The sequence below is a fragment of the Stegodyphus dumicola genome, chromosome 3, assembly GCF_044657685.1.
Source record: "Stegodyphus dumicola isolate Sdum_Otavi_A_Nest chromosome 3, ASM4465768v1".
NCBI lineage: Eukaryota > Metazoa > Arthropoda > Arachnida > Araneae > Eresidae > Stegodyphus > Stegodyphus dumicola.
In genome coordinates this window covers 21,048,109-21,120,197 of record NC_140770.1, presented here as the reverse complement: position 1 = coordinate 21,120,197, position 72,089 = coordinate 21,048,109, and the positions used below count along the sequence as shown (strand labels likewise).

General features: G+C 33.8%; 1 protein-coding gene and 3 non-coding genes across 4 annotated transcripts; 1 reads left to right on the top strand and 3 right to left on the bottom strand.

Annotated features, from left to right (window-relative positions):
* Positions 1 to 13,653: 13,653 nt before the first annotated feature.
* LOC146997926 (uncharacterized) lies at positions 13,654 to 59,675 on the top strand. Its single transcript, XM_085812326.1, has 2 exons — positions 13,654 to 13,706; positions 58,729 to 59,675. Exon 2 carries the CDS (start codon positions 58,740 to 58,742, stop codon positions 59,559 to 59,561), a length of 822 nt encoding a protein of 273 aa, XP_085668452.1. The 5' UTR covers positions 13,654 to 13,706; positions 58,729 to 58,739; the 3' UTR covers positions 59,562 to 59,675.
* Positions 45,607 to 45,678, bottom strand: TRNAD-GUC (transfer RNA aspartic acid (anticodon GUC)). Its single transcript has one exon. It is a non-coding gene; the product is annotated as a tRNA-Asp (tRNA).
* TRNAF-GAA (transfer RNA phenylalanine (anticodon GAA)) lies at positions 45,689 to 45,761 on the bottom strand. Its single transcript has one exon. It is a non-coding gene; the product is annotated as a tRNA-Phe (tRNA).
* On the bottom strand, positions 47,764 to 47,836 carry TRNAT-CGU (transfer RNA threonine (anticodon CGU)). Its single transcript has one exon. It is a non-coding gene; the product is annotated as a tRNA-Thr (tRNA).
* Positions 59,676 to 72,089: the final 12,414 nt, after the last annotated feature.

The following is a 72,089-nucleotide window of genomic DNA, read 5'->3' as shown; positions in this document are numbered from 1 at the left end:
ATCTGATGTTTATGTCAACTAAAAGATATACCCATTTATATATAAAAAATGTCATTATATATAGGAAACTCTTGTTTGCATTATATATAGGAAAATCTTGATTTCACCGTGCCACAAAACATAGGCAAATAAATTTGCTTGTTAAATTTGTAATTTCGTAATTAATTCTATTTAATCAATTCTGTTCTTATTCTTTTAAAATTAAATTTGCTGATTAATATCATTTAATGTTTATGTTACCGGGAAGTTTAAAATCCGGCATTCTACAGAATGCCTAGCCATTTTATATAATGCCTAAAACTAGCCGGCAGTATATGAAACGATTCCTATTTCAGACATTTCCTAGGCCATTCTATAGAATGCCTAGGCATTTTATATAATGCCTATAACTAGCCGGCAATATACGAAACGATTCATATTTCACAGATTTCCTAGGCCATTCTATAGAATGCTTAGGCATTTTATATAATACCTAAAACTAGCCGGCAATATATGAAACGATTCATATTTCACACATTTCCTAGGCCATTCTATAGAATGCCTAGGCATTTTATATAATGCCTAAAACTCGTCGGGAATATATGAAACGATTCAGATTTCACACATTTCCTAGGTCATTCTATAGAATGCCTAGGCAATTTATATAATGCCTAAAACTAACCGGCAATATATGAAACGATTCATATTTCACACATTTCCTAGGCCCTTCTACAGGATGCCTAGGCATTTTATATAATGTCTAAAACTAGCCGGCAATATATGAAATGATTCATATTTCACACATTTCCTAGGCCATTCTACATAATGCCTAGACATTTTATATAAAGCCTAAAACTAGCCGGCAATATATGAAAGGATTCATATTTCACACATTTCCTAGGCCATACTACAGAATGCCTAGGCATTTTATATAATGCCTAAAACTAGCCGGCAATATATGAAACGATTCATATTTCACACATTTCCTAGGCCATCCTACAGAATGCTTAGGCATTTTATATACCGTATATACCCGCGCATAAGTCGAGATATTTTGGACCAAAAAAAGACTTCAAAGTGGGGGGGGGTCGACATATACGCGGGGCCATAGAAAATTAAAAGAATCGGAAGTTCAAAAATTTCTTTATATAATGCAGTTGTTTTCTTCCCGCACTCAAATTGGACGACTAATCAAATAAGTCACTTACTTGAAGTAATTTCATGACTTAAATTATGTGACGAACTAATCACAGAGTTTCATGTTTTAACTAGAGTAAGTTTCGATTAAACCGAAGAATTTTCGCCCCCGAACAACCGATCAATATCGAGCAATAAAAAAGTTTTGCCAACACGTCAAGAAAAGAGAAATGCAGATAGTTTTTACGTACGTATAAGTCTTTATAATAGTTCATTCATGAAATACTTCTGTTAACAGGCGTACACGTCAAAATTAAAAAAAATAGCCCACGCAATAACTGAACAGTTTTGAATATTTCTTTTAACTTTTAAAAAGGAAAAATGCAGATAGATTTTACGTACGCGAATCTTTTCCGGAACAAATTCTAGAAGGTTACTATATACGATCATTTTTCCCCAATTATCCTGCGTTTTAGATTCCGTAATTCCGGGAGGATTGAGATCGTCATTCAACCCCTGGATGTCTGCCTCAATAAGCCATTCAAAGTAAATCTTAGAAAATATTGGGCAGAGTGGATTAGTTCCGGTCGACCAACATTTACAAAGGGAGGCAACATTAAAAAGCCCGATATTACATTAATTGCTCAGTGGGTTAAAGATGCTTGGAACGAAATACCCTCTGAACGAAATGATTATAAAATCATTTAAAAAATGTTGTATCAGCAACGAACTAGACGGCACGGAAGATGATGCTGTTTTTGAAAGTGAAAATGACGACGAAGGCTCTAGTAGTGATTGTAACAATACACAGTTCGAGACTGAAAATATGTATGATGACGAGCCAATGACGACAGAAGAGTTCTATGAAATGTTTGGCGAATCTGACCATGAATCGGACGTTGAAGGATTTTGATTTTGTTTATTTACCAAGGTATTTTTTATCGTATATTTACTTCTTTTTCTCAGATGATTTTGAATAAATGTAGTACTTAAAAAAAAATGTTTCGAAGTTTCTCGATCGATTTCGGAAGTGGGGGGTCGACTTATACGCGGGTTTCTTATTTTCTACGAATTTTTTATGTCGAAGTGGGGGGTCGACTTATACGCGGTATCGACTTATACGCGGGTATATACGGTAATGCCTAAAACTAGCCGGCAATATACGAAACGATTCATATTTCACACATTTCCTAGGCCATTCTATAGAATGCCTAAAACTCGCCGGCAATATATGAAACGATTCAGATTTCACACATTTCCTAGGTCGTTCTACAGAATGCCTAGGCAATATATAATGCCTAAAACTAACCGCCAATATATGAAACGATTAACATTTCACACATTTCATAGGCCATGCTACAGAATGCCTAGGCATTTTATATAATGCCCAAAACTAGCAGCAGTATATGAAATGATTCATATTTCACATATTTCGTAGGTCATTCTACATAATGCCTAGGCATTTTATATAATGCCTAAAACTAGCCGGCAATATGTGAAACGATTCATATTTCACACATTTCCTAGGCCATTCTATAGAATGCCTAAAACTCGCCAGCAATATATGAAACTATTCACATTTCACACATTTCATAGGCCATGCTACAGAATGCATAGGCATTTTATATAATGCCTAAAACTAGCGGCAGTATATGAAATGATTCATATTTCACATATTTCGTAGGCCATTCTACAGAATGCCTAGGCAATTTATATAATGCCTAAAACTAACCGGCAATATATGAAACGATTCACATTTCACACATTTCATAGGCCATGCACAAGAAAGCCTAGGCATTTTATATAATGCCTAAAACTAGCGGCAGTATATGAAATGATTCATATTTCACACATTTCATAGGCCATGCTACAGAATGCCTAGGCATTTTATATAATGCCTAAAACTAGCGGCAGTATATGAAATGATTCATATTTCACATATTTCGTAGGCCATTCTACAGAATGCCTAGGCAATTTATATAATGCCTAAAACTAACTGGCAATATATGAAACGATTCACATTTCACACATTTCATAGGCCATGCTACAGAATGCCTAGGCATTTTATATAATGCCTAAAACTAGCGGCAGTATATGAAATGATTCATATTTCACATATTTCGTAGGCCATTCTACATAATGCCTAGGCATTTTATATAATGCCTAAAACTAGCCGGCAATATGTGAAACGATTCATATTTCACACATTTCCTAGGCCATTCTATAGAATGCCTAAAACTCGCCGGCAATATATGAAACGATTACCATTTCACACATTTCATAGGCCGTGCTACAGAATGCCTAGGCATTTTATATAATGCCTAAAACTAGCGGCAGTATATGAAATGATTCATATTTCACATATTTCGTAGGCCATTCTACAGAATGCCTAGGCAATTTATATAATGCCTAAAACTAACCGGCAATATATGAAACGATTCACATTTCACACATTTCATAGGCCATGCTACAGAATGCCTAGGCATTTTATATAATGCCTAAAACTAGCGGCAGTATATGAAATGATTCATATTTCACACATTTCATAGGCCATGCTACAGAATGCCTAGGCATTTTATATAATGCCTAAAACTAGCGGCAGTATATGAAATGATTCATATTTCACATATTTCGTAGGTCATTCTACAGAATGTCTAGGCAATTTATATAATGCCTAAAACTAACTGGCAATATATGAAACGATTCACATTTCACACATTTCATAGGCCATGCTACAGAATGCCTAGGCATTTTATATAATGCCTAAAACTAGCGGCAGTATATGAAATGATTCATATTTCACATATTTCGTAGGCCATTCTACATAATGCCTAGGCATTTTATATAATGCCTAAAACTAGCCGGCAATATGTGAAACGATTCATATTTCACACATTTCCTAGGCCATTCTATAGAATGCCTAAAACTCGCCGGCAATATATGAAACGATTCAGATTTCACACATTTCCTAGGTTGTTCTACAGAATGCCTAGGCATTTTATATAATGCCTAAAACTAGCGGCAGTATATGAAATGATTCATATTTCACACATTTCATAGGCCATGCTACAGAATGCCTAGGCATTTTATATAATGCCTAAAACTAGCGGCAGTATATGAAATGATTCATATTTCACATATTTCGTAGGCCATTCTACAGAATGCCTAGGCAATTTATATAATGCCTAAAACTAACTGGCAATATATGAAACGATTCACATTTCACACATTTCATAGGCCATGCTACAGAATGCCTAGGCATTTTATATAATGCCTAAAACTAGCGGCAGTATATGAAATGATTCATATTTCACATATTTCGTAGGCCATTCTACATAATGCCTAGGCATTTTATATAATGCCTAAAACTAGCCGGCAATATGTGAAACGATTCATATTTCACACATTTCCTAGGCCATTCTATAGAATGCCTAAAACTCGCCGGCAATATATGAAACGATTACCATTTCACACATTTCATAGGCCATGCTACAGAATGCCTAGGCATTTTATATAATGCCTAAAACTAGCGGCAGTATATGAAATGATTCATATTTCACATATTTCGTAGGCCATTCTACAGAATGCCTAGGCAATTTATATAATACCTAAAACTAACCGGCAATATATGAAACGATTCACATTTCACACATTTCATAGGCCATGCTACAGAATGCCTAGGCATTTTATATAATGCCTAAAACTAGCGGCAGTATATGAAATGATTCATATTTCACATATTTCGTAGGCCATTCTACAGAATGTCTAGGCAATTTATATAATGCCTAAAACTAACTGGCAATATATGAAACGATTCACATTTCACACATTTCATAGGCCATGCTACAGAATGCCTAGGCATTTTATATAATGCCTAAAACTAGCGGCAGTATATGAAATGATTCATATTTCACATATTTCGTAGGCCATTCTACATAATGCCTAGGCATTTTATATAATGCCTAAAACTAGCCGGCAATATGTGAAACGATTCATATTTCACACATTTCCTAGGCCATTCTATAGAATGCCTAAAACTCGCCGGCAATATATGAAACGATTCAGATTTCACACATTTCCTAGGTTGTTCTACAGAATGCCTAGGCAATTTATATAATGCCTAAAACTAACCGGCAATATATGAAACGATTCACATTTCACACATTTCATAGGCCATTCTACAGAATGCCTAGGCATTTTATATAATGCCTAAAACTAGCCGGCAATGTATGAAACGATTCATATTTCACACATTTCCTAGGCCATTCTACAGAATGTGCATTTTATATAATGCCTAAAACTAGCCGGCAATATATGATTCACATTTCGCATATTTCGTAGGCGTTAGAACTCATCACAAAAAAATTAAAGTATCGTCGTTTCTCCATTACAATTTTTCGAGAATTGTAAATAGATATTCTCGAAATGATGCTGATACCAGGGGGGTTACCTGTTTATCCTGCCCAGTGCCTTTCCAGTTTGGGTCCTTTCAATGCGTTTTTCCTGGTTTATTGAAGCCTTCCTGATAAAGAATGTTCCTGAGTACTACTTTAGCGCGTGATTGTTAGTGAATATACCTGACACTTGAAAGTTCTGGATCGACGTGAGTTATTACTATCCGGATCATGTGGTTCCTGACGCCTAGACGTTCCACACAGAAATATGTTTCTGAAGAACGAACTTTTCCCTTATCTGGTGGTTAGTTTTATAAGAAAGTCTTCACCCCGTTTCAGATTCAGCGCGAGAGTGTTACTTAAACTGTAATCAAGGTGTTGGCTCAAGAAAATAGACTTCCTCCGTGAGAAAAATTATATACTTCCTTCAAGATTATATGTTCCGGAAAATCTATGAGTGATTTTTAAAATTGTCTACCTCTCTGTCTTTTCAAATTACCTAGAAGAAAAACATTAATTTTATATGTGTCAACTACTGAGTGATTAGAATATTTTGAATTTAGTTATTTAAAGTCTAATTTAGTTAAAGTCTAATTTATTAAAAGTAATTTAGTTAATTTAAAGTCTGTAAATGAAGCAGACTTTAAATTAACCTTTTGAGGCCAGGGCTTTGGTAGCAGTAAAAACTACCAAAGGACGGGGAATCTTGAACCGAATGCTTTGCCCCCTTTAAGAAATCACCTATTTGCAACAAAGATTCTTCTGTGTAGTTTAATGGATTCTCAGAGGGGTGCATCTATGTCGCAAAAGGAAGATCTTTGAAAGAGATAAGTGGTTGAAACCTTAGGGACGTCAAATTTGACATTTCATCCCACTTTTCAGCCTGGAAAATGGGGGAAAAAGACATGGCCACTAAAGTGGACAACCCCGTCTTTTTAAAGAGAGGACTCTAGGGCCACTATAATGGCCATCCCGTCTTCAAAAGGTTAACTGGTCATTATTCAAAATATTCTGAATTTAAAGATTTGTGTTACCAGCTTAATTAATGAGCTTTTGAATGTCAAAAATAGCAAACTTACAAATTAGTATGAGTGTGTTAATTTTGTGAATGAATGAGTGTTATTTTTCATCTTGAAGTTTATTAATTATTGTAAGGTGTAATTTGGTGTGATATTCTGTGTTATTTAGCACTATTATGGTAGGGAACTGATCAGATAACCCAGTTAGCATATGTTAGACTGATTCAAGAAAATTGAATAAATGTGTGTGTTTAAAATTTAATTGCTTTTGTTTATTTATCTAGAGTGCATATTTTTTGAATGGTCTGTCTTGCCACTGCATTTGTTTGAGCTGGGTGGCTTTTTGGAGTTTTATTGAACTTGGTGTTACTGTTAGTGATTTTTTTACTTTTTACACGGGTTCTTTATGGTGCTACCACTATACGATTGTTCTTATGATGATTATATATTTTTGAGTGTTTGTCCGGCACCTAGCGAGTTTAAGGTGTAAAGTTAAAACCCCAAATTTTTCAGCTATTCAACAATAGTTCTCAGCTTTCATGGTTTGTTCTGCACAATTAAGCGTCACAGATCCGTCCATGAGAACGTCCCCCAAGGCATAATACCACCACCACCAGCCTGTGTATGACTTGCTGTTGGGGCATCTGTTTGCCTGGAGGACGGCGTACCCTGACACGATTATCGACATGATGAATGAAAAATCGTGAATCCTCCGTCCATACAAGTATCTTTCACTTATCTATAGTCTAGTCTCGATGCTTCCGGGCCCACTACAGGCACAGCTGGCAATGACGTTTGGTCAACAGCGGCACACGAGTAGAACATCTGCTGCGCATTCCCATATCCAACAGTGTCCGCTGAACTGTGTTTTTCGAAACACTTGAACTTGGACCTGCACTGTATTGGGCTGTCAGCTGAGCCACTATTTGGCACCGATTTTGCAGTACCAAGCAGGGGTCTCCAACGTCCTTTTTCTTTGATGACGCATGAACGTCCAACACCTTCGCGTCTGTTGCTGATTTTCCTGTCATTTATCCAGTTTGCATAAATACTATTAATAGCAGATCGTGAACAACCTACGAGTTGTGCAGCTTTGGAGATACTTTACCGAGGTCTTCGAGTCACTGCAAACTGTTCTCTTTCAAATTCGCTTAGATCAACAGCCTTTCCCATCACTCGCAAAAATCAGTGCAAGAATGATTCCTTACCTTCTTTATCAGCAGATAAACACCATTTACACTAAATCACATGGCCTCATATCATACAGGCGAGTTCATTGAAAAATGTGGGGATGGTCATAACGTTTGGGCTCGTCAGTGTACATGTTCAGTTTGGTATATACCCAAGTACTTGGAACAGATTAATGAAGTATACCAAGATACCAATTGTATTTGTGACTATAGTGAAATAATCCTTAAACTTTTATGAAAATTCAGTTTATATTTTTTAAATTTCAATTTGAAAAATTCTTACTTATGCCTCTTTAAAAATCAAATTTATAATAGCAGTTATTACTTACTACTTTTTTAAAATTCAGTAAATCCAAAATTATCCTTCCAGATAAAGTTTGCTCTGAATCTCTAATGTAATTTATAGATTTCTTTTGACTTAAAACTGAGTTATTGTCTGTTCTTTTAAATTCCCTTTGAAATGCCTGCTTTAAATTTCTCTTTGACCGTTTAATTCTAACATATAATTATAAGCAGTCTCACGATTTTAATAAGTCTTTGTATGACGAATAATATCGCGGTAGCTAAGAGAATTATTTTTTTTTATATTTTAGTGCATGTAAATTAAACTGCATAATTTATACTCCTTAAATTACGATGAAAACGTTTGCTTCCATACAATTTCTGTGCTAAACTCGACTTTGATGATCAACGATCTTAGCAAATTTAAAAATAAAAATTTCTTTAACTGCCTTTATCATGTAAAAAATTTTTATGACTGAATTACTTGAAGTTATAAAAAGCTGTTTTTAACCCCCCCCCCAATAGTTTACAAAAACTCTTTGATATTCTGCCAGAAAACACGTAAGCCTTGTCAGAATCCAAAGTGTCTAAGTGTACTTCCTAAACGTATGCTCGACTTCCGCTTAGTAACTGTACAAGGTAGTGATATTAGAGGCTCTTGTCGAATATTTGAAAATTCTTCAGTAGAATATTTCAAGAACATTTGGAAAGCATTTAGAAAAAGAGATGTAAATAAAACTTTCTTCCTTCCCATGGGTTTCAGTTACCTTGCCTTGACAAGATCATTGTTGTCATATCTTTATGTTGTGCAGGAAATTCCAAATTCCATTTTATATAATCTGTCATATTTTATGTTATCGTTTGTTTGACAGTTGAAGAGACAGCATATATTATGTGTAAAGCTCAACATTTGATATCTGTATTCAGCCTTTTTATGGACTTCATCGACAGAGTCAGCAATGTAAGAATGTTGAACACTCGTAATTCAGTCTGGATTCATATTCCAACATAGGGGCTGGCTAAAGTGGGTTTTCATGGTTTGCCTTGTGTATAAAGTGAATACAGTAAGACCCCGCTTAACGCGGGGGATACGTTCCATCAAAGTAGAGCGTAATGCGATACAGCGCTAAACGAGGCTATCTTTACATGTAAATATTGGGGTTAGGGGAAGATGGCTAGGAAATTGGTTAGGTGTTAAATTTAAAAAGTATGTTTTTTTAATAAAAATAAAACCAAACATTTATTTCTTAAAGCCCAAATTAAAACCACATTATTATTTCTTGCAGAAATAAAAACAAAATATAAATAACAAAACGAATATTCTTAAAAAAAAACAAATAAAATTCTAAGTCAGTCATATTTAGTTAGCCTTCCGCGTTTTCAGTGTTCTGCCTTTTTGTGACAAAAGCATCTAATGTTGTTTGCCCTTTTTCTTTTGCGTTGTTCTCTTAAAAGTTCTTCATAAACGGATAGAGCATCTCTAACACCACGCCTTACTTTTGAGCTCCTGTCAAAATTCGGATCATTTTCAATGAATTGATCCATTATTTCAGTTATGATAGACAAACTCCTTTTTACAAACGCCATCGAAAGTTCTTTTTGCTCTTCTTCTGAATCACTGCTGTCAACATTTTTGTTTTCTTCTTGTTCAGTTAATTCCTTGAGCTCATCATTAAAAAGACTAGCCGCTGCTTTTTGAATTATTTCTTCGACATCTTCCACATTTACCCCTTCAAAATATGTCTGTACAATACTGCACCAAACAAGAAATACAAGTACACTCTTTAGGATATGTATTTGAAACCTATCGCTGCATAATATTTCGTGGAATCCCCGTATGCTGCGAGCGATTTCGTGGAATCCCCGTATGCTGCGAGCGATTTCGTGGAATCCCCGGGTTGAAATAAAAGAGCGCTAAACCGAAACAGCGCTAAACGAAACAGCGTTAAGCGGGGTCTTACTGTACTTGAAGATTATTTGCATGAGCAGGAATATTTACGCCCTCGTACGTTAACTATTCCAGCTCTAGTTACGATAGCAATTCTCGATGAAACCGAAATTTAAATTTCCTGTCCAAAGGTGCTTTGTCCCTGAAGGACTATTGTTTTCGTTTTGCGATTTTGCGTTGGTTCACTATAAATGTCTGTTTCTCTTTTCAAACCATTGCCACCCAATGTTAGAGACCTGCATTATATTTGAAGAAATTAAATAATGAATAATTTGCATAAATATGTGCATGTTTCTGGCATTGTGACACAACAACGGTACCTAGAGCAATCGAAACTTGTATGACGTTATCCTGCGAATATGGGCATGTGGCAGCCCAAATTTGGAATTTGTTTTATTATCGATTTCATGTTTTGTAAACCTTTAACGAATTTTTTATTAACAAACTCAATGATTTCAAAGTGAGCCATGGCCTTTATTGATTGAGCTAGCGTTGGCTCTTAAGAAATGTACCGCCAGTGGTTTCCTTCATTGCACTCTAAGCAATTAAGCAAGTAGAAGGGGGAAACCCCGTGGAGCAGTAAGCAAAGGGGCGTCTTCGACGCCTGCCCTGGGTAATTCAGTTTAAATTAGCAGACATCTTTGCACAAATCATTTTAATTACAATTTATAATATCTAGAACAGCGGTCATTTCGTATGACCGCCAGGCTTTCTAGTTATTTAATAACTCCTGTACTATGTTAAATGTGTTCATAATTAAAATTTCCTTTGTGGAATTGTTTAACTAATAATTAGAGTAATAAACTAATAACTAATAATTAGAGTAATAAATTTGGTATGGAAATAATAAAAAAATTTTATGATTGAATCAAATATCATCTACATTAGTAACAAACATGTTACGTTATAAAGTAATTTTAGTTTTTAATTTTTAGGATCACATTTGAGCTTCAAGCAGTATTTTAGAATATTTTCGGCACGCGTTGTAAATACTTTGATTAGATATCATCATGGAAACAAATTACAATAGAAATGTTTTCTGTGGCGACTAATTTTGTTTCTATATTTTTACGATGTTTTTAAACTTGTCTTTCGAGAGACACATATTTTATTATTCAGGTTGCAGAATAATTGAAAAATTATCAGTGGTGAGAAAAAACTCTTTAAACAGCATATGAATAAGAGTAATATTTCTAAACATTTATAAGTGTATTTTATGAGGAATAATTGCTAATCATTCTATTGTATTTTAACAAGTAATTTCCTATAAAATCACACAATAATAATGAAATTGTCGCATAGTACCACGCTGAAAATAATATTTAACTTTAAATTAATTAAATATGAATTTGAAATGAAAGCATAAGATATACATCGTACGAATAATAGCATACAACGTACTAACACACAAAACTTTAAAGACGAAACGTTAAAGACGATAAGGGAATTATCACTATTTCTTGTAAGATACCACAGAAAGTGAGAAAGGGTGCCAAAAAAGGCCTTTTATTTGACTCAATTAAAAATTAACAAACGGCAGAAATCGTGCTTAGAAAAGCCAACAATTATGGCTTAAATCAAAGATAACACATTAACTAAAACTAAGAAAAATAAGTTAGCAGATGATATAATGATGCACAAGCAGGCTGTGAACACCTAAACTCGGCGTAACTCGGCCTAAAGGCGAGAATATCGCAACGCCGCGGAATATTAGCAAGGGAATGAAATTAGCAACGTGGCCTTCAGCAAGCAGAACACGCTCTGATTCTACCCTCTAAAACCTTCCCATAAATACTATGTTCTTTATATTTCCTTTGAATATGACACGAGCACGAAATTTGCATTCTGTAATGAAAATAAAGAGGAGGAGAATAGGAAAGATCATTAAAACCACTTCCCAGTTTTGCCCGAACGCCGTTCGGGTACTTGGAAATGGCACTTTTTTGATTTTCCCGTTGCCCGAATTTTTTGTTTGTTTAGTGTGTAATGTTTCTAACAGATGGCGCTAGTAGTCCAGTAAAGTTAGAATTGCAAAACAACTGGTTTCAAGGTTAGGTTTTACTGAATTCTTTTACGCAAATAAAGGCGCGAAATTTCTTTTCACTAGCTCCGGTGTTCCGGCTACTGCGAATACTATTTGTTTTAAATTTGGAGCTAAAATAAAAGAAGAAATGAATGATAATGAGAAGCTTATAACTGAAGATATAACTCTGATATTGACTCAGATAGTGAATCTGAAATTTCACTAAATGATTCTGGAAGTAATGACAGTTTGTTGTCTGACTTCTCTAGTGATGAAGAAACGGAAAGTATAGATAATCTAAGCAAATTCGGAACTTTTCTGAACTTGATATTAATAATCCTTCTTTCTTGATATTAGTAATTCTTCTTTGGAATCGAACAGATATGTAATAACATAAAACATTTTAAATTCTGACATCTATTTTTGTAAAGTGTTTTTTCCAGTTCGCTTATTTGTTCGAAAAAAGCCAACTTTAAGGAAATATGTGCTTTTTACGATGAAAATAAAAATTAGCATAAATCAATAAATTCAATACTTGTAATAGTTCTGACTGCTGATTTGGGTTTATATAATGACTTTCTTCATAAAAATGTTTATCAAAAATATGCTTATTTTTGTCATAATATGACGGAAAAAAGAAACTGTTAAAAAGTTAACATAAAATAACTGGTTAAGGAATTCAAGTGATACCTTAAACACGTAATAATCAGTCCAAAGTAAATTGTAAGTCCAAAGTAAAGTCCGTGTTGCCATTTCTTGCTTATAAAAATTCAGCAATGTTATATAAAGTTATAATTCTTGGCTTAAGTAGTGATTTAGAACATTCAATTACTTTAGAGCAGAATTCAAATTTAGCATTTTGTAGAGATGTTTCTGCAGCTGTATTAACGATTAGTAAATTTATTTTAGAAAAAGTTTGTTTTAAAAATATTTTTTCAAGAATTAAGTTTGTTCGGAATATTTTTCCCTAACATATGTGGTAAACGTTTCTTTAACTTAATTAAAAAGTGTAACAAACAGTTTTGCATGAATTTAGGATGTCTCGTATATTATTTTAAAACAAGCTGGATTCAAGAGCCCAAGAGAAGAATTTGTAATTTTCACTGTTTAGTGCAAAACCTTTTCGACAATAACTTCGCAGACGGTCGAAAGAAAATTCCAGACGCAAACTTAACGAAAATAATCACACTCTGATTGGGCTTATGGCGTATGGTTTACTTTGAGACAGTTGAAAACGGGACATATATTTTCATTCGAAAACTCTCTGTGTTTTCTCCAAAATTATCAAGAAATATTTCAAATAAGAATTATTTTAGAATTAGCAAAGTATTTGGAACTTTGAAAACATTGGTGTAAACATAAAAAACACTTTAAACATAAAACAAAAAGCAGCAGCGAGATTATATACATTAATTTGTTATTGCTGTCAGTTTAAATTCAAACACTGTTGTAATTTTAACATTCAAAGAATGGCCTGTTTCATTTCTGTGATAAATTATCCAGCAATAAAAACTCCCAGTATTTTATCTTTAAATGATTTATATTTCGTGTTAAAATGCTCTTATCTTTGATCATAAAATTTCCCTTGGCGCCTATTATTTGCAAAGAGATATCTATTATCGTCAAAGTTTCTACTCTTAAGTTTTCAGAAAGATTTTCTTTCTTTTCCCCTGCAGACTTTTATACGCGTACAAAGAAAAATTTATCCGTCGGATAAAGACGGGAACTTGATAGGTATTTTTCATTTCAATTTTACTAATTTATTCTGATGTCGAGAAGTTACTTTTTATCAGAGCTTTACTCGATCTAGAATAGTAATGGAGCTATTTATTTGGGTGGCCCCGTTTGGTATAGTTGTAGAGACATTAAGTATATTTTGAAAGGAGGAGAGATGAAAAAGGAGCAACGCCCTCTCAGGGAATCGAACCAGGGACCTTTGGAATACGCGACCAGCGTGCTGACCACTACACTATGAAGGCATGCTAAGAAAGCGGGAGAAATACCTTATATAGTATCTAATGGATTATTAGCCATCAGCCATTATGCTGATGGCTTGAACTTTGGACAGGTTGGTTGGGTAATCGATACACGCTATGGGCAAAGATGTTTTCGTAAAGGAATCTCCAGGGAAACTAGCAGATGTCACAGCCATTCTAATTCTGCCGCCCAGTGAGACCGCACCAGTTGCACTGGTTCTATAGTTAACTTTGGGCTTATGTTACTTTAGGTTTCAAAGGGAATGACAAGTGACGGTGGACGTGGGTACTGTCCCTTCAAAGCGAATACAAATAATTTGGAAACCAAAAGTAAGGAAATATCAAGAAATGCTCAAGGAGAACACTTAGATAGTATCTATAATGTAGGGTAAGCGGCCACCAGCGGCCGAGCGGTAAAGTCACTAAACACCGATAATTCGGTCCGAGTTTCGAATCCCGCGAACGGGCTTGCTGAAGGGGCGTTTTCGTGGTTTTCCCTATGTATAACGTATATACATGCCAGTTTTCCTTAGAAAGTACTCCAGGAACGCAGTCCTTAGGCAGATAGCCCTCGAGTGCCTTGCTATAATTACATAAGCCAAATAAACCAATCTACAATATAGGGAAGAATATAGACTTTTAAACAGAACAGTGTATCGCTACGCTGTGCTTTAGTTGCGAAGTGATTTCTATTCCACCATGCTTATACGATGACGTGGACCGTCATGCAATCATCATGCAGATTTGAATCTTACGAAAAACGTTTGAAAATAGTGTAGCTCCGTGGCAAAACTGCATCTGCAGTTTTAGTTTTAAGTAAGAATTTTGAACTCTGCATCTTTATAAAATCCCATTTGTCTCTTGCATAATAGTGTACTTAGAGCAATTAATCTAAATGAATTCTTATGTTGGGTTACAGCCGAAAACATCGCGGCAAAATCATCGCGGGCGAAAACGTCGCAGAGAAAACAACGCAAGGCGAAAACGTCGTGATACAAAACATCGTGGGAGAAAACATCGCAAAGAGAAAACATCGCAGTTCTAAAACATCGTGATACAAAATATCGTCGTCCAAAATAAAGCGGTTCAAAAATTTCGCAGTTTAAAAACATCGTCGTCGAAAATATCGTGGTAAAAAATAAAGTATCTACAAATCATCGCATGACGATAACATCGCAGACATGCTTTTTTCAGGCTTTAATAATTGTAAATGGATATTTCCATAATGATTTGTGAGCGTAAGATGGAAAGAAGGATATTCTTTACTTTCATATTTTTTATTAACTAATAAATTTTTGCTGAAAAAGTAAGAAGGAAATTTAAGCATAGGAAATTAAAGAAACTTATAGCACTTAATATAATTTTAAACTGACATAGTTAACTAACAAAGGTCATTAATAAATCATTTTTTTACAAAGTTTGTACTGGTAATTTTTCATTAAAAGAATAATCTGAAAATGTTTAGAAAAAGGAAGCTACGTAGCTTCATGAACTTATTTATAAAAAATTGCTAATTATGAGATTATTTTCTTCACTTTTGTCAATCTAATACTCTTAATGAAAATTATTTCTTCTTCTGCTTTAGTTTATTCTTAAGTATTAAGTTTCCTTCTTACTTTTTCAGCAAAAATTTATTAGTTAATAAAAAATATGAAAGTAAAAATTATCTTTCTTTCCATCTCGCGCTCACAAATCATTATGGGAATATCCATTTACAATTATTAAAGCCTGAAAAAAGCAGGTCTGCGATGTTATCGTCCTGCGATGATTTGTTGATACATTATTTTTTGCCGCGATATTTTCGACGACGATGTTTTTAAACTGCGAAGTTTTTGAACCGCTTTATTTTCGACGACGATATTTTGTACCACGATGTTTTAGAACTGCGATGTTTTCTCTTTGCGATGTTTTCTCCCACGATGTTTTGTAGCACGACGTTTTCGCCTTGGGTTGTTTCCTCTGCGACGTTTTCGCCCGCGATGATTTTGCCGCCATGTTATCGGCGGACACCCTTATGCTGTATCCTAGTTAACAATAAAGAGCTACACATTGTTCAAATAAATGTGAAGCGTCAGATTTCGCAAAAATTAGTACAAGAAATAGGACGCAAATGTACGCGTGCGCGATATACGCCGTATATAAAAATGACAGCTCCCAAATAAGGAAAAAATTAGATTCTTACATACACCAAAAATGTTGCTGATTTAAAAGAAATGGCATATTTTATGAAATTCAACATTTTTCATTATCGGATAATATGAAGAATTCGTCATGTTTGTCTTCAGTTATATCTTCAAGCGTATTATGGAATTTTGTTTTATCTTCATTAGCTTGTTATTTTGATCCATAAATAAATAATCATTATCCGTTTCATCATTCACCAACACCAAACATCCTTTCTGCAGGACGATTTCCTTCTGTGTCCCGCAAAATGAAGACTTTGGGTTTGAAACCCTTACGGTGTTGGTTTCTTTTCGCCGGAGACATATTTACTACTAAAAGGACCACTAAATCAACTGTATTTTATCTAAAGCAAATGCCATATACTAAAGCCTTCGATTTTCACTTCAAAATCCCGACTTCAAATGAATACAGAAAGGAAAAACATCTAACTCCTAATTCCACGAATTGATTCATGTTGCAAACAAATGCTCTACAATAGCATTCTTGTGGACAGCTGCATTGAATACAATCCAACCTCTTTGCGGGAGTATTTATTTCCTCAAGCATTTAATCCAAACACACATATTGTTCCCTTATCCCTTTGCGGCTCAGTGTTCCACTACATGGAACACCCAAATTGAATCGCTTCTGAAACCTTTAAATTCAACCGTAAATAGATAAAATTTGCCTTTATCCTATACATTGAACTTTTCTTTTTAAACAGTAGATAGCAGCATATCACAAGGATACACAGAATTTTCATTTATTATGTGTTATTAAAATCCACTTTTTTTCAAGTAATTTTCTCTATTTTTTAATGATATAAAAAATTTTATTTGGAAAAAAAAAATTAGGCATAATTTTGTTGGCTGTACTCCAAATTATTTGTTCTATATTTTTTTTTAATCTTTCATACAAAAACCGTACGCAGAACCATTCACTGCGCCTTTAGCGATCTCATGCAATTACGAATCAGAACATCTGTGCTTAGGAGAGAACATCCGTTGTTTACGTTTTCTGTTTCCGTTGTTTTGGGGGCGATGAATTCAAACAAAGCAGTATTGAGGGGTGAGGTGTGTTTTGTGTTATGAAAGTCCTAATATTGGCATCTCGAATTTTTTTGGGACTAGTTTTTTTTTTTTTTTTCTTTTTTTTTTTAGGCGGGAATTTTATCAGTAGCTTGAGTCATCTTTACTTAGACCTGCGCGAATTTTTTGCTGTCGCATTTTAGTCTCATTTCCATTTATTTTCAATAATCGTGTAGTTATTTTTCGTGTATGTATATATTATAGGCTTATTTTTCTTTATTTTTAACATTAATCGTAGTTAATTTTTTTATTATTAATTTTCCATAAATGGCGCGGAGAGGTCTAATCCTTTCCGAAAATTTGTAAATATTTTTGTATTTGAAAGCTCTGGCGGCGCAGTGTTCCACCTCATGGAACACCCACAGAATTAAAACGGTAAGTGCAATTTTTACAAAATTTTACCTGTATACTCCTTTAGGACTACATAGACTGCATACAACTTTTTTTGTTGAAATTCCGACGTTAACGTATAGTGCGCCGCAAAGGGTTATTGCTTGTCAGTGCGGTTCGAATAAGTGACTTCAAAAGATAAAAGCATTGCACATGTATCTTTTAGGTTTCTTTGTGAATTCGTTAAACGGCAAATATACCTAATCATTAAAAAATGTAACACCCACAGAATTAAAATGGAACACCCACAGAATTAAAACGGTAAGTGCAATTTTTACAAAATTTTACCTGTATACTCCTTTAGGACTAAATAGACTGCATACAACTCTTTTTGTTGAAATTCCGACGTTAACGTATAGTGCGCCGCAAAGGGTTATTGCTTGTCAGTGCGGTTCGAATAAGTGACTTCAAAAGATAAAAGCATTGCACATGTATCTTTTAGGTTTCTTTGTGAATTCGTTAAACGGCAAATATACCTAATCATTAAAAAATGTAGCTTGAAATTACAGATGCGCATTATACACCGGTACGCGTTAAATACGAAAAACACGGTATATGAACTTTGCAGAAAATTTTATGGACCTGCTTTATAAATAATATTTATAAATGTATCAAAAACTGAGCTCCTGAAAATATTGTTGCATGTGTAATTAAAACTAAACTACCTGAAGTGTATGAAAAGTATGGAAAGCAATTTTTCTTCTGAGAAATAAATTATCCAGACTAATTTTATCTTCCTCATTTTTTTTATCTTTATCCTTTATATCACTGCTTCTAGTTTTTCATTTAATGATAGTTTTTGATAAACAGTGCACGTTCTTTTTCGGTTCATTAATGTAAGTACTCGTTTTTGAAGAAGTAATTAATTAAAGCATAATATTTAACGTTACGGTGAGTCTTTCATAAGTACCCATTAATTGATTTTTAGGAAAAACGTTTTCAGCTACTTCAACTGAACATAGGGTGAGTGAGTGATTATGGCGCAAAAACCAAAAAATGATTATACCGCGCCAAACATAACATAAGATGATTACAAATGCTGACATTAAAATTCAATAAATAAAAACAAGTAGACAAATGTATCAAATCCAGAGGATGAAGTCATATAAACACAAGTTAAAAGCACACATTAAAATTCAAGACACAGTCTTCAAAACAAATTACATTTGGTAATAAAAGCCAGTCTCTTTTAAATAATAAAATAAATTACAATTGACCTCTCTTCCGATTAAACGGTCGAGAGGTAAGTCACAGCCATTAAAACATTTCTGACGAAGATTATTAAAATATGGACATTCAATTAAAATATGACGGACAGATAGACAAACATTACAATTTGAACAAACAGGCTCATTCTCAGCTTTTAAAAGGTCACTCTAGTGTGACGAATTCTGAGGCGAGTCAAAAGAACTTCCTCCTTACGATTTTTGGTAGACCAACTGAACATAGGATAGAAGATAGCAAGTTTAGATAGGGCTAGCAAGTTTATGATTCGCCGTCATATAAGCGATTTTAAGGAGTACATATGCATATTCCAGAACCGTCATGTCTTTAATTAGTTTTCCAATTATACAAGGCATTCAATTATTAACGGAAGGGCTAATTTGATTATATGCAAATTGGTAATATGTTTACTGAGTGCATAATACATATGTTGATTATGACGAATTATGAGTGATATGTGATGACAAGTAATTTGATTTGGGATTGCTAAGCGCTCTATATTTGAGTTTTCTGACAGTTAATATGATATGTATCCTTACCCCATTATTATTTTTGAACTCTATATTATATATATATAATTGCACTTTATTTTACTTATGTTAAAATTTGTCACCGGAACCACAGTATCTAAGCTACTTTTTAGCGTAAGTACTAAGAATTTTCTTTCAACTTATTTAAGTTCTATATAAGTTGAAAGATGTTGAAAGAAAATTCTTAGTGCTTACGCTAAAAAGTAGCTTAGATACTATGGTACCGGTGACAAATTTTAACATAAATAAAATAAAGTGCAATTATATGTATATAATAGAGATACATTATATATATATGTAAGATAAAATTATATGAATCAGAATTATAATGTAACTATAAACATTAATTCTTCCTCTTTATTCTAAAATCGTAATAACTTCTCTGCATTGCGTCATTTCTAGATCATTCTATAGCCCGCGCAGCTCTGATGACGTAATGATTGGGAAAAAATTATAAAACTGCTTTAAAATTAATTCTGAAGAGAATTTTTCGTGGCGTCTGTACGAACGTATGTACGTACGTATCTCGCATAACTCGAAAACGAGTAGCCCTCAGAACGTTGAAATTTTTATATAGGACTACTATAACATGTAGATGTGCACCTCGTATTTTGGGCGCAATCGGCCGCACCAAACGTATATAAATATATTTATATATATATCCACTCTGTTACCCGGCTCAGTGATCTCAGTTTCTTTACTCTTATATATTTGTAAATTGTACATTTTTTGCTTTAAAAAATGATTGAATTATGTTGTTTTTATCTTCTGGTTAAGGTTTTTATGCCTTTAGTAGATCTGTATGCAATATTTTTAGAATTATCAACAATTTTAAAGTTGTATAAGTTCCGCTAAGCCTTTTTTATGGCGGCCATTGATTGTTTACATTTGAAACAGCAGACTAGTGGATTTGTTGCCAATCTCGAGAAACTTAGCTTCGCAACAACAAAGATAACGCATTCATTTATTATTGCCAATTAAATCATGCTTAATCTTTTCTGGAATTTTTTCGAGGAAATAAGTGTTTGAGATTTACTTCGTAGTGTTTAATATAGATATTTTGAGTTTTTATGTATTTTTGCCTTGTCGCGAAGTGAAAACTGAATTAAATGAACGAGAAATACTCAATACGAATCTGTGTAAAACTGCTTCTTTTTTGTTTTGTTTTCTTAATTTCTTTTATACGTAGTTCTAGCTTTATTATAGTATTTGAATAGAACATGTGGCAACGATTAGATAATCCTTTAAATGATATAAATTTTGTGCATTCTGAGTTATAATATGAACGAAATATAATACTGTTAAGTGAACCTAGCGCCAGAGTGTCGCTATGGTAAACAAAGTGAATTTTAAAGAATGTATTTATTCTATTGTGGTTTATGCGCTGTCGGCGAAGTAGGTTTAATTCAATTTAATAAGTTTAAATAAAATGCAAGAAAAAATGGGTATAATTTAATATTCCGTACAAGGAAGTCATGTGGTGTACACATCAGATTTTTTAACAAGCAGTTCTGGTTTAAATACATAATTCAAAAACCGTATTTTTAAAATGACGTAGTTTTGCCCATCATATTGCGAGACTGTATTTGAATTTTATTCATTCAATAATTTTCCAGCAAAAAACGTTGAAAAAATAAGCAACCAAAGAGCAGTCAATTAATCTAAGTAATTAAAATAAACCTATAATCCACCTTACTATTTAAAGAAACTAAATACTGAAGAATCTGCATGAATGTTTTGTGAAATGCATGAATGAATTCTGATAAAACAACGGTACCTAGAGCCATTAAATTTTGAATAACGCAGTCTTAACACCGAACATGGGCACTTGGAAGCCCGAATTTTGAGTTTCAAATTTGTTTTATTATCTATTTTAAATTTTGTAACACTTTAACGAATTTTTGATTAACAAACTGAATGATTTCAAAACGAGCATTGTCAACACAGTACGAAAAAAAAAAAAAAAATTTATCTCGCGAGACTGTATATCGGAATTTAGCGCGAGAGACTTTAGCGCGCGAGACTGTATATCGGAAATTCTATAGATTTGCTATTTGGCTGTTTTTAAATATTTTGCGATATTGCTGTTCAATTGAATTTTATGTGGTTTAAGTGCGGAAAGCATGGTATTTAATAAATTAGTGTAGCACACAAAACGTTAATAAAACACCCTTTTGGGCATAATATAAAATCTGAAAGCTTAATTTTTTTTTTTTTTTTTTTTTTTTTTAGCCTAAAAAGGCGTTAGCCTAGAAAGGCTATTGATTTCATTTTGGCATTTTGCGTTGAAAACTTTAAAAGGCTGTATTGTTGCCACCAAATATTACACATTTAAAGAAATTGAATAATGAAGAATCCGCAAACATTTATGTTTTATCCTCGGTTTGTGATAAAACAACAGTACCTAGAGCCATCCAGTTTTGAATAACGTAATCTTCCACCCGAATATGAGCATCTGGAAGCTCAAATTTGGAATTTGTTTTATTATTTGTTTCAAATTTTGTATAACTTTAACGAATATTTGATTAAGAAACTAAACGATTTCAAAGCGAGCATTGGCAACACTGTACAGAAAAGGAAAAAAAAAATATCTTCAGCGCGCGAGACTGCGTATCGGAAATTCCAAAGATATGATCTTTTTAAATTATTTTCTGATATTGCTGATGAAATGTATTTTATGGTATAAGTGCGAAGAACATGGTATTTAGTAAATAAAGGTAATTTAAAAAAGTTAAAAAAGCGCCCTTTTGGGCGTAATATAGAATTTGAAAACTTTTAGATTTTTATTTCCTTTCTTTTCAGCATTCTAAACATAAACTAAAAAATACAGTATTGCCAACCCATAAAAATAACTTTAAGAAAAAACGCACTTACACAACGGTTGAACTGCTAGCGACACATACTATAACGCTCATCTTTGGTAAATATATGCATATGTACAGAAGCAACGAGTGATACCTCCAAAATGTCAGAAGTTCTACATGATGTGATGTTGAAAATGAGTAATAAAGATATCGGTCCCTTAAAATTCCACATCATTAACGAATCTGAAATGCAATAGTTCCTTATTCTGCAAGTTCATTCGTCTCGAAAAATTAACACTAATGAAAATACCTTCGAAGCAAATAAGCTGTCGATGAGTTCCCTACCGTGATAACCCAAAACAAACTCCTTAACTTGAACAGAAAATAATTACAGAGAAGAAATTTAGACAGAGACAGGCATTGCGCTTGAAGGTTCCTTAAATGTCAGTGCCATCCTTCGATGATTTTAGCATCCGAGGTGTTGCAATCATGTTTTCAAAAGGTTAAGAGTAGTGATTAATTTTTACTCAGTTCCCTTAGTGGTAACAAATTCACCAGAGCGCGAAGGAAACAAACCGGAACTTGACAGATATTACTTCGGCCATCAGCGCAAACTGTCCCTGAAATCGATTGACTGGCATGTTCCTTCAGCGAGATGAGGCAGGAGTTTGTGGTATTAGAAGCGTGTTTGATTTGATTGGAATGTTTATGCTATAGAAGAATCTGATGAGAAGTTTTTATGAGGAAGTCGAGGAAATTAGATGTAATTTTTGCGAGGTAAATTCAATTACGGGAGAAGCAAAGGTCGTTCACTTCTTCATTCTTCTTCTAAAAGTGTTAGAAAGGTTTTTTTTTATGTGATTATTAAAACATTACTGTTTAAGTAACCTTGACGAATCTAAGTCTTTTAGAGCAAAAGTAGTTCATATGACTATATTTGTTTTTCGTATTACTTTTGAGTACAGAAAAGAATTATTTTCGGAAATGCATTTAATAGAGATTCATTATATAAATGAGCTTTAGAAAACTGGTTCGGAAAAGGTACCTAAAAAGGCCTCTTAAAACAAATTGGCCCATAAATCTTACTATGAATAATCCAGATGTTGGCACTTGTGTCGAAATTATTGATTATTGTCTGAGTGTTACAATATTATTACGGATTCTGTATTTAATTTGCTATTTTTAGTAGAATTAAAATTGTTTATTTCCCCGTTTTTTTCGTTTTATTTGCACAACATCCAGATGTTGGCACATGTATCGAAATTATTGATTATTTTCGGAATATTACAATATATTTTCCTGAAAATGTTCTCTCTGTATTTTAAGCATGATTTTTACATGTATTCTGTAGTATGTTTTAAAAGATATGTTTTATTCTTGGGGTTAAATGAGATTATCTCCAACTGTAAATCTTCTGTAAATTAGAGATTATAAAAATGCAGGTATATCTGTTACTATTTTGATAGCTTTAAAATAACTTTATCATTTAAAAATTGCAAGTTTTTTTTTTAGTCCAAAGGGGCTTTGTTCCTGAGGGACTGTTGTTTTCATTTTGCGATTTTGCATCGAATCATGTCAGTTTCACTTTTCAAACTGTTGCCACCAAACATTATCGCCCTGTATTATGTTTGAAGAAATTAAATAATGAAGAATCTGCATATATGTATGTATGTTTCTCGCATTGTGATGAAACAACGGTACCTAGAGCCATCTGACGTAATCCTACTACGAATATGGGCATCTGTAAGCACAAATTTGAAATTTGGAATTTGTTTCATTATCGATTTCTTATTTTGTAAAACTTTAATGAATTTTTGAGTAACAAACTCAACGATTAGAAAGCGAGCAATGGCTACAATCTACGGGGGGGGGGAGGGAAACCTTTTTATCTTCAGCGCGCGGAACTGTGCATCGGAAATTTTAAAGATAGTCTCATTTTAAAATTATTTTGCGACATTGCTATTGAACAGAAGTTTATGCTTTAAGCGCGAAGAAAATGATATTTAATAAATAAAGGTAGCACACGAATCATAAAAGAATCCGCCTTTTTGGGCGTAATTTAAAATCTGAATCCTTTCAGATTTAAAAAATTTTTTTTTTCTTAGTTTCTTGCATTTTAACTTACTGTACTCATATTGTAAAGATATTAGATATTTTTTGAAAGGAGATGTGAAAAATGAGCAATGCTCTCGCAGAGACTCGAACCACAGTCCGCTCGAATACGCGCCGAGTGTGCGGACCATTACACCACGAAGGCATGCTAAGAAGGCGGGAGAAATACTTTATAATATTATAATGTAATTTCTCAGGAAACAAAACATGAATCTTTGTAGAGTCATTAGACTAATTGGAAGCAGAAAAGATGAAAAATATGCAACCGCCTTCGCCGGGAATCGAACCACGGACCTCTGGAATACCGGCCCAGCGTACTACCGTTACATCAAGAAGGCTCGCTAGGGGAGTGGGAGAAATACCTTATATACTCCCCTTTTTAAAGGGCGAATAGGATTTTAGGGGACCTAGTCGCCAAATCCTGGGTGCGGAGAATCATCATCTGCAACACTTTTAGTTCTGGCGCCACTTGTAGAGTCATTAGGATTTTTTGGAAGTCAGAGAGATGAAAAATTAGCAACCGCCTTCGCCGGGAATAGAACCACGGACCTCTTGAATACCGGCCCAGCGTGCTACCGTTACACCACGAGGGCACGCTGGAAAGCGGGAGAAATACCTTCTATCCTTAAAATAATATGGTAGGTGATGTTAATTAACCAGTTATTATGATTTAGACATTTACTGTGGCTGTTTTCTTCCGATTTCCACTCCATAATGCAAATGAAGTCGTGTGTAAATAAGACGAAGATTTTGAATTGTAAAACAGAGATTTTCTGTTTGTCTAAGTGATTTAAATAGGTTAGTAGGTCACATAAGATTTGAAGTCTTCGACACCACATTATAACTGCCGATATTTATTTATCCACGACGCTTAGATTTGTAAAGCAACTTCGCATTAAACTGATAAGTGTAGCCTTTGGTTACTAGCTTATTTAAATTTAAATTTAACAGCTGACTGTGATTCTTAAGTTATCCCGCCGTAAGTGCTGGCTGAATTGTAAGCACCAAGTATATGTTCTGTTCTTCCTGGTTTTAAATGAAAGGGTCTTTTACACCGTGTACATTAATTGGTGATTGCGAAACACAACCAAATTTTACAATGTAACAGAATTAGAAAGTAAAATTATTCCGGATTCATTTTATTGCAATTTATGGCTTTTGTTAACTATGTCTTCTTGTTAAGGGGTATCAGAATACCCCTTAATTATATATACCCTATACCGACAATGTTAAATTGGCCATTTTCGATGTACCTTTTCTCAAAATCTGCTGTAGATACAAGCTTGAAATTTTTTCTGTAATTAAAGTACACCTATCGGATTATACTGAAATGAGCTTTTGAAACATTTTGAATTTTAGAACAAATTACAGGATATTTTGTTAGGCATAGTAAAATTTAGCACTTTTCTCACACACAAAAAAATTTTTTTTTTCTAAGTTTATTACAAAAAGCTCATTTTAGTAAATATTAGGGAGCCTAATAAATAAGCCCTAAAAAGTTTAGATACCTGTGAGCAGTAGTTCCTGAGAAAAGGTACATCGAGTATAAAAAAATCTCGTTTGGAGAAAAACGCGTTTTTATGTAAAAAATCCTCATTAATCAAAGCAGTAGGATGACAAATTAAAACTAGATTTTTTTTAAAACTAGATTTAATTTTCGTAGGGATTAAAGAATGGTATTTTTAGAATGATAAAAGTGTAGAGAATTTGAAAATGCAAAAATCCGAAATCACAATTTTTTGAAGATTTTGGGGTTCCAACTCCTCTTAAATATTCGCTAAGCATTATGGTATAAATTGGCGGCCTTTACAAGTACAATTGTTCAACCACTATTTGAGCAGAAAATTGGTAACGAATGTATTATTAAAACTCAATAAATAATAATGGTTGTAAATTATTTGAGAAAAGATGTATATTTTAATTCGCAGATAAAAAACCACAACTTCGCTTTTAGTATTCATTATGCGACTTCTCACAATGTGAAATGTAGCCAAGCAATGTGAAATGTAGCCATTCGTCAACAATAGATATGGGCGATTAATTTAGAAACCTTTGCCCTGTGTAACAAAAAAGAGTAATAGTTGTCAAACATATATTAATTTCTCTAAAAAAAAACTGTTTCATACAAATTCAGATGCTTTTGTTATGTTTTCTTCACTTTATCGTAAATTTCTTTCACTTGTGTTCTATTTTGAAAAGACCGATGTTTAAGCAAAGGAATTTATAACAGATTTTCGTTTATATGCATGGCAATAAGGATTCATCAAGGATTGATTGTACTCAAGGATTGCTCCCACTTTATTTCGTGTCGCTGGCAGAAGACTTGAGCACCATACAAGTGATAGTCACACTGTGCTCATTTCCGCATCCAATTTTAATGGAGAGCATCAATAGGGTGACTTATCCGAGGATCTGCCATGCCTCTTCCTCTAAGAGCAATCTCTCGCGAGGACATTCTGTTCGCTTCATGTTTAGAGTATCTCCATGCCGCACAGGCACTGTACATCTACAAACATCCATACTTTCCCGGTCCCTTCGGTAGTCAGAGTCATCATTCCTGTTGTAAGTTTAGGATAATTTTAATATAGAAACCATGAGCATTGTTACAGTAATTGGTCAACAGTGTTTCAAGGGTTGTAATGTGAAACTGAATAAAATATATTTGAATGCTTTCAGAAAAGGCATTTAGAAAACTAAGCGTTTGGAGTAAATTCGGGGAACTATGGTATTTTGCCAAAGTAGTAAAATCCCGGAAAAATCGGATTGAATGCGAATCTTATACAAACTGTACAAAGGAAATATGTGAATTAAAACAAGCAAAAATCAAGATTAAAAAAAATTCAAATAAAAATAGAAAAAAATAATAAAAACAAAATTTGAAATGTTTCAGATTTTAAATTACGTCCAAAGGGGCGTTTTTTAACATTTTGTGTGTTACCTTTCTTTATTAAATATCATGTTCCTCGCACTTAAACCATAAGATCCAGTGCAACAGCAATATCGCAAAATAGTTTTAAAACGAGCATATCTTTAGAATTTCCGATACAAAAACTCACGCGCCGGAGATAAAAATGTTTTTTCTGCACAACGTTGCCATTGCTCGCTTTGAAATCCTTGAGTTTGTTAATCAAAAATTCGTCAAAGTTTTAAAAAATAGAAAATCGATCATAAAACAAATTCCAAATTTCAAATTTGGTCTTCCACATGCTCATATTCGTTGGAGGATTACGTTATTCAAAATTCGATGACTCTATGTACCGTTGTTTTATCACAATACGAGAAATATACATACATTTATGCAGATTTTTCATTATTTAATTTCTTCAAATATAATGCAGGACTCTAACATTTTGTGGCAACAGTTTGAAAAGTGAACCGACATTTATGAGTCCGACGCAAAATGCCAAAACGAAACTAATAGTCCTTCGGGATTCAAATCCCTTTGGACTAAAAAATATATATAAGAGGTAAATTGATAACATCATTTTAACTCAGATACCTTTAATATTTGTATATTTTAAGTACAGGAGAAAAAAAATCTGATCTTTATCCAATTCTCAGCGAATTACTACAAACATAATTCAAAGTATTTTCATTCTAAGCATATTTACATTACAACGTGTTGTTGTTACATAAATGCATATTTTAGATAAATTCCTCATTGGCATTCACTGAGAATGCGAAAACCTTATTTATATTCAACTACAGTCAATAAAAAAAAAAGGGCTACTTTTCTATCTACCATAATAATTCCTTGAAAGAAAATTCTCCAGAGAATTTTCCTGCCTGAAGTCTTCAGATTGAAAAGGGCGAAGCGAGAATGTTTGTTGAAAAAGCTAACGAAAACCGATTCTCAGATGTTTTAAACATGAGCTTAGAAAACGAAAAGGGATGAGAAAATTGTGGCTTACAACCCAGTTTTTACATATTCGAAAACAAAATTTTTTCATTGTGTACAAACAGTGATGGTAAAGATTGCTAAGACGTAATCCGCTTCACAATTTTGCCTCGGGTTCCCGATTAAATGTTGAAAAGAACGAAAACGATACTGAACTTATTTTTAGCCATTTGCAATACAAGCAACTCGTATAGAAACTGATACATCGCCCGCGGAAAAGGAACTGAAGATAAAAAAATTGTAAGGTTTTCATTCATATCCAAGTAGAGAAGAGTGAATAGTTGAAATGTATCCAAATGCGGAGAACCTGCTCATTGATAGTTCCAGATGATTTTGGTCTTCTTTGGAGGACATAAAGAAGACTGTCTCCTAAAAACGAAAGCATTTGGTGGACTGAAAAAGGAACTGAAAGATTACGAAAACTGTAAGATTTTCATTCATGTGCAAAGGGGAAGGAACTAAAGATAAAATATTGTAAGGTATTTTATTCTTATTAGAATAGAATATTCAAGTGGAAAAAAAAATTGAGTATTTGAGAAGTATGAAAATGCAATGAACCTTCCTTTAGGTGATCGCTGACTGTTGCACGTGATTTAGTTCTTCTTTAGAGGACTCCCAAAGAAGTACTTTAGAAGACACAAAACAGTGATTGTGAACCTTTCGAGCTCGGCGTATTAAAAATCGGAAAAACCCAGCTAAACTAGGTGCCGTGTCACATATACAGAGGCTGTTCACACATTTTTTAGACGATGTATATTGTATTCACAAAACTAAACTACATAAAATTCTTGTGTTTTAAATGTTCTATTTGACATCCCTGATTCTGAACTATCTTTCGATACCGCAATTTCCAGGATAATGATGCCTTTTGAAGTGGCAGAAGAGGTATTCTATCCCATTCCTCCCGAGCAGCTTTCCAGAGTCCTGTTAGGGTTTTGGGACAACTTTTGGATAATGCAGTTTTTAAAAGTCCGAAAGCACAAAAATCCATAAGCTTTAGTAGGGATATCAGTGAAGGGTATAGCCTTGATACCAGTTTTCTGTTCCATTTCTTTTAGGAAATTTACAGTGGATTTTGATGTGTGATTGCTAGCTTTGTCCGGATGGAGTCTCACAGATAAATGGCACTGTGGGTAAAGCGATGGTATTTCATTCAGAAACACTGGCGATAATATATGTCCCTGGTAGTATTTGGAGTTAATCTTGACATGTTTTTGCATTCTTTTTATTTTTAACTTGCCATTATGAGAAAAACCAGCAACAATCATGAATCCCTTAGAAAAACTTTCTTTCGATTCTTTGAACCGTGTACTTAATTTTTTTCTCCCCTTTTTTGATTATAAATGGCTCTTTTTTTTGTTACAATCATTTAAATACACCCATGCTTCATCTATTGTGACAAGTGTTTTCCATTTTTCTTTGGATAAGTGTTTCTCATATAGAATTCTGCAGCGTGTCCTGCGTTGAGCGATATGCTTTGGAAGAAGACGACGCACATTGCATTTTTTCACTTTCTTAAGATTTAAATCAACGTTTTTCATTTTGTTTACAGTGGAAACCGAGCATTTGAATGATTTTGCAACTGTCCTTTGACTGTGGGGATTTTCTTTTAAACAAAGTACCTTTGTAATAGTCGAAGATGTCCGTTTTGCCCTTGGATACTTGTTTGGAATTTTGTCCCACTTGAGGCTCCAATTTGACATTTTTTTCCTTTCTTGTTGATGATATTACCTATCGCGCTTTAGATATCACAAAACCATGACTCTCACATCGTTTTTGGATAACGGAGTATGAATATTTCTCTTCGGAAAGAGCGTAAATGTAGCCTTCGAACCACTGCTTTGTTAAATTCGCCATTTTGAATAAAAACAAAACTTTCAAGTCACAGACGATACTTTTGACTTTTAAAAACATAGTACAATTGCAAGTACTTCTTTTGCAGCGAACGAGGTTTTATTACCGCTTACCAAAATCGTCTAAAAAATGTGCGAACAACTTCTGTAGAATCATCCGTATGCAATCCGTGTCAGCCGTCTAACAAGATCGAAATCACTCGAAATAACCGCAGCGCATGTTGACCACGAGGAAGCCGTTATAAGGGATAAATGACTTTTGTGTCTCCATTGCCGGCTGTGGAAATGTGTGATGCGTGTCACTTAAAATGGATTGGGGTGCCACTTGTGGCACGCATGTCATAGGTTCGCCCTAACTTATACAGGAAAAGGAACTGAAGATAAAATTTGTAAGGTTTTCATTTATGTTCTCGCGGCAGAGAAATTCAAGATAAATGTTTAGGGTTATTGTTCATGTTTGAATATTCAAGCGGAGAGTTTGAATATTTGAAAAGTATCGAAATACAGAGTACTTTCATTAAAGTGATCACTAACGGTTCCAGATGATTTTGGACATACATAGAAGAACTGAAGATAAAAACTATGAGCATTTTATTCAGATTAACTAGGGAAAAGAACTGAAAACAAAAAATTATAAGGTTTTCATTCGTATTTGAATATTCAAGTGAAGAAGACTGAACATATGAAAGGTAGCCAGGTGCAGTAAACCTTTCCTATGGCCACCACTCATGGCTTCAAATAATTTGGGTCTTCTTTGGAGGGCATAATCTTAGAGAAAAAGACTATATTTATGACTGCAACACACACCTTTTATGAACTGATTTAGTACTATTTTATGTATTGTAAAACTTCAGATTTACAGCGCTACGAAGCATGGATACCTCATCGCCAACCAGATGTCTTATCGCTCATCACGTGACATTGGTCACACCCCCTGCATCTGCTATCCTGTCTCCACGAGAACTACGTTCGGCATTTCCTTCAGCGCTCCTAGAAGCACCAAGGTTCGATAGCCGGAACACAACCTGAAATTTCGCAGGTTAATCGCGGCAAATAAAGCAAGTTGGAGTTGGAGTTAGAGAAAAAGACTATCGGTTTGATGATTATTGATTAACATAAACAATTATTTCTATTCAAATCTGTCGGTTTTATTAAAGAAAAGCATTGTATGGTAAAGTGAAGAAGGGGCAGAATACATTCCCATGAATGCGTGTGTAGATATATAATTTTTTTTTTTTCATTTGTATTATGCTATACATTTCAAATTTGCTTCTGAAATATTTTTAATTTGTTAATTTTTTTTTTCCTTTTTCATATTTTTATTTGTTTGAATTTGGTTTTTATAGTTTATTTTCATTAACGTCCTGTTAGGGATGAGCTGGTGGATGCACAGTTTGATTTTGATTTCATTTATATATTAAGTTAAACTGTGCATTTGTTACCTCAGAAAATTATATTTTTATATTTCTCGGAGAGAATTTTATTCAAAATCTATTTCAAGCAAAGATTGATTTTTACCTAATTTTAAATTATAAATTTTGTTTAATCATTTCAAAATTGTGTTTTTTAAACATCCTGTGTTTATATCTATGTTTGCTGTAATAATCATCCAAATGAAATCTATATCACATTATAGTATCTTTGCTTCAATCATTTCTTTTTTCTAAAGGAAATCGAACTTCATAAATGAAATCAACAATGTTATTACATTGAAGTCAGGGGCGTAGCTAGAGGGGGGCATCTGTCCCCGGGCGCAGAATCCAAGGGGCGCCAAACTGATGTTACGACATTTTAGAATTAAATGTTTTCCATCCTTGGCAAGCAGAAGGGGGCGCGAAATCTTCAGTTGTCCCTGGGCGCCGAAAACCCTAGCTACGACTCTGATTGAAGTGTAATATATTTTCTAGCAATTTCACTGTAATACATCACCAGAAAACTTGTGATTACTTTTATAAACCTATGTATAACTTTAACAGTGTTAAATTTAACCCTTCTAATAAGTTAACTTCGATAACTAATTATAGTTGGGCAATAGCTCCCAGTTTTAACTTGGATTCCGCGAAATTGTTCACAAAGCTTCTTCACTTAGCGAGCTGGATTTACCAGAATTTATCGTCTTTAGTTAATAACATTAATTCTAATTTAGTCATTTTTAGTGCTTTGAAGTTCCAATATTTTAGTTTTCGATATTTCATGAATATTTCTCCCGATAGATGGCGCCACATTCTGTGCTGATTTAAATCTGTCAATTGCTTTTAGTTTTTTTTAGTATGAAAGTTGTTGTAGCTAATATCTATGCTTGTTAAACAATCACCTAATGAAATCTATACCACTTCATTGTAGTTTTCATTAATCATTTCATTTTTCTAAAGCAAATTGAACTCATAAATTAAACGAAAAATGTTAGGTACTTTTCCGTTTTGCTAGGGCAGGCGTTAAAGTCGCCAATAATGGTACAACTGATGCCAAACGTAATATCCTCGCTGGTAACCTTTCACGCTTCATTTTCAAAACAATTCGCAGCCATTTCTTATCAGATTGATTGTTTCTTTCATTACTATTATATAATTACATAGAAGTTTTACCAGATAGTTCAATTTTATACTCTAAGGCCATTCGCTGTAATTAAGTCAATTAGGATGCAATCATACCATTCACCCGAAGGCGAAAATATAGAAAAGTCAAGGGTTAAATTCATCCATTCTAACGAGAATGCACTAGCGAAGTAAAGCACTGCGGTTTTACATAATTTTCTGAGTAAGCTATTCGCAGGAATTGAAATAATTCTTGCATTTAAACTTTTATTCCATATTAAGATTTAACTTGAAATTAATGTAGATAATTACTGAGAGAATTAGATTTTTGCAGCGTAGTTTACGTGAGATGAGATCATGTGGGGTCACGTGATACGAAGCGGCGAATCAGGATGTTGAACCATGAAAGCATAGTAAATTCTTAATGTCTTTTTACAAATTTATTGTCTTTATTTATTGGCTTTTTAGAAATTTTAAACCATATTAAAATGCTTATGCCTTCAAAATAAAAATTCTTAGAACTAACATTTGTTAACATTATTTATGTGTATACTATATGTTGTCGCCAATAAAATTCTTGGCGGGATTTGCGCCGGCGAAATGGAAAAGTACCAAATGTTATTACTATGAACCATCGAGTCTAATATATTTTCTTAACAGTTTCATCACAATATACCATCAGCATAATTTGTGACGACATTTATTAATCCGTATGTAACTTTTAATCGTGTTTCTAAATTTAACACTTTTACTTTTTATTTTGCAGACATTATCATTTAAAAATGCCAGAAAATTTTAATCTAAGATTAATCACTTTAGATTTATGAAATATGAGATAAAATCAGACGCATGCATGCACTTAATTCTCATTTGCGAAATAAGTATGACCAGTTGGAGTCATATGAAGCACAGAAATGAATTACTTCGTCACTATTTGAACCTGAGAAATCATGTTATAGGGTCCCATCCTCTTCAGTAACATCAAATCTGAAGACTTATGCGACCTCTCGCTATGCCTTGGATTTGACACAGAGTCTTGGAAATAGGTGTAAAAGACCCTTTTATTAAGTCACATAAATCAACAGAAGACACAGCTTGTGCTTACAGAAACAGCCAGCGTTTATGGCGTAAATCAAAGTTAACGAATCGAACGTTATCAGGTAAATTTAGCCTAAAGATCCTAACATTGGCGTGAAGCATAATTGCGAGAATACCGTAACCATGCAGATAAGCTGCTCTTAAGAAAAGCAATTAGTAACGTGATCATCAGCAGGAGGATCACGCTCTGATTCTATAGTCTGAAATCTCCCTTCGAATACAATCATTTTTTACTTCATTTGAATAAGCTCGAGCTAGAAATTAGCATTCTGGCAGGAAAACGGAAAGCGAAGAAAGGCTCATTAGCATAAAATAACTTGTTAATAAAAAATAAGTGGATGTTTTAGAATGTAAAGACATCTGAGCCATAACCGCCAAATCAAATGTATGTGATTAATTATACTATTCTGAAAAAGAATAAAATTCATAATTCATAAATAAGTTAAAATTGTCCATTAAAAATTAATTTTACTCGTGAGCTAATTTTCCTGAATTCATTTCTTTAATACATAAACCCTTTAATTTATTATATATTATTGTGTTCTTCTATATACGTATATTTCGCTTCGTTTGAGTTAAGGATGTTTTGATTTAGAAGATAATATTATGATAAGCAATAGTGATGTTTAATTTCTCAGCAATATTCATCGCGTTTCGAAATGGCCATCAACGAGAAGGGTTTGCAATGGAATGTTAACGATAATAAACTGATAAGTTTAACTTCCAGATCTTTCCAGAATTAATTATTTTTCCTATGGAATAAAGTATCACGTAGTCAAAAGGTACTTATACGATATGGATCTGTGGCGAGATTTTAAAGCAATAATTATCAGTCTTTTACGGTGGGCGATACATTTAATTGAACGACCGTAACTCGTGAAACCATAGTATAGATTTTATTTAATTCGTTATTACAATGAATATTACGGTAACATTTACTTAATTAATGTGAAGTTTATACTTCTTTAGTTTCAGCTCAAATTGATAGCCAAACTAAACTGAAACTCACCAATACTGTTGTCTGAAACGGGATAGTAGAAATTTCTTAAATAACTATGTCACAAGAAACACTAAGAAAACTTGAAACTTTAATGACAGTGTAAGGTATTGTTTCTCCCACCTTCTTGGCGTGCCTTCGTGGTGTGGTGCTCTGCACACTGGGCCGGTATTCCAGAAGTCTGTGGTTCGATTCCCGGCGAAGGCGATTGCTAATTTTTCATCTCTCCGGCCTCGAAAAAATCTTAACGTCTCTACAGTGGCGCCCGAACTAAAAGGGTGTTGGATGATGATTCTCCTCACCCAGGGTTTGGCGATTTGGTCCCCTAAAAACCCCAGTAGCCCTTTAAAAGGGACAGTATATAAGGTATTTCTTCCACCTTCTTGGCGTGCCTTCGTGGTGTGGTGGTCTGCACACTTGGCCGGCATTCCAGAGGTCGTGGTTCGATTCTCGGCGGAGGCGTTGTTAATTTTTCATCTTTCCTGCTTCCAAAAAATCCTAATGTTTCTGCAACATAAATTACAATTTTTACAGGTAAACATAAACAGCTGTAAATAAACCGAGGTCTTAAACAGAGGTAACGCGTTAAGAAGGCCAAACGTTCTAAAAATAGCAAGTCAACCAAAATAGTGGTTAGCGACGCTGCCTGCTGTACCGTAGAGCCCGGCTTCGCATCCAGGAGAAGGCGTGGATGCTTGTAAATGTACAGTGTCTGTGCGGCATGTGGACACTCTAAATATACGGCTAGGTAAAAGTCCTCTCGAGGGGTTGGTGCTAAAGAAAGAGGGATGGGAGACCCTCGGACCTATTCCCCTTGCTCTTATTCGAAATTGGGGTTGAACTGAGCAAAGTCGAACCTCTATGGTGCTCAAGGCTCTTGTCAATGCCAGGTGCAGTTTTGAAGTCCTTGCCACGATGTATCTCGTTTGCTTGTTCTGAAGTTACTGTCAGACAAGTGAGATAAGTCACAATAACAACGGTACATTCTAAAAATATTGCAAGTAACCAAAGTACCTCGCAAATTGGTATTCACCAAGCAGAAAACAGCATAAAAAAGGGCAAGTATCTTGACTTATCGACAACCCACACGCTTCTATTTTACAGGGTTGTTCAAAGAGAGAGGGTAGGCATTTCTAGAATCTTCGAGAAAAATTACTGCTTGGGCTTCTAAGATGGGCTTTCTGAAAACATCCATTTCTAAATTAGCCAGAAATCGCCCCTGCAAAACCCTAATTTTTTGGTTACAAATAATTTCTTTACTGTCTCTTTGGACAAGTCTGAGAAAGCTTGCATCGTACACATTTTTAGAATTTTCGAGAATGTCTTTTCGAATAATTCAAATTTTCAAATTTTTAGTCTTTTCGAATATTTTGTATTATATGATTCTCACAAGATAGTGTTCCAAAACATTCCTTCAGATCTCTCACATACCATCATAAATTCTTTTAAAGATAAGTTCTAAAACATTTTTAAAGGGCATTGTATGAAATATTTCAATTAGGAAAATTGTTGGTGTGTTTAAATTAAAAGAAATAATAATCAGAAAAACCGTCAGAAATGTCTTTTTAATAATTTACAAGATGGTTATTTTAATTCATATACTTATCTCACGAGATAGTGTTCTAAAACACTCCTGCAGATCTCTCAGATACCATCATAAATCCTTTTAAAGATAAGTTCTAAAACACTTTTAAAGGGCATTGTATGAAATATATCGATTAGGAAAATGGTCGATGTATTTAAATTAAAAGAAATAATAACGAGAAAAACCGCCAGAAATGTCTTTTTAATAATTTACAAGACGGTTATTTTAATTTCATATACTTATCATTATTTATTTTTGTTATATTATTACCATAATCAACATGACAACATAATCTGTTTGAATCCAACTAGAAACTGAACGAAAGTGCGTAAAAATTTTAGATATTTATTCCAGAGGGAGGTTTTCTAGTCTGGGCTATAGTTGACTAAATTCGCAGAACACTAGTTAATTTTAAGATAGGCCTTCCACACCTGCAATAAAGGAACAGACAATACCATGTGAAACCTTTCTTAATCCTCTTCTCGTTTTGAATATAAGGCAGTTTTTGGTAGGTAATTTTTTACCATGGCATTGACGTCTCGGCAGATAGCGTGCTAATCATTTTTACATAGCAGATCATCTAATAAAAGTGAACTTCAACAATTGATCAGATTAGGATTTCTTTGGTTTAACTCTAAACGAAATGTTGCGAGATAATGGGAATTAACGTGAAGACATGATGAGATTTTACCTATTACCAACTTTATCTTGGGGGTAGGCACATCTAATTCAGTTCGAAAACTGGTTTCCAGACACAGTACTTTTAAATTAGCCACAATGTTAGATCCACTCCGGTAATTGCCCCAAACTTCCTAAGCAAACAGTGAACTCATTGACGACTGCACTTCCGCCCCCATACCTAATTAAATAATGAAGAACACATGGAACCGTTGAGGTATAATCTTATTTGGAAACCAATCGAAAAGAAATTAATAGGCACCATTTATATTAAATGTTCAGATCCGTGTAAGGGTAAAATTTCAAGTGTACTTTAACCATAGAAATCATTGCAACGACAAAAAGATCTGAAACTTATTAATTAGCATTCTAGGAGTGCAGATTTTGTTTAAAACTAATACTAATTTGAATGCTTACCTAAGAGCGTGGACTGAAATTATTTTTTAATATATTTGCTTTACAAAAAATCATTTTCTGACTGATTTGAGATTCCTAGATTTAATGTGAATACGAACCAACTTTCCTTAGAATATCCTCCACAGAGGCATCCCTCCCTTTTGGCAAATAACCCTCATGGCGCTTTGGTATATCCAAATAGCTGTATTTAATTTCAAGACATTTTGCTTTTAAGCGTCTCTATTAAGTCATGGCCGTTTATTTGAAATCGAGAATATACTAATTCAGAAATCAAACAACAAAAATCAGCGTTATATTTTCAAAATTTTCATAGGACTAGTTTCGATGGTTTTACCGAACCACCATCCTCAGCTGCAAAACCGCAAATGAACAAGATAGGAAATAATGATTAAATAAGATAAGAAAGCCTGGACAAGAATAAGCAAGTGGCGCCATCTGTTGATGAAACCAGAACTAAAATATAATTTCTTTAAAGGCCGAAGGTAAAGTTGGATTGGAATAGACCTTAGACGCCAGAACATTGGAGACATTGTTAAAAAATATTAGTTCAAGAGTTTAAAATCTAATGGCATAATATTCATTAGTTTTCGGTATACGTAAACAACAACAAAAGTTTCCGCAGATGTCTTTCTATGCAATTCTGTACACAAGGAATATGAGATAACATGCAACAAAAGGATTCTGACTTAATTTTTAAAGCCAAGAACGAGTAGGCGCATTGCTGTATTATACCATTCGGTAATAAGTTATTTTTGCTGTTCAAATATGTATCTAATAATACCAGGCATTTAATACATTTGAGTTTATGAATATTGTACTCGTTTATTTAGTAATGAGTCTGCAAACTATTGCTTAGTGAAATCGAAAACAACACTTAATATTTATTTCACTGCGAGAGAAAATACACTTATCGATTTTGACTTTAATAATGGCTTCGCTTATAACTGTCCGAGAGCTTTTCTTCAACCAAATATATAATTTCTCCTTTTTGTCGATTCCACGAGCGTTAGCAAATCATAATTATAGCTAAATGTTCTCCTGAATGATGGGAATAATAAATAGTCAATGCTGATAAAAGAAAAAAAAATTCTCCGCTTATTTCGAACCACCTACTAGACTTGACAATCATGTGTAAGCCATATGTATAGCAAAATTATATTGTTACGAAAAGTACAGGCGCGGTAAGATGGATTCTCTGCAAAGCAGTTTTAAGGTTGCCATAAAATAGTAAGGAAGGCAGGGTTGCCATATTTGGCGAGAAACCGCCCATTTGACGATATACCATGGACAGATGGAGAACCTTCCAGAAAGAATTCTTACCGGTTTAGACCAGAATGTTCTCGAACACAAGCCGAAAGCTATATAAACCCTGCTGGCCCGCAGTCAGAGAGTGTGCCTTGAGAGTGTCTCGTCTAGAGTGCGAGATAGTGAGTCTCGAGTTAGTCAGTCCGTGCGGAGTCGATCGAGTTGACAGCCGGGCAGCGAGTGCCAAGTGAGTCGTCGAGTGCATCGAAGAGTCTCTTAGTGTATCGCGGTTAGTGCATCGTCGAGAGAGTGTGTTAAGCTCCGGGAACGACTGAACAGAAGAGTCGGAAGCTGTGCTCTGTGTGTCGTCGAGTGCATCGCGAGTTGTAGCGTGGAGAGTCTCGAGAGTACGTGGAGTTCCGAGAACGACCGAGCAGAGTCGGGAGCTGTACTCTGGTGCTTTGCAGTGATGCTGTCTCTGTTATTGCCTGACAGTGTGAAAGCTGTGTCGCTGATTGTTCCAGCGTGTTCATAGTAGATCTTCGACGACTGAAAAAGTGCTTTGGAGCTCTCTTGATTAATATTGGTAAATAGAGTGTGTTTCGATACTTCATCATCAAGTGTCGTCATTATTTACTCCAAATCTACGAACCCCGTACGAACGTGAAGGAAGAAAATAACGTAACAACTGGTGTCAGAAGAAAAAAAAAACGTAACAATATGTAAGTTCATGTGGTTCTTTTCTGTCCAAGTTAGCTTAACGTATGATATCTTTTTTATGTAAGTTAGCTAAACGTGTAACATCTACTCTATGTTTAGCTTAAAGAAACCATGATGAAATTTCAGAAATTAATATTTTTCAAGGATGTTTATTTTTTTATAAAAATTTTTTTAAAAATATTTTCGTTAGACATTTCCTCATGGTTACTTTTAAAGTAATATCGTTATTCACTAATGTTCTAGTTAAAGGTACGCATAATTTTCTAAAAAATAGACTCCATAATCTGGCCAGTTCATATAATAAATTTGATAATGAAATCATTATTAAATCTGTCTTCTTTCTGTTCATTATTGAATCTGTCTTTAGATTAATAATTACATTTAATAATGAACCTAATATTAATGATGAAGATTTAATAATAACATTTAATAATGAACTGACCAGTCTATTTCATAAAAAATAGACTGGCCAGTTCATGAGAGAATTTCATTTTTCTTGTATAGAAATTGGGGACTTAATTTCCTTTACTCCTCTTTGAAGCAAACAATGTTTTTTTTTTTTCAACTTTTTTTCAATAAGTATTGTCACCAGACAGAGGGATTAGCCACGGGAAGCCTTTTCAGTCCTTTCTTGCTGATGTATATATGCATTATAACGAGCCCAAATTATTTGAAATGTTAAACTTCCCTGTTTGGTACCACTACACTGAAGATACCTTTACTTTGTTTTAAGCGGAAAAGAAGATTTAATGGCCTCACATTCACGATCAAGTCGAAAATAAAATAATAAAATGCAACGAAATAGTCATCTTTTATACTTTATATATGTAATATTTTGGCAGGCAGGCACCGGAATAACAAAGCTAAACAATATAACTACATCATAGTCCGGACAATGTTATGGCTGAGTGGAATGCTGCAAAATCACAAAGAAGGCTTTTTAAATTCCACATTTTTATTCAATTCTCACCGCATATTATTTTCCTTTGGATGAAATTCTCCAAATTACATATTCGATAGTGATTTAAACTAAGTAAGATTAAATTTAGACTTTCTACGTCATAACTGTTCTAACAAAGGGAAGACAGATAGGTAGAGCAGCAGCAAGGTCTGGTAGCAGCAATAGAAGAAAGCAATTTGACGAAAAATGGCTCGTATCCTGTATTTATACTAGCGGTTATGCAACATGCTAGAATGTTCTCGAAAGTACTGGTCTAGGAAAAGATCCTAAAATTGCGGAAAGGAATCTAGTGGCCTGTTCGCGCAGAGCAAAGCCATCGTACTTTTATATTTTACATATATTTTCTCATTCGGAATTTTCTTTAAAATGCTTTCCAAATTTCCATGTATACAACGATTTTTATCTTTCTTGCCACAACATTCTGCTGTCTTCTCAGCGTCAGAACTTCGGAAAAAAGGTTCTTGCTGCTGTTAGATGTGCAAAAATACTATTTTGATGCCAATCTTATTTGGGAAGACCTACATAGATAGTTTGTTTTTCTGGTACGGTTTTCAGAGCGAAACTTTCACGATTCATTGCAAATTTGGTTTGAAAATGAAGAATATAGGATGTACACATGATTATATAGTAAATATCATTATATAGTAGTCTTTAATTATGAGTAATCATGAGTATTCATGAGTAAAGCTCTTAGTCCAGGGATGTTCAAAATCCACGTTGTGATATAAGACTGAAAATGAATCTAACAGGGACTATGGTCCTTTCTCACAGCCAGACAGGTTCCGCAGCGTGACGGCGTACTGGACAAGATTCTGTTGACAAGGCCCTGTCTCGGGATTCTCAGATGGGGATTGCCCTCCGAAGAGCGTTCCAGTCATATTCTATAGGATTAAGGTCAAAGAATCTGGCTGGCCAGTTCATGAGTGACTGACTACCCGGACTTTCCTGGTAATTATCGACCAGCTGACTCCTACGCAGACAAGTGCTGTTGTGCATTAGCAGGGACCGAGGATCAATGCTGGTGAAAAGTGGGATATAAGGCAGTGAGTTATATTTATTAAAGATTAACGGTGACCACCTGATCCTTATGTGGACGGGTGCTGTCGTCCACTAAGAGGAACCCAGCACAAGCTGCACTCCTGAAAAGTCAAACATAAGGATATAACATCTCTGTACCTCATAGAACTCAGGGAGTCTTTGTCAAGTAAATGCAGCGACTAGCGGTGGTCCAACATAATGTCTGCCCAACGTAATTACACCTCCATCACCCTAATGATCTTCTCCCTGATGAGGTTGGAATGGTATCGTTTTTCACGCTTTCTCCTGTTACAGGCACGCGGAGAATCAGTGTGCAGCCTGAATCTTGACTCATCTATAAAAAACACTGTACTTCTCTGAAGTCTGGTCTAAGGCGCAGTCCAGTCTTCTTGCTACAGAGGCAGTCGCCTGAACTGTTCCACAAGTTTCAGACGACAATGGGCGGTACATTGAACTCTGTAGCCGCTTGTGATTGGCCTGTCTGCAATCTACAAGCAATAATCCTTCTCATTCTGTCATCCGTACGTTTGCATCTAGCCATTTTATTAGAGAGACGGGGAATGTCTTGAAGGACCACGAGCATACAAATTGCCGAGTGTACGCTATTGCGCACGAGTATGGTACCTAAGTGGGATTCATGATTATGCGCGTGCATTTCGAAGTACATTTTTCTTCTCCTTTACCTTTGTTTGCATTTTGTAATGCTTTTATGGAGAAGATATTTTGCATTGCATGATGGTTCTGAACTTTTGAATATATAGATAATAGGGACATATTTTTTTTTTAAAATTAAAACTATTGGGAATTTTATCATGCAAAATATTCGGCATCTTAATTTCTTTGTATCCCCTTATTAATATTTATTTGTAAATCCCCTGTGATATATATATATTTGTTTTCGTTTACCTTTATTTGTATTTAGTAACTACTTTATCGAGAAGATGCGTTACCTAGCCTCAACATTTAAAATAAAAACAGGAAGCAGAATACATCTCTCTAATATATTTGATGATACTCGACCTATCTACTGCTTTCAAGCAAATGTTATACAGTACAAAATCTTTAATCCGGGGTTCCGTAATCAGGAATGATCCATAATCCGGACTTCAAAGCTACAAACGTTCTGCGCATGCGTAGCGTTTACGCATGTGCATAATATGTTTACGCATGCGCGTTTAACGTATAACGGACGGTATTAGCTAGGCTAAAATTATCTATTTCAGTTAATGTTGCAGATTGTGTTGTTCCTTAATCTTCTAATTGGATCCGGCTTATTATTTTTTGCAGACTGTTAGAGCAATTTTATAAAAGTAAGCTTGAACTTTCGATTATGTCAAAAAGAGTTTCCGATTCTGGAGCTGCCAAAGGATCTACAAAGCGAAAGCATGTTTCGATGTCCATCAAACAAAAATGGAATTGCTGCAAAAAATAGATAAAGGCATGAAGAAAGTGACAGAGGTGTTAGTGAAAACGAAAAAAATTTCGATTGACAAGTTAGTCGGTATTCTCGGCGCAGCAATTACAGGATTTGAACGCGGAACTTTGTAACTAAACAAGAAATTATGTCTGCTTATAGAATTAAAGAGAAAGTATTAGCACATAAAATGGAGCAACTTAAACTACTTACATTGAAAGAAATGTTTAATAAAGTAAACAAATAAATATGAAACTTTTTTTGTAAATTTTGATACCCTTTAGATCATAATTGCTCTTTATTTCATAAATTACGGTTTCATATTTTTAATTTTATAATTTCTGCATGCCATCTTACCAGATTTAAATTGATGTTCTATAATCCGGAAAAACCCCTAATCCGGAATCGCCGAAGTCCCGAAGAGTCCGGATTAAAAACTTTGTACTGTATTCATAAATTTGAGATTTTTCTCAGCGATGTTCATAAGATAAGATCCTTATTTATGAGTAACGTCCTTCAGGAAATGGTCAAGATGTTGTACTGAATGACGTATTTGGTAAGCATTATCTATATTTCTGCTGTTTTAACGCGTATAAAAATAACATAGGACATTTGAGGATTATAATATGGTCTTTACATTTAGATCTTTTTTTAACTCCCAAGAAGGTTTTCAGCTACACAGTTATGATATTCTTTCTGGTCTAATAATGTCTGCCTGGGAGATTCAAGAAACAAAATGTAAAATTCTATTTACGCATAAAGAGAGCTGCTTAAATTGGCAATGCTTAACTGTCTTTGAGAGAGGTTAAAAAAAAAAAAAAAAAAAAAAAAAATCTGAAAGTTTTCAGATTAAATACTACGCTCAAACGAGCGTTTTTTTAACCTTTTGTGTGTTAGCTTTGTTTATTAAATATCATGTTCTTCGCATTTAAACCATAAAATTCAGTCCTAGAGCGATATCGCAAAATAATTTTAAAATGAGCATATCTTTAGAATTTCCGATATACAGTCACGCGCGCTGAAAATAAAAATGTTACCCCCCCTCCCGAGCAGTGTTGCCATTGCTTGCTTTGAAATCGTTGAGTTTCTTAATCAAAAACTTGCAAATGCTTTACAAAATATGAAATACGTAATGAAACAAATTCCAAATTTGGGTTTCCAGATACCCATATTCGGGTGGAGATGTACTTTTTCAAAATTTAATGGCTCTAGGTAATGTTGTTTTTATCACAATGCGAAAAACATACATACATTTATACAGATTCTTCGCTATTTAATTTCTTTAAATATAATACAGGGATCTAATATTTGGTGGCAACAATTTAAAAAGTGTTTCGCCGTTTGTAGCGAATCAACGCAAAATGCCAAAACAAAATGAATTGTCCTGCTGGGCATATTGCCCCTTTGAGTTAAAAACTGAAATCCTAAATCCTTACATTATTATCTAACATCTCAAAGAAAGTTTTACAATCAAAAGTTTTAAAATTATAAAAAAAATTAGAAAAATTAAAGGGTGTATAGCATAAAGAATTAAAAAAACAAAGGATCTCTTTCAGTTAATTGACATATATTATTATTTAGCTTCTATTAATAAAAGAAATAAATAAATAAAATCCGCGAATTTTAAAAAAGATTAATCAGATGTTTATGCTTAAATTTATATGTGTTTTATTTATATCAAATAGATATATCGTCAGATAAAAAAAAGAAATTTTTAATTGTTTAAAATGTGAATTTAGTGCCTTTAAATCGCTGTCTTTTCATAACTATTTAAAACTTATTTAATTTTGAACAATTTTGGCATGAAATAACATTTACTAATTTAGAAATCCAAATAAAATAATGTTTTAAATGATTAAATTATGTTCTATTGAGTAAAGCATTTACATAATATCGAAGAAAAATCATGCATATGTTCGAAAATCTAAATCGGAAACAATAGCGCTTCTGAATGTTTTTTTTTTTTTTTAGTCCAAAGGGATTTGAATCCCGAAGGACTATTAGTTTCGTTTTGGCATTCTGCGTCGGACTCATAAATGTCGGTTCACTTTTCAAACTGTTGCCACAAAATGTTAGAGTCCTGCATTATATTTGAAGAAATTAAATAACGAAAAATCTGCATAAATGTATGTATATTTCTCGTATTGTGATAAAACAACGGTACATAGAGTCATCGAATTTTGAATAACGTAATCCTCCAACGAATATGAGCATGTGGAAGACCAAATTTGAAATTTGAAATTTGTTTTATGATCGATTTCCTATTTTTTAAAACTTTGACGAATTTTTGATTAACAAACTCAAGGATTTCAAAGCGAGCAATGGCAACGTTGTGCAGAAAAAACATTTTTATCTCCAGCGCGTGAGTCTCTGTATCGGAAATTCTAAAGATATGCTCCTTTTAAAACTATTTTGCGATATTGCTGTTGCACTGGATCTTATGGTTTAAGTGCGAGGAACATGATATTTAATAAAGAAAGGTAACACACAAAATGTTAAAAAACGCTCCTTTGGACGTAATTGAAAATCTGAAACATTTCAGATTTTTTTTTTTTTTTTTTTTAGTATAGAGAAGAAGTGTAGAAAATCAGTTGAAGGTGGAATTTAAACATTTTTAGATTTATCTACTTCAAGAAACTTAAGGTACTGAATTAGGTATTCTGAGAATATGAAATAAAATAATTTTTCAGAATTACTGCATGCTAAATTCCTTTACATGCAACTTATTTCAGCAATTTTGAAGCAAAATTATTTTATTCTCGAAATCGTGTTTTCGAAAATTTTTACTACATTGTAAATTATATGAATTTATCTTCTATTTATTATATGATTTTACAACTATTTTAAATATGTAAGTAAAGAGGAGGAATTGATATCGTTTAAGTAAATTAAAAATACATTAAAAATCTCTCCCCGGCGGGGAATCGAACCCCGGTCTCCCGCGTGACAGGCGGGGATACTCACCACTATACTACCGAGGATCATGGGCACTGCCGAAACCCGGGATCGAACCAGGGACCTTTAGATCTTCAGTCTAACGCTCTCCCAACTGAGCTATTTCGGCACGTCGTTAGGAAGCCTTATTATTGAATAGTGCGTATCTAGACTTTCTGTTGATAAGATAATGTTACAGTATTTCCATTTTTAGTTTAGCGATTATTTTTGTGACTTGAATATTAGTGAGAAATATATATCTAGATAAGATATTGTTGCGCTATTTCAGTAAATATTTTAGTTATCATTATACCTGAATTACAGCAATGGCACAGTAACAAACATTTCCTAAAATTACCAATTAAATGGCGCTTTCAAACATTTTCTAAAATTACACTGGTATAGAACTTCTTAATTAAGTATTATTTATATTTGATGCGAAATTAGACTGGATTAGAGAAAATTTGTAAAAAGAAATTTCAGAATTTATTCGAAGAACGTGGAACCCATACTATAATTAATATTCGGAAAAAAGAAAGTATCAATTGGACGAAATATTAAGTATATGAAGCATTTCGTCCTTTTTACTTCCTTGTACGAAGTAAAAAGGAAGTATTGTAATCGCGAAAAGTTTCAGGCAGCATATTTCAACGAAAATATCCATTTTGACCGCTATCGAATGGAATTTAACGATGTTTTTGCGTGTTATCTGTACGTAAGGACAGAATAAAAGACTCCTTTCCTTCAAAAAAATTATAAAACTGCTCTAAAATTAACTCTGAAGAGAATTTTTCGTGGCGTCTGTCCGAACGTATGTACGTACGTACGTATCTCGCATAACTCAAAAACGAGTAGCCTCAGAATGTTGAAATTTTGTATATAGGACTGCTATAACATGTAGATGTGCACCTCGTATTTTGGTTGCCATCGGCCGCACCAAACGTATATAAATATATTTATATATATATCCACTCTGTTACCCGGCTCAGTGATCTCAGTTTCTTTACTCTTATATGTTTGTAAATTGTACATTTTTTGCTTTAAGAATGATTGAATTATGTTGTTTTTATCTTCCGGTTAAGGATTTTATGCCTTTAGTAAATCTGTGTGCAATATTTTTAGAAGAATTATCAGCAATTTTAAAGTTGTTTAATTGCCGCTAAGCCTGTTTTTAATGGCGGCCATTGATGTTTACATTTGAAACAGGAGACTAGTGGATTTGTTGCCAATCTAGAGAAACTTAGCTTCGCAACAACAAAGATAACGCATTCATTTAATATTGCCAATTAAATCATGCTTAATTCTTTCTGGAATTTTTTCGAGGAAATAAGTGTTTGAGATTTACTTCGTAATTTTTATTACAGATATTTTGAGTTTTTATGTATTTTTGCCTTCTCGCAAAGTGATCTCGCAAGTGTGATCTGAATTAATTGAATGAGAAATACTCAATCGTGTGTGAAAAACTGTTTCTTTTTTGTTTTGTTTGCTTAATTTCTTTTATACATCGTTCTAGCTTTATTATAGTTTTTGAACAGAACATGTGGCAACGATTAGATAATTCTATTCTTTAAATGATATAAATTTTGTGCATGAGTTATAATATGAACGAAATATATACGTTAACTGTTATATAATTATTGTATTATATAACAGTTAACTTAGTTTCCGTTATATAATTATTATATAAGTTAACTGTTACATAATTATTAATACTGTTAAGTGAATCTAGCGCCAGAGTGTCGCTATGGTAAACAAATACTAGAGTGAATTTTAAAGAATGTATTTATTCTATTGTGGTTTATGCGCCGTCGGCGAAGTAGATTTAATTCAATCCAAACAGTTTAAATGAAATGCAAGAAAAATTGCGTATAATTTAATATTGCAATACAAGGAAGTCATGTGATGTACACATCAGATTTTTTATTTATATGCGTAATGTCCTTTGAAAACATTTTTTGTTTTAAGAAGTGATAATTTAATCTATTTATCTATCTATCTATCGAGAAGGAAAATATATATTCGTCTTATTTATTACACATTTAATAGGAATAATCGCATTAACAGCACATATCTGCAGTTACACTGTAGAGATATTAGGTTATTTTGAAGAAGGAGTAATGAAAAATGAGCAACGCCCTCGCCGGGACTCGAACCACGGACCTCTCGAGTACGCGTCGAGCGTGCTGACCACTACACCACGAAGGCATGCTAAGAAGGCGGAAGGATTACCGTATAAGATTTTTTTAATTAAATAAGTTCTGTCAATAATATATTCCTTTGATCCTGAAATTCAGTTCACTTGAAGGTGAAACATCCAATTTCCTTTCGTTCCGTGACAACTTGTTGTAAAATTTACTATGCCTACGAAGCCAACAAGAAGAGATAATTTAAAATATTGTAAAATTTAATAGTCACGGTACCAAAATGGTAGTGAATGATTCAGAGATAGGTATTTTAAATATCTTTTTTTTTGCAGTGGTGGCGAAATAACCCTGAATAAAGAGAATATTAAAATTTTATTCTGGTGTGGCTTAGTAACCTAAAATTGGATAAAAGATAAATGTTGACATACCCAGACAGGAAAAAAGAACACGTAATATCTTCACCGGTGAAACACGTATTTATTCAGAACATTAATGTTGTCGCAGAAATTAAGATGTGTATTTAGTCACAAGAGACCTAGATAACACCAGTCACATAATCACACTCGCGAGTTCATCTTAGTAGAACAGAACATCGAAGGAAGTTAAATCTTGACACATCGCTAAAGTCACTAACTAGATTTTGACATCTTCCTTGCAGATACTATAGGACTTGGAATGAAAGAAAAATGTCCAGTTATTTCTTAACAAAATGGCGCTGCTTGGTCGATCTCGTGAGTATGGCGTACAGAATTTGCCACAGGCTTCAATTCTGAATTTACGGATTCTTCTTCATATTAACAGTGTACGTGACGAGAAAGATATCTCTTCAAAAAGGAAATATTAAACACTTTCACTGGTATGAAAATAAGCAATTGTATGAAGAAGCAAGAAGATTTGCTAATGAGAATTGTGGCGCCGAATCGGCGTGATGCAGAAAATAACCAGGCATGCCTTGAAGCCTTCAAGGAGTTCCAAGTTCTTCTTTTGCCATGATTATCAAGCAAAATGCATGATTTCTTCCGGCTGTCACCAGGTCTGTACTCAGTCCGAACCGTAGGTCCAAGAGGGAAGGAGTTGATGGTGACATGCAGGAACTTTGAAACTGGTCTATTTATAGCTTTTTTAGCCAATATCCGTTACCACAATCAAAATGGAATTCGGAGTGAAAATGTGGCAGGTCAGACTTCCCATTTCGTAGCACAAAATAGTCTAATTTCAGTACTATTATATACCGCAAACCTTAATTTGTTTGCTTTACACTACACATCATGTTCTGTCATTCGAATAAATGGAAGTTAGCTTCCTTTTATACTTTCGTTTTCGGAGCAATCCAAGTTTGTTGCTCTAAGTCGGCTCTTCATCAAGATTTAAACTGCTTAAAAGTAGTTGTTATTTACAGAGGCTATCTACTGTTATTGACTAAAAGGCTAAATTCTTATCTCAAGTCTATCTGTCTATTCTATTCTGTCTATCTATTAGTTCCCCCCGGGGGTGACTCAGGCAAAAACCTGGGAAGTTCTGCTTTGGATCGGTACCTAGGTAGTCTCAACCACGGGGGCATAATAACAGACTTCACAGGAGGCCTGGGGGCTCTCAGGACAAAGTAAGGCTCGGCAGGGACCTTACTGGTACTGTCTTGTCTGCCCTTGCCCTATGTGGTCGTTACATGGAGATTGATCCAAGGGCGGGGCGGTATTAATCCTGTTTGGCACCCTCGAGGTTGCATTAGGTCGGAAGCTGTCTCGCTCCAACAATTTTGTCTGTCTATTAGCTATAAAACTGCACGCATTTTAGGAAGTTTTTTCCGTGTCTTTTGTCTCCTATGAATAAAATTCGAAGTTCCATACTTAAAATCACATTCGAGATATGAACTTCAAGTCCTTCTTTTGCCATGATCATGAACTCCAAGTTCTTCTTTTGCCACGATCATAAACTCCAAGTTCTTCTTTTGCCATGATCATGAACTCCAAGTTCTTTTGCCATGATCATGAACTCCAAGTTCTTCTTTTGCCATGATCATGAACTCCAAGTCCTACTTTTGCCATGATCATGAACTCCAAGTTCTTCTTTTGCCATGATCATGAACTCCAAGTTCTTCTTTTGCCATGATCATAAACTTCAAATCCTTCTTGCCACACTGGCAAGGAACAGTATTCCTTGCCAATGTGGTTTAACATACATTCATCAAAATTAAGAGTGTCTTAAAACTTCGCACTGAAAAGCATGAAGCATATGTTGGGAAAAGGAAACATATAAATCTTTTGTTGTCCAACATTGTTAGTCAAGAATTCAGTTTTAGTTAATGAACTAAATTTGTTAGTTCCTATCCTCAGCTTTTAAAGTCATTTCGTAATACTTTTCAATTTTCATCTACAGATGGCGCCAGTTAATGTGTTTTTGTTTCTTGATGAAAAAGTTCTCGTATTTTCTAATCTATAGCTTTCATTGGTATGGTATGAGCACAGGCTTGTGTTTTGTCATTTTCACACCTGGCAGCTGAAAGAAAAGGCTGTGCAGTCGTCGAACCTTTGAAATTAGTATTGCAGAGTTATAAAATTTCCTCCGATTCCTGTTCTTCGAACATTCTAATATTTACGATATGTTTGTTTAATTATTTATTTTCATGAATTCTGTATATGATATCTTTATTTACCTCCAAACACAGCTTGCCTTATGAAAAATGAAAATAAAATACATTTGAATTGTATGAAAATATTAGCTGTGACACTGAGGTTTTAGCTACTTTTATATATAGAATTAATGTAAAATGTTTTACTCAGACGGATTTCGTATATGGAAACTATGATGATATTTAAACTTCCAGGAGTTTTAAACATACTAAATGTAATTAATTTCTGTCAAATGATAAATGACTGTCACTTAAGTTTGATGCAATGCGCTGCACAAGAATTTGATTCTATATCAGCGTAATAAGTCTAGGTTAAATAACTATTGCATCTGGTAACTAGTTACGAGTCTGATAAATAATCAACGTAAAAGGGTTTGCCAATCTTGAAGAAATTCAGAAGTTTGTATATCTAATTAAAGGTTATTTTTAATGTACAAATCTCCTTCATAAAACTATGTTCTGCCGTATCGTCTTCGTGCACCGTTTGATTACTAGATGGCGTGCGGTGCTAACTAATCTATACTATTAAAATATTTGTTTGTTTGTGACATCATCCCCTCCGGAAGGCGAGTGTGGAGAGAGGATTCCTTTGATTCCAAAAATTCGTGGGAAGCCGTTTCGAATATTCTCATCTTTGTAGACTTTAATTAGCGGAGATACTAATTAAAATGTCTGAAAAACGTTAATTTTCGGCACTCATTTTTCCGACAGGCAACTTGCGAGTTGCAGATGAAAATCCGCTTTGTTTCGAGAAGTGTTGCCACTGCTCACTTTGAAATCGTACAGTTTGTTAATACAAAATTCGTAAGTTTTACAAAATCTCTACATATAATAAAAGAAAAAATCTGTCTGTATGTGTGTGTATGCTTTCGTTCGCGCTGCGCGTAAGCTAATAGACCTACGGCTACGAAATTTGGTACATAGGTGCATCTAGACATGAGCCAGTGCACCTCGAAGCGATTTTTTCGAAATTCGTATTCAAATTTTTTTATTTTATGTTTTGTGACGAAATCACGTCATTTTGAGACACAATGGGTTATAGGAAAGCGAGATTTTACTCTACACACTCCATTTTCACATCGTCATGAAACGTAGGCACTTAGCTATTTTACGAACTTAAAATAAATTTCGTGTTTCAATAAATCGATTAAATACGAATTTATTTAACAAAGGGAGCTTAACATCTTTTCAACGGGATTTTTTCTAAAAACGTTTATTTTTAAAAATGTACAGCTTATTTTTCTTTGATTTTTGGACACGTTAAACTTTCATCCTTGCGACTGCTTTTACAAAAAGAATTTTGGAAAATTTTGTATTTTTAAAAGATTTTTTAAATGAAGCTTCCGAGTACACTTCTCACATCTCACATCTTTAAAAATGTGATTTTGGCAACAATTTTCCTGTCTTATTGTTGTTGATGGATTTTTGATGAAATCGCATCATTTTGAATAGTTTCATTCTTTTAGAAATATGGGTTTGGAAACAATATTTCATCGTATTTCTTACGTCACTGTTTTTAAGAGATTGGCATACTCATTGTCATTTATATATATATAGAATGCATTTTTATTGATTTTTTTTTTGATAAAATTGTTCTGAAGAGTAAAATTCTGCGCGAAATTTTATGTTTGCTTTCATGTTATTTTTTGCTTATTTCACTGTTTGCTAGATATTGAAAGGTTTTGCATGATTTTTTTTTTCTTCGACGGAAAGTTGGTTAATTTTTCTATTAGGATAGTTAATAATTTCTATTAGGATAGTTTCTATTAGGATAGTATTAAGGGATATAGTTTATTTCATTGTAATTTTTTCATCTTGAAAATATAAGATAAAATATCATTAAATATACTTTGCTTTTCAGAATTTTTTGTTTTTTGTATTCGTGTTATTTATTGCTCATTTCACTGTTTTTAAGATGTTGAAAAGTTTTGAGGGATTTTTTTTAGGAAACAAAGTTCTTAACCTTCTTTATACCATTTGAGTTCTTAAGATTATGCAAAGGGAAGTTGGTTAATTTATTTATTAGGATAATTAATATTTGTATTAAGGGATATTGCTTATTTCATTGTAATTTGTTTATGAAGTTGTTGTGCAGAGTAAAATTCTACGCAGTTTTTAAATTTAACGTTTGGTGTTCCCTTCAGCCATTTTTCCGGTACATTTAAAAGCCAGACGAAGGCTGGCAGCGAAGCTCCTAGTATGAAATAATAATAGCATTGCGAAACATTACATGTATTATTTATATATAAGGTCAAATTCTTACATTGAAGAAAGCAGACGATTGCATTCGACGTCACTGTATGTCGAAAATATTTCGTTAATATCAGCATTTTTTGTTGCTCTCAACTTTTATTGTTTCAGGTTTGTATAATAGACACGGTATGCTATTGTTTAATAAATACAGGAAACAACGTTTAATAAACTTCAAAAGGAAAAAAGCACTTTAAATTAAAATACAATATTTTTTTCAATCTAAAGGCTATTTTATTTCTGTTTGCTTGATTCGCACTAAAATGCACGAAATAAAATAATTATACGACTTCTTGTCCATAGCACTAAAAAATCGCAGTTGCTTTTAATATCCTAACCAAAACATAATGATATTATGAGCAACTGCAGTTTTCGAGTTTTATGGTCAAGAAGATGTATAATTATTTTATTTCATACATTTTAGTGCGACTCAGGCTAATAGATATAGCATTTGGATTAATTTTCGTATTTTATTTTTAATATTAAATGACCTCGAAATTTGAATTTTACGATCAAAAGGAACAAAAGTAGTCAGCTGAACAAACCAGCTTTATTTTGAACTTACTTACATGAAGCTATTGCTCCTCATAGACACCATGGCATTAAAGCAGTTATAGCACAAAGAGATAAGTTTTGCACACACTTTACATGTACTTTGCCAGCAATCCTATAAACAAAATCTGATGTGTACACCACATGACTTCCTTGTACGAAATATTAAATTATACGCATTTTTTCTTGCATTTTATTTAAACTTATTAGATTGAATTAAACCTACTTCCCCGACAGCGCATAAACCACAGTAGAATAAATGCATTCTTTAAAATTCACTTTGTTTACCATAGCGACACTTTGGTGCTAAGTTCACTTAATAGTATTATATTTCGTTCATATTATAACTCAGAATGCACAAAATGTATATCATTTAAAGAATTATCTAATTGTTGCCACATGTTCTATTCAAATACTATAATAAAGCTAGAACTATGCATAAAAGAAATTAAGCAAATAAAACAAAAAAGAAACAGTTTTTCACAGACGATTGAGTATTTCTCATTTAATTAATTCAGTTCTTACTTCGCGAGAAGGCAAAAATACATAAAAACTCGAAATATCTATATTAAAAATTACGGAGTAAATTTCAAACGCTTATTTCCTCGAAAAAATTCCAGAAAGAATTAAGCATGATTTAATTAGCAATAATAAATGAATGCGTTATCTTTGTTGTTGCGAAGCTAAGTTTCTCTAGATTGGCAGCAAATCCACTAGTCTCCTGTTTCAAATGTAAACATCAATGGCCGCCATTAAAAACAGGCTTAGCGGCAATTAAACAACTTTAAAATTGCTGATAATTCTAAAAATATTGCACACAGATTTACTAAAGGCATAAAATCCTTAACCGAAAGATAAAAACAATATAATTCAATCATTTTTAAAGCAAAAAATGTACAATTTACAAACATATAAGAGTAAAGAAACTGAGATCACTGAGCCGGGTAATAGAGTGGATACATATATAAATATATTTATATACGTTTGGTGCGGCCGATTGCAACCAAAATACGAGGTGCACATGTACATGTTATAGCAGTCCTATATACAAAATTTCAACGTTCTGAGGCTACTCGTTTTTGAGTAATGCGAGATACGTACGTACGCACAAACGTACGTACATACGTTCGTACAGACGCCACGAAAAATTCTCTTCAGAATTCATTTTAAAGCAGTTTTATAATTTTTTTGAAGGAAAAGAGTCATTTATTCTGTTCTTACGTACAGATATCACGCAAAAACATCGTTAAATTGCATTCGATAGCTTTCAAAATGGATAGTTTCGTTGAAATATGCTGCCTGAAACTTTTCGCGATTACAATACTTCCTTTTTACTTCGTACAAGGAAGTAAAAAGTAGCTACTGTTTTCTAGAGCTCTTCTTTGCAGGAAAGCCTTTTCTATCCCAGCATTCCTTTAATTTTTCTAAAAGCTCGTTTGCATTAAGGGTCAGATCGGAACTGTAGGCCGGGTGCTCCAAAACTCTGTAGGAAGATCCTCATCAACACAACTACCGAAGTAGGTGACTCTTCTACAATCATTAGGCAACTATTGCGTAAATGCAACTTCAATGGTTTCGGTTTCGATGAAGAGAAGGACAACATGGTTTTCCAAGCGGTACGCAATACCAGAGTGTCCGGGGACTTCAGCTTCTATGGGTATCAGTGTAGAACATATTCAGTCCAGGATAATTATTTTCAAAATAAGAAAGTCTCTGTTAAAATAACTTCTTTCATTCTTTTCTTACCAAACGCATACTGCTCTTTAGAATTTTCTAGTTCTAGTATACTGGCTTTACAGTTTCTTGTCCTCTTTTAAATGAAAGACAATTATGAAGTTTTTAACAAGTTAAAAAATATGTTCTTTAAAACAACCTCTTTATATCCTGAGAAGCCTAATAAATTCAAGTTGACCTTTCTGATACATTTAATTTTAAAGTTATTTACTTTTTAACGAATTGCACAAATTTCAGTTTCAGTTATCAAAAGGCTGCATCATGTTTCTTCGCTTATCACTACAGGGTATTTTTTGCCTCCTTCCAGCATGCCTTTGTGGTGGGTTACAGGCGAAAACATCGCGGCAAAAACATCGCGGACGAAAACGTCGCGGAGAAAACAACGCAAGGCGAAAACGTCGTGCTACAAAACATCGTGGGAGAAAACATCGCAAAGAGAAAACATCGCAGTTCTAAAACTTCGCAATTTAAAAACATCGTCGTCGAAAATATCGTGGTAAATTATCGCATGACGATAGCATCGCAGACATGCTTTTTTCAGGCTTTAATAACTATACATGGATATTCCCGTAATGATTTGTGAGCACAAGATGGAAAGAAGGATAATTTTTACTTTCATATTTTTTATTAATCAATAAATTTTTGCTGAGAAAATAAAAAAGAAACTTAAGCATAGATTATTAATGCAACTTATAGCACTTAAAAGAGTTTTAAACCGACATAGTTAACTAACAAAGGCCATTAATAAATCATTTTTTGTAAAGTTTTCACTGGTAATTTTTCACGAAAAGTATAATCTATAAGTTGCATTTAGTTTTCTATGCTTAAGTTTCCTTCTTACTTTTTCAGCAAAAATTTATTAGTTAATAAAAAAATGTGAAAGTAAAAATTATCCTTCTTTACATCTTGCGCTCACAAATCATTATGGGAATATCCATTTACAATTATTAAAACCTGAAAAAAGCATATCTGCGATGTTATCGTCATGCGATGATTTGTAGATACTTTATTTTTTACCACGATATTTTCGACGACGATGTTTTTAAAGTTTTTGAACTGCTTTATTTTTGAGGACGATATTTTTACCGCGATGTTTTCTCTTTGCGATGTTTTCTTCCACGATGTTTTGTAGCACGACGTTTTCGCCTTGCGTTGTTTTCTCCGCGACGTTTTCGTCCGCGATGTTTTTGCTGCGATGTTATCGGCGGATACCTTGTGGTGTAATGCTTGGCACACTCGGCGCGTATTCTAAAGGTCCAGGTTCGGGTCCCGGCGAGGGCATTGCTCATTTTTCACAACTGTTGCTTCAAAATAACCCAATGTCTGTACACTGGCACTCGAACTAAAAAGACGGTGGATGATGATTCTTCACCACCAGGATTTGGCGGCGATTGAGTCCCCTAATGCCCAGTCGCTGTTTAAAAGGCGGAGTATGTAAGGTACTTTCTCCCTCTTTCAAGCATGCTTTCATGGTGTAACGGTTAGCAAACTCGGCGCGTATTCGAGAGGTCCAGGTTCGAGTCCCGATGAGGCATTGCTCATTTTTCACGTCTCCTGCTTCAGAAAACTTAATGACTCTGCATCACTCATTAGTGTATTAGAAAATTAATACAAAATATTCTGTTATTTTAATGTTACTGATTCCCTGCTATACTTCGGGGTAGGATGAAGATATTTGGAAATCACAGCTTACGTATCTTGAAATAAAGCACACCGAATCTTATTGACTGTCTTGTTTCTTAGCTGTGATGAGAAAGAAAAGATTTGCTGTCCATCTGAATTATCTAATGGGGCTTCTAAACTGTCTTCCTTCGGATGCATTCAATCAAACAAAACCATTCTATTATGTCAATATAAGAGACAGACTGCCTCAAGCGTGTTTTAGTGGCTGATGTTGGTGTAATCTGCAGTTACCTTTTCTAATGTTAATGCGTGCATGGTCAATAAATAGAGGCCGTTCCATTTCTTCTAAAAAACCTCCAGAAATTAAATTTTCTTTGCTATAAACTTAAAAAATTTAGCAGTTTTATCATGGGTTTTCTTAAGCTTGTAGTGTTCCTCACTTTGGAATTCTAAGTTAATGTTGGAAGTGAGGAATCTAAGAACTGATAAGCGAATCATCGCTTGCGTTCGGTGACAAGAAACAACAAGATAGAAGGGTAACTAAATCTTTATTATTCCAATAAGATTTAACAAAACTCCGCCTGGGAGTGTACAAGCAAAGCCCGCACTTGGACTTGAACTTAAAAGACTAAGAATTAAACTAAAACTAAGATTAACTAAAGAAGTATAGCCGAAGCTATCAAGGTTCAATAAGAGTTGGCCCCTTAACTTATTTTACTACGAAGCTTTAGCAAGGGCATGAGTACGGCCGAGCGTAATAACAGCTTTGAGAGAGAGAGCGGCCAAAAAGGCAGACGCGCGTAAATCAGAAACTCTGATTCTCTCTGACTCAGTAAGTAACTTCGTGGTTTAACTACCGCTCCTCCTCATTAAATATTCAGCAAATTCCCAAACTACGTTCTGGCCGGAAGTAGTAAGTTGAAGTTAAGAATTTGACAGGAAAGGAACTTTAACTTAAAATTTAACTGTTAATAAAATTAACATAATTCTTACCAGCTGTATACATTACATAAAGGCTAATATCCTTTTCCAGATAGTAAATAGCCCGAATTTATTTACTAATGCTAATTAGACCAGAATTTTCGATTTTACAAATGTGAAGATTTAGTTATGGAATCCAAGAGAAAGTTCCGTTTACTTTATGAAAAAATATGAAAGTTTAGAAAATTTACATGGCATTAGTATCGTCTAAGCTAGTGGTCTCTAAAGTGGGATGTGCATACCTATCAAGTTGTGCGAAGTGATACATGGGGAAAGGTACACGAAAAAAGTAAGCACCCCTTACGATCACTTGCAGGTGTATGATTGTGTATACTACATTACATTATATTATATGAGGTACAATTTATAGTTATTTCTGACTTAAGTGTCAGAAAGCAAAAGAGTTTGAAGATCACTGGTCTAAAAAGTATTAAAATTCGTTTCATGCCACCAGGATGAAGTCGTGTTATATAGCCAATTTATGTTTAACACGTTGAGCGCGACGTCAGCCATCTGTGGCTGACACTAGATTTTCCGTTTAGGCCGCGTGAGCCATCTGTGGCTGATACTAAATTTTCCGTTTAGGCCGCGTGAGCCATCTGTGGCTGACACTAGATTTTCCGTTTAGAACGCGTGAGCCATCTGTGGCTGACACTAGAATTTCCGTTTAGGCCGCGTCAGCCATCTGTGGATCATACTAGATTTTCCGTTTAGGCCGCGTAAGCCGTCCGTGTCCGACACTAGAATTTCCGTTTAGGCCGCGTCAGCTATCCTTGGCTGACACTAGATTTCCCATTTAGGCCGCGTCAGCCATCTGTGGATGCACTAAACATTCCGTTTAGGTCGAGTCAGCCATTTGTGGCTGACACTAGACCTTTTCGTTTAGGCCGCCTAGACCGCCGCTGGCTGACAGCGTGTTACATGATATATAACTATAAAATTTACACTGTTTTATGAAATTACACAATATTTATTTAAAATTTACTTAATTTTGATTCATTGGATTTCATTGAAACACGGTAAACATAAAAACGGTTCTCCATTACACCTATTACAATGTGACAACACTCTTTTATTCTTTTTTCTGGCCATTACTCCACCAGCTTCTGCTGCATTTTTATCATAACATAATTAACAATATTTTCGTACTGCTGAAATAAATTTTCACATGGTTTTCTTTACAGATGGCAGCAAGATGAACAACAAGGTTGGCCTTGCATTTGTTCTTTTTGAAGGCCATTCCGAGATTTGTTTTCTTAGACACCGTATACGGAATGAATGTACAGTTTTTCAAGCAGAACTTCTATGCATTTATCTTGCCGTCAAATGGATCCAGGATCATGGGACAACATCCTCAAAGTACCTTATTTGTTCTGATTCTCTTTCTTCTCTTCAACTTCTGAACAGTATTACCAGCTGCGATAAATTAGTTATCGAAACCCTAGTAACTGTTAGTTCACTTAGAATTAGAGATATTGATATCTGCTTTGCTTATGTGCGTGCTCATCGTGGTTTCTACGGAAATGAAAGAGCTGATTTCTTAGCTAAAGATGCCTTAAATTTACCCATTGATATCAACATTAGCATTCCAAAGAGTTATTGGAAGTCCTTTCATTATAAAAAGCTTTTAGCTATGTGGAATGAGGAATACATTTCATCTTGTAATGCGGAAGTCACCAAAAAGTTCCTTCCTTCTATTTACCATAGACTGAATTCCGAGTCTTTCCTCTCGTTAAATTTTAAAGTGTCTCAGTTTTTATCTGGTCACGGTAAATTTGCAAGTTATCTGTTTCGTTTTAATCTACGATCAAACAATTTATGTGAATGTTCAAAAAGAGTTCCTCAGGATGTGGAACATTTGATTTTCTCGTGCCATACATTTGATGGCCCTAGATTATGCTTACAGAACGATTTGAAAATGTTCGGAGTGACTTGGCCAGTGAACTTATCTGTTTTCGTGAAGTCCAGACTGCTGTTCTCTGCTTTTGTTCGCTTTATTTATGCATGTAATTTTTAATGTTTATTTATACATGTAACCTTTAATGTTCTAGTTAACTTACTTCTGTAAGCCCCGTGTTGTACATATGTGGTGCACGGGGAGTCTGTATGTTCTCAAAGGAAAAAAAAAAAAAAAAAGGCTTTTCCCGTTTTCTTTGGAGATTATGTTGTCGTTTTCTAGATATTCTTGCATTTTTTGTTCGACGGAATGTCTTCTTTTTCACAACTTGTTGCTATCTTCTACCGCGATACGAATCACTGGCCCTACAATACCAGCGCTTTTAAGCGAAGCGCGTGGCCTGAACAGGATTGCCTAAAACATACGTGTAAACATACGCTTAACGTGTTAACCCAAATAACAATTATAACAGTCTTAGTGTTATAAAAGTATGATATTGACGCTAATAAACTAAAATCTTACACATATAATTTACGCAAGTTTCCTAAGTATATTTTTAAGTATATATTTTCTAATAGATGATTTTTAACTAACATTACTCCGTTCTATTGCTATCAGAAAATTCCTGTTTGAAGAAGGATACTTCAAAATATTAATGTAGATAATTCTTGTTGATGCAGTGCTTCTTCGTATATTACTGACTACCTCCTTTATTAACATATCAGCATGTTCATTGTCCTGGACGCCTATGTGGGCAAGCACCTAGCACAAGTTTGGTATTGGGCCCAGGTGAAAATAAAAGGCTTCTACAACTAGTTGCTGCGAGAATCTACAAAAATCAAATCAATCTACAAAACGAGGAAAAGCGCTGGGGGACAACGAACTTTCCATCAATATTGTAGAGGAAGTCTTTATTGCTAATCCAAATCTAATGACTCGAATTATGAACAGATGTTTAGAAAATGGTTATTTTCCAGAAGAACGGAAGATTGGTAGTTTAGTCCTTTTTCAGAAAGAAGGGAAAGATGTTAAAGACCCATTTGCCTTTTATCGGCTTGGGGGAAGATATAAGATAGGATTACGACTAACTTATTTTTTGAGCACGACGTCTAACTAATTTTTTGAGTGCAAAAAAATACTCAATACTAATTCAGAAGTAAAACAACAAAAATCAGCGTTATATTTTCAAATTTTCACAGGACCAGTTTCGATGGTTTTACCGTACCACCATCCCAGCTGCAAAAACGCAAATGAACGAGATAGGATGTGATAAGCCTGAACACAAATAAGCAAGTGGCGCCATCTGTTGATGAAACCAGAACTAAAACATAATTTCTTTATAGGCCGAATGCAGAGATGGATTGGAATTAGGATCGTTAACTAGAACAGAATGATTTTTTTTTAATATGAAATGCCTCTAGAAAAAATTAATTGTTCAAAATTATTAAATTATTCAAAAAACATCTTCCATTGGAGAACTGGATTTTCTTAATTTCATAGATATAAATTCATAAATAACATAAATTTCGAAATGTGAAAGAAAGAATTGTAAGGTATTTCTCCCACCTTCTTGGCGTGCCTTCGTGGTGTAGTGGTTTTGCACGCTGGGACGATATTCCAGAGGTCCGTGGTTCGATTCCCGGCGAAGGCGTTGCTAATTTTTCAATCGCTCTTATCTTATCTTCCGGTTAAGGGTTTTATGCCTTTAGTAAATCTGTATGAATATTTTTACAATTATCAACAATTTTAATATTGTTTAAGTGTCGCTAAGCCTAATAATTTTTTGATGGCGGCCATTGCTCTTGTTTACATTTGAAACAGCAGAATAGCGGATTTGTTGCCAATCTAGAGAAACTTAGCTTAGCAACAACAAAGATAACGCCTTCATTTATTATTGCGAATTAAATCATGCTTAATCCTTTCTGGAATTTTTTCGAGGAAATATGTGTTTAAGATTTACTTCGTAATTTTTAATACAGATATTTTGAGTTTTTATGTATTTTTGCCTTGTCGCGAAGTGAGAACTGAATTAATTGAATGAGAAATACTCAATCGTCTGTGAAAAACTGTTTCTTTTTTGTTTTGTTTGCTTAATTTCTTTTATGCATCGTTCTAGCTTTATTATAGTATTTGAATAGAACATGTGGCAACGATTAGATAATTCTCTAAATGATATAAATTTTGTGCATTCTGAGTTATAATATGAACGAAATATAATACTATTAATTGAACCTAGCGCCAAAGTGTCGCTATGGTAAACAAAGTGAATTTTAAAGAATGCATTTATTCTACTGTGGTTTATGCGCTGTCGGCGAAGTAGGTTTAATTCAATCTAGTACGTTTAAACGAAATGCAAGAAAAAATGCGTATAATTTAATATTCCGTACAAAGAAGCCATGTGGTGTACACATCAGATTTTTTTTTTGTACAGCGTGCACAACAGCAAAATCGAAGTGAGAAATTACTGAAGGCTTTTCTAAACCTTACATTTTATAATTCCAATTAAATAAGTATGTTAGATTTTTACTGAATTCTTCAAAAGACGAATTTTTCTGTTTTCCATTTTCACTAATATTATACAAAGTGATTCAAACTATATTTTTCCGAGTTCACCTAACTAACTTCCCATTTTAAGCAATATATTTTTCAGCAATACTTAGAAGATGTATTTCGCGTTCAGTGAAGAAACATGTTAAAACAGTACAGGCGTCCTCATTCATAATTTTAATGTCTTCGTATATTTCTTAAGAATCTTCATAAATCTTTAATTTGCCTTGGTGAAATTAAAGTATTTATTTCCAAAATTCAATATTCTGTATTTGGCAGTTTAGTGAAATTTTAATTTCAAAAATAATTTGACGGCGACGACGAGTTGAGACGGTTAACTGAAACTTTAAATGATACCTGATGAATTTTCATAGAATACAGAGTGATGGAACAATTATAATGTTTTCGGGACCCGAAGAAATTCGTAAATTACCAAAGGAAATTATTATGTAGAATTTTAGAAACTATACATATTGTATCTTTGCTTACATCTTAACTTTCACACAGTTTTTGTCTGTTTGATGTACCAATAGACATGCTGGATGACCATTTTCGTGTCCAGTCAAGGACTTCTGACTGAATTCGAGTTTGAAATATGGTGAATGCCCTGGCTGTATTAAAGCGGAACACGAAAACGTTTTCCAGAGAAAGTACTCCTCGAAGGCATGGCTTCTTGGCAGCAAATAGTAGTCGCGTAATTTTCCATAACTAGTTAAACAAACGTGAAGATTTCGAGAGAAATTTAGAAAGAATTTTAATCTGCTGGATGTCTCTAGAAGTTTACAAGCTACTTTAATTACATCAGGAATGTTAAAAATAGTTTTTCTTCTGTTATTTACTGTTTTAGAGTTATTTACTAAAATTCAGTAACTATTTGCAATGTAATATTTTTTCTCCTTAATTGTCTTAAAAATTGTGTTTCATAAAATAAGATAAATAAGTGTGAGATAAAACAAATTTCCCTATTCCTTTTTCTTTTAACGTAACTTGTCTTCCTTATTCTCTTAAGTTAAAACACTAGCTAGACTTTAACATTTTCAACATTTAATTAAAATATTTCGGAGCTTAAGGCTTTCATTTTTATTTCTGCAGGTGTTGACGTAAATTAAAAACATTTACTATTACATAAAAGTTTGGGCGCAAGGTGTGTGAGAAATTCCTAAAAGGAAAAAAGAGAATTTGCATTAAAATGAAAAAAAAAAAAAAAAAAAAAAAAAAATGTATAAAAGAAAATGAAATGCAATATAAAAGTTAAAAATATAAAAACAAGTGTTGCTGTATACTGATTATGCTCTCCTTTTAAAAAAATCTGATGTGTACACTACATGACTTCCTTGTACGGAATATTAAATTATACTCATTTTTCTTGTATTTCATTTAAACTTATTGGATTGAATTAAATCTACTTTGTCGAGAGCGCATAAACCACAATAGAATAAATGCACTCTTTAAAATTCACTCTATTTGTTTACCATAGCGACACTCTGGCGCTAGGTTCACTTAACTGCGTTATATTTCGTTCATATTATAACTCAGAATACACAAAATTTATATCATTTGAAGAATTATCTAATCGTTGCCATATGTTTTATTCAAATACTATAATAAATCTAGAACGATGTATAAAAGAAATTAAGCAAACAAAACAAAAAAGAAACTTTTTCATAGACGATTCAGTATTTCTCATTCAATTAATTCAGTTCTCATTTCGCGAGAAGGCAAAAATACGTATAAATTCAAAATATCTATATTAAAAATTACGAAGTAAATCTGAAACACTTATTTCCTCTAAAAAATTCCAGAAAGGATTAAGCATGATTTAATTCGCAATAGTAAATGAAGGCGTTCTCTTTGTTGTTGTGAAGGTTAGTCTCTCTAGATTGGCAACAAATCTACTATTCTGCTGTTTCAAATGTAAACAAACATTTCCGCCATGTTATTAAAAATTAGGCTTAACCGTACTTAAACAGCTTTTAAATTGTTGATAATTCTACAAATATTGCTTTCAGATTTCCTAAAGGCATAAAAACCTTAACAGGAAGATAAGAACAACATAAGTCAATCATTTTTAAAGGAAAAAATACACAATTTACAAACATATATGAGTAAAGTAACTGAGCTCGCTGAGCCGGGTAACACTGTGGATATATAGATATAAACATATTTATATACGTTTGGTGCGGCCGATTGCAACCAAAATAGGAGGTGCACATCTACATGCTATAGCAGTGCTATTTTTATTATAAAATTTCAACATTCTGAGGCTACTCGTTTTTGGATTATGCGAGATACATACGTACGTACGTACAGACACCACGAAAATTCTTTTCAGAATTCATTTTAAAGCAGTTTTATAATTTTTTTGGAGGAAAAGAGTCTTTTATTCTGCCCTTACGTACAGATGTCACGCAAAAACATCGTTAAATTTCATTCGATAGCGGTCAAAATGGATATTTTCGTTGAAATATGCTGCCTGAACCTTTTCGCGATTACAATAGTTCCTTTTTACAAGGAAGTGAAAAGGGAGTATAAGAAAAATATGAATGAAATGCTGATATTTTGTTATGTTATAAATAATGCAATAGTTCCGGATTTACTACGAAAATGAGGTGCCTTTTCTCGAAGCTTACGATGTCGAGTCAATGAATTTAGTAGAAACTGTTGTTCTGATTCTGATTTTGAATTTTGATCCGGTATTGTGCAGATGCTATAGCACACACATTTCGGTGTTAACAGTATATGATGAATATGACACATATGCACTCTTTCCGAAAAGTTTATAGACTGGAGTACTATATTACATACTTTAGAAAAATAGAAGGGAACACAAACGCCAAATAAAAATCTGTTTATTTGCATCGCATGTGACTTGTATTCCAGTAACTATTCATCTAAAATAGCAATTTAGAAAAAAATAAAAACCCTACAGAATACGAGTCCAAAACGTTTATAGAATATTAACATTTTAACAACTTGCGATCAATTTCAAATTACTTAATAGTTCAAAGTCACCTCATTATTTCGTATGCGTTTGTCCATCGGGAGATATAAGTTTTGTAATAACTGTGGTTCTCCAATCTGCTACGCAGTCTCGATGGCTGCTTTTAAAGCATTCACGGAAGAAAACTGCCTCCCATTCTCGTAAATTCTCCAAGATATAATAGCTCACACATTCTCGATCGCGTTAGGCGATCCCCTTTGGAAAATGTAGATTGTGATATAATAAACATTGGTTATCTCGCATGAAATTTAAGCCCATAAAATATTTGTGCAACAGGTAGAACAGCTGATTCTTGTGGTAGCTTAAACCTTCTTCGAACCGGCAATAGCAAGAAACAGTCCCCACAAGCAGTTTTTGCTCATGCCGTGCTCGACAGGGTGTCTTCCCTATTCAAAAGCGGTTCGAAGTTCTTTGCACGACACTCTAAATGATATTCAGATCTTGACCCACCTCTATTTATGTTTGCCTTTCCTCTAGTGCAATAGTTCTCAACCTTTTGACTACACGTACCATCTAAACAAAAATTTAAACACCTTTAACCACCACTACAAAGTACTATTACCACCACTACTTTTGAACAAAGCTCAGATCGCATAAATTTACGAGTGTTAGAGAAAAAACTCAATCAGGATGTTGGGGGTTTAAATTTTTGAATTCAATAGTGAAAAATATCTTGCTTCTTTGCATACCACCTATTTTCTCTTGCGTACCAGTAGTGGTACGCGTACCACCGGTTGAGAAACCCTGCTCTAGTGTACTGTTAACCCTCACGTTTGCCTTTCACTTTATGATATGTAAACGATGTCTCTGAGACACAATTAATGAGTCTTGATCATTTTCAGATACCATATTAATGTTCGATTTTGGTTGGTGTGGACCGGGTCCTATGGTCATTGAAGTCGCCTTTCGGCGATTGGGTGGACTGAACTCGTTTCACTTCTTCTTGGTACCATATTAATGTTTAACTCTATACATCCAAGTTCCAACATGTATCCATCGCGCATGCATTGCTCACCAAAGTTACATATTTCGTGTGCTATCTTTTGTGAAAAGTCCAATTTGGATCTCATGTGCAAATGATTAATGCAAATAATGATTACACAATTGGATAACAGGTTGAAAATTTTAATCATGGATTATATTTTTTTCAGATTATCCTTTTATTTTGGCAAGCATCGATAGATATATTAGACACACTTATGATAATTTCGCTTCATGATTAGTGGACTGAAGTTCGTGTGGGCCAATGAAGGTCTCATAATTCGTAAGCTTAATATTCAGTACATGCATGGATAAAGATGTAACGAATCTTAAACGAATTCATCGCCACTGACCTATGAACAGTACACTAGAGTACATAGTTATTTGTTCAGCTACTTCAATGAGTAGCTAACGTGGAGAATATTTAGGGTTTTTATGTGAAGCCATTCTAAGGAAAACTGATTAGTTGACCGAATTTCATGTGGGCCCATAAAGGTCTCGTAATTCAATAGCCTACTATTGAATACATGTATGGATAAAGATGTAACGAATCTTAAACGAATTTATCGCCACTGACCTATGAACAGTACACTAGAGTACATAGTTATTTGTTCAGCTACTTCAATGAGTAGCTAACGTGGAGGGTTTTTATGTGAAGACATTCTAAGGAAAACTGATTAGTTGACCGAAGTTCATGTGGGCCCATGAAGGTCTCATAATTCAATAGCCTACTATTGAATACATGCATGGATAAAGATGTAACGAATCTTAAACGAATTTATCGCCACTGACCTATGAACAGTACACTAGAGTACATAGTTATTTGTTCAGCTACTTCAATGAGTAGCTAACGTGGAGAATATTTAGGGTTTTTATGTGAAGACATTCTAAGGAAAACTGATTAGTTAACCGAAGTTCATGTGGGCCCATGAAGGTCTCATAATTCAATAGCCTACTATTGAATACATGCATGGATAAAGATGTAACGAATCTTAAACGAATTTATCGCCACTGACCTATGAACAGTACACTAGAGTACATAGTTATTTGTTCAGCTACTTCAATGAGTAGCTAACGTGGAGGGTTTTTATGTGAAGACATTCTAAGGAAAACTGATTAGTTGACCGAAGTTCATGTGGGCCCATGAAGGTCTCATAATTCAATAGCCTACTATTGAATACATGCATGGATAAAGATGTAACGAATCTTAAACGAATTTATCGCCACTGACCTATGAACAGTACACTAGAAAACATAGTTATTTGTTCAGCTACTTCAATGAGTAGCTAACGTGGAGGGTTTTTATGTGAAGACATTCTAAGGAAAACTGATTAGTTGACCGAATTTCATGTGGGCCCATAAAGGTCTCGTAATTCAATAGCCTACTATTGAATACATGTATGGATAAAGATGTAACGAATCTTAAACGAATTTATCGCCACTGACCTATGAACAGTACACTAGAAAACATAGTTATTTGTTCAGCTACTTCAATGAGTAGCTAACGTGGAGGGTTTTTATGTGAAGACATTCTAAGGAAAACTGATTAGTTAACCGAAGTTCATGTGGGCCCATGAAGGTCTCATAATTCAATAGCCTACTATTGAATACATGCATGGATAAAGATGTAACGAATCGTAAACGAATGCATCGCCACTGACCTATGAACAGTGCACTAGAGTACTAAAGTTATTTGTTCAGCTACTTCAATGAGTAGCTAACGTAGGCTGGAGAATATTTAGGGTTTTTATGTGATTACAGCAAAGCCTCGTGGGCTATCTACCTAAGGAGAGGAATGTGTTCATGGAGGATATTCTAAGGAACACTGATTAGTGGACTGAAGTTCATGTGGGCCCACAAAGGTCCCATAATTCATATGCCCTCTACTGAGTACATACATGGATAAAGATGTAACGAATCTTGAAGGAATTCTTCGGCAATGACCTATGAAGAGCACATCAGAGTACATATGTTACTTTGCTCAGCTGTTTCAGTGAGTAACTAACGTAGGCTGGAGAATATTTAGAATTTTTGTATGTGATTACCGCAAAGCCTCAAGGGCTATTTGCCTAAGGAGAGGGATGTCTACATGGAGGACATTCTAAGGGAAACTGGCTCGTAACTGCAGAAGAAAATTTAGGAGACTTCCCAACTTTTGTTTTAGATGCGATTCAACTTACTTCGTAGTCAAAGAGTTGGTAATAATGAATCTAATACATTATCTTTTTAGATGAAAACATTTGCAGAGGTGTTACATTGCGCAAGATATGTGTTATTAAAAAATTGTGTAAAATTTGTTTGCAGTAAATACTTTAGTTCGTAATTATTGGATTACTTGTAACAAATAATTTTTAGCCCAAAGGGAAAATTTGCTCAGATGGGGTATTTATTTCGTTTTGACATTTGCCTTGGTTCACTACAAACGGCGTTTCGTTTCCAAATTGTTGCCACCAAATTTTAGAGCCCCGCATTAGATTTAAAGAAATTAAATAACGAAGAATCTGCATGGATTTATGTATGTTTCTGGCACTGTTTAAAAACAACGGTACATCAAATTTTAATAACATAGTCCTCCACTCGAATATGGGCATCTGTAAGCCCAAATTTCGTATATGGAATTTGTTTTAGTATCTATTTCATATTTCGTAAAACTTTAACGAAATTTTGATTAAAAAATCAATGATTTCAAAGCGAGCAGTGGCAACCCTGTATGGAAACAAAAGAGGTTATCTCCAGTGCGCGAGACTGTGTATCGAAAATTCTTAAGATATGCTCTTTTAAAGTTATTTTGTGATATTGCTGTTGAAAATTTTTGCTCTTTTAAAGTTATTTTGTGATATTGCTGTTGAAAATTTTATAGTTTAAGTGTGAAAAAGATGTTATTTAATAAATATAAATAACACAGAAAACGTTAAAAAACAACAATTTGGGCGTAATATAAAATCCGAAAGATTTCAGATTTTTTTTAGTTATTTTTCGTTTTCCTGTATATTATAATTATCGTATTTTATTACGATAATTATATATCGTATATTATATTATGTATATTATAATTATCGTATTTTTTGATTGATGTGCATATTCGTGTCGGGGAGGTTTCTGTAGACAAGGGTTTCTAAAATGCATTGGTTTCTAAATTTTTCTGGAAAATTTACTTTAAAAAAAAAATTTAATTGAATACTAGACTTTACTTGCTTTTTTCTTAAAATACTTCATTATTGGTACTTTCCTTTTAGACCTTTAATTTTTAATTGCTAATTTCTCAAGGTACCACTTTATTGGTATTTCTTTTTGGACATTCTTCACTATGTATTTACTTTTGGTTTTGACTTTTACCCTTGCCTTCATGAATGACGAAACACGAATTGAATGATTGAAGAGTTAGGTTTAGAGGCAACTTCCCCTTGATAAGTCTGTCTCCTGCCTGCTCAATAGTCATTCACTTATGCAATTTTAAAAAAAAAAAATTTAGATTAATTTTAATTTGCTAAATTGGTGAATTAATTTTCATGGTTTCGTTTTGCACTTGATTTACTTATGCTATCTGAATTTAAATGATATTGTAGTTTAGTTCGAAAATTAAATCTTTTATATATTTTCACATTTTTTAATTAGTTTAACTTTAAATTTTTCATTCCTTGCAGCAATGGCGCAAAGAATTAATTAAATTTGTATTTAAATTCAATATATTCTTTTGAAATAATTATCGTATGAGTATTTTAAGTAACATTATTCATTTACTTTTTTGTTCATCTACTGATTAAAGATAATTTCATTCAAAATAACAAAAAACTCGATCTTAACACTTGAAGACAAGTCAGTTGTTGAACCAAGTAGGAAAGTTAAAATATATCTGTCGCAACTATTACTTCCCTTTTTGCGATATGCATGCATAGTGCTCCCGAGAAAATGAAATTTGCGCATAAAATCTTTCAATAATATAATACATTGTGATTGCTGAAGATTACAAAGAACTAAACGGCTTAGTATGAAATGACTGCTTCGATTTCTTCATTTCCCAAATCGTAAATATTCCAGTGCAGACTCTTGCCTAGAGTTAGGAAATAAAGTCAGACATTTTCAAAAAGGCTTTTAAATTAAATTGAAAGTAATGCTGAATGACAATGCACTTCAGACGTCTTAACCATACACAAATGGGTTCCTATAAAAACCGAATTTCAGTTTTTATTGCAGTTCTTTCGATTTCGTTAACAATATATAAGAAGTCTCGTTTCAGGCCTTAGATTAGATTAGATTAGATGACAAGAACTAAATATTTTATTATTCTTGAGAATTTCAAATGAGGAGCTTTCTTAGAAAAAAATATTAAGACGTATCAGTTTACAGTCTTGTCGCTGCTTTTACTGTTTTTTTTTTTTTCCGTTTTATCATGTATCTTTATTGCTTTCACTTTTAAGCCTTACAGTTACGAAACGAAATTTATTCCTCTTTCCTTAAAAATGCATTATACTCGATATTTCACAAATATAATCAAATAAATATGTTTTCAATAGCTGGTTGAAGATTTTTGTTACCAATTTAACCTTCCAGCACGCGCGCTTGGCAATTTTACAAGATCACGCGCGCGTCGTATTTTTTACGACATCCGTTATTTTACCGTTTTTGGCACGAAAAACGACAGAAATGAGTGAATACTGATAATAAATTTGTTAAGAAATAAAATATTAATATTATTGCAAACTACAAATGATATCACATTCAAATATAAGTAAATTATTTTTAAGTTCTTATGTTAGTGAAATAGAAATACAATGATGTATTTCATTATAGAAAATTTTAAATTTATTATTTAATAATTATATTTTAAATCGAAGCTAATTTTAATATTCATCAAAGACAAGAATAGACAATTTAAAAAGAAAACACCTTGATAGGAAAAGAAGTAAATTTAGCATTACTTTCTCCTGGAAGGATATTTACTTCTTACTGGTTACAAAAACACACTTTAAACTAACTTCAATGTTTTTATTTATTTCTAAAATAATATTTTATTATTTCTAAAATAATAATAAAGAAAGTAAGGAATGAAAATCGCTATTGTTCTCCCATACAAAGGGTTCCTTCTCTTCCTTTTCTTCATCAGATAATTCTTGAAGAATTCGAGCAAAATCAGCTGGTTGCGCATATTGTTTTGCCCTGAAAACCGATATAAAATTTACAGAGCCAGATGTATTCAAATTAAAATAATACGCGGCAATTAATAACAAAAATTACAAAATATTTGAGAAAAAACTATTTTCCGAATTTTAAAACACGACCACGCGCGTGTCGTAACTTTTATGAAAAAACTGCCGCGTAGCACAAAAGCCCAGTTAAAAAAAATCAAATGACTTCCTGTTGGGCACATTCCATGATCTGGGGAAGGGTAGAATGGAAGAATAGAAATTACCTTCAGACTTCTCAGCTTCGATATGCGAAAAACGTGCATTAAAAACTGACTTTTTCGTAAATTTTGCGCATAGGCGCGTGCTGGAAGGTTAAGAAGTGAATTCAATATGGTTGTTTTTCCGACAATTGAATATTTTATTCCTCTTTAGGTCAAAATATACCATGTAGGGGTTCGTGACTCCTTTTGCCTATGATAAACATCGAGGGACCTAGTGACTTATCGCTGAGTTCAAAACAACTTAGACTAGAGAAGGATTAAATTACCCTTTTCTTCACTCAAATAAGAATAACAGTCGGCTCCTTCTCGGTTGTACAGGAAGCCTCTTTAATTCAGAATAAGAAATAAGAACCTAAACTATAATTAACTAAACGAGACTTAGCCGAAGCTAGACACAATTATCTAACGTAGTAGGCCCTTAAATTAAACAAGTCGGCGAATATCAAGAGGCACGTAATATACAGCCGAGCGTAACAGTTTAAAGAGTGACTTAGCCAGAAGGCATGGACGCTCTACAAAAGATTGCTAGCTATCTCTCTGACGAAGTAAGTTGAACCTTCCTTAAATACTTCTTCCAACACATTTGCATTCAACGCAATTCTAAAAACTCATTCTGGCAGGAAGTCGCAAGTGAAAACAAGAATTGATAGGATAGGGTTTCAAAATTAAAATAACTGTTAAAATTAAAACATACCTTACAAACATATTTTAG

Coding starts and splice junctions, on each gene's coding strand:
- LOC146997926 (XM_085812326.1), top strand. CDS start 58,740: ATGAACAACAAGGTTGGCCTTGCATTTGTTCTTTTTGAAGGCCATTCC.